This window comes from Ipomoea nil, unplaced genomic scaffold (genome assembly GCF_001879475.1).
Source record: "Ipomoea nil cultivar Tokyo-kokei standard unplaced genomic scaffold, Asagao_1.1 scaffold2779, whole genome shotgun sequence".
Taxonomy (NCBI): Eukaryota; Viridiplantae; Streptophyta; class Magnoliopsida; order Solanales; family Convolvulaceae; genus Ipomoea; species Ipomoea nil.
The window spans coordinates 854-72,942 of record NW_017619207.1 but is presented as its reverse complement, the minus strand read 5'-3'; the positions used below and the strand labels follow the sequence as shown (position 1 = coordinate 72,942).

At 37.7% G+C, this 72,089-nt stretch overlaps 3 protein-coding genes, 1 long non-coding RNA gene and 1 pseudogene across 4 annotated transcripts; 1 reads left to right on the top strand and 4 right to left on the bottom strand.

Annotated features, from left to right (window-relative positions):
- Positions 1-1,652: 1,652 nt before the first annotated feature.
- On the bottom strand, positions 1,653-3,581 carry LOC109157260. The gene is made up of 3 exons (XM_019305162.1): positions 3,241-3,581; positions 2,673-2,915; positions 1,653-1,740 (listed from the first exon to the last, which is right to left on the bottom strand). The coding sequence occupies exons 1-3, from the start codon at positions 3,579-3,581 to the stop codon at positions 1,653-1,655; spliced, it is 672 nt and encodes a 223-aa protein (XP_019160707.1).
- A 3,602-nt stretch (positions 3,582-7,183) lies between these two features.
- On the bottom strand, positions 7,184-7,939 carry LOC109157259 (altered inheritance of mitochondria protein 3-like). The gene has a single exon (XM_019305161.1). The coding sequence runs from the start codon at positions 7,937-7,939 to the stop codon at positions 7,184-7,186; it is 756 nt and encodes a 251-aa protein (XP_019160706.1).
- A 30,382-nt stretch (positions 7,940-38,321) lies between these two features.
- On the bottom strand, positions 38,322-39,100 carry LOC109157258 (annotated as a pseudogene).
- A 2,504-nt stretch (positions 39,101-41,604) lies between these two features.
- On the top strand, positions 41,605-43,866 carry LOC109157303. Its single transcript, XR_002050213.1, has 5 exons — positions 41,605-41,986; positions 42,247-42,325; positions 42,894-43,056; positions 43,135-43,242; positions 43,405-43,866. It is a non-coding gene; the product is annotated as an uncharacterized LOC109157303 (long non-coding RNA).
- A 2,293-nt stretch (positions 43,867-46,159) lies between these two features.
- LOC109157394 (galacturonokinase) lies at positions 46,160-55,137 on the bottom strand. Its single transcript, XM_019305306.1, has 14 exons — positions 54,909-55,137; positions 53,602-53,715; positions 53,375-53,446; positions 52,625-52,668; positions 52,310-52,466; positions 51,220-51,285; positions 50,215-50,294; positions 49,884-49,983; positions 48,883-49,058; positions 48,450-48,490; positions 48,341-48,369; positions 48,069-48,138; positions 47,855-47,944; positions 46,160-46,773 (listed from the first exon to the last, which is right to left on the bottom strand). Exons 1-14 carry the CDS (start codon positions 54,945-54,947, stop codon positions 46,529-46,531), a joined length of 1,323 nt encoding a protein of 440 aa, XP_019160851.1. The 5' UTR covers positions 54,948-55,137; the 3' UTR covers positions 46,160-46,528.
- Positions 55,138-72,089: the final 16,952 nt, after the last annotated feature.

Below are 72,089 nucleotides of genomic sequence, written 5' to 3'. Positions count from 1 at the left end.
GAGCACTCATTACCGAAAGCAAGTTGTGCCGGTCGAGACGAAGGCCCTCCAGGATGCCGTCTCCAAGATCTCGAGCAAGATCCACGAGTATAAGATCTTCCGCCCGAGGGAGTGCTATGACGAGGCCCGACTACCACCGCCGCGGTATGATCTCGAGGAGAAGTACTTGCCTGTGCCAACGGGCGTGACGATTGCAGGGGCGGCTACCCGGGTTGAGCCGGCGAACGAAGGTCTAACACTAACTGATCGTCCCCGACCCTAACTCCCCGATCACTCTCCGACCTCGGTCTAACCATTTTGTTTTTTGTTTGCAGAAATGGCGGGCTTTGAAGAAGATGAGGCACCCCGAGCCCCCCGAGCCAAGATCGTGCTCGGGAAAAAGAAGACAAAGGCCAAGCCAGCCGGGGAACAACAAATCCCGACCGCCTGGCCGATTGGCGCATCCAAAATCGTCACCACCGCCGAAGGCTTTGTGGTCGAGGGTTTTGACGTCCTGGTCTCCCGGGTGGCTGCTCGGAAAGGCAAGGAAAAGGCGACCGAGAAGGAAACCGAGGACGGTGGCGCGCTGAAGCGCTAGAGGAATCAGCGCAGCCCGAGCCCGAGCCCCCTGGTTAGGGCCATTGCGGGTGATGCGTCTATCCTCACCCGGATCGGTAATTCCGGGCCGGTCAGGGAAGATATGACGAAGATGACCCCGACCCAAGTGGCCGAGATGATTGGCCATGATCTGGCTGAGGTAAGAACTTTTTGTCTTCGTACTTTCATATAACTGTCTCTGCTTGGGCTAATCCCGATCGTTTTATTTCTAGGTATCCCGAGCAACCCAATTCCTCCAGCACCGAGCGCGGCCAACGAGGCCTATGCACTGAAGAAGGTTGCCGACCGGCGACTGGGGGAGATTACCGAACTCCAGGTTGAATTGAAGAAAGCCAAGGAGGGTCGGGCAGCGGCGGAGAAGGCCGCCCGGGAAGCGAAGGGGGCCCAAGAGCTGGCCGAGAAGGCCGCGAAAGAGGCTCTCGGGGAGGCGAAAGATCTCAAGGCCCGATTGGGCAATCTTGGCAATTTGGCGCAATTCATCTACCGGGACGAGGCGTCCGGTACGAAGTTCCTCCGGGAGACCCGGAAGACGAAGGTCGGGGAAACGCTGATCTGGCGTTCAGGTGCTGGGCGTTCAAGTTCGGCCAGCGGAAGATGCGCGCAAAGACCCAAGCATTCATGGAGGAAGCTCTCGAGGGCGAGGATCTTCAGCTGGTCTTGACGACCCTACCCGATGAAGTCGCCGACCCCGGCCCACCGCCATTCGGTCCCGAGGAGGATGAGGCTGAGCCGAGCGATGCTCCGAAGAAGTAGTTTAGGTTTACTTCTTCATTTTTGTGCAAGTGAACTCCATCGGGAGCCCAGTCCCGATTTGTACCGGGCACATTTTGAATTAATGAAATTGTTTTTTGTCCATCTTGTTTCGTTCGGTTTACTTTCAAGCGTTTGCTTTTGTTTGTTCGTATGCCGGTCGTCCTTTGCCAGACCATTCATCCTAATGAACTGGTCGTGCGTGTCCCGACCCAATGGCCTTTTGGCCTTTTGAAAACTCGAAGAACTTTTTTGGCCTCTTCGATCGGGTTTTTCCCGATCACCTGGCCTTGTACATCGAAAACTCAAAAAAGTTTTTCGGCCTGTCCATTTTGGGTCTTCCCGATCGCCTGGCCCTTGGATTTCCTTCCTTCCTTCACCCTAGCCCCCACACTGTTGTGCCCACAAGACACGAGTGAGTGCAACAGTGGAAAGAAGTTGGACGGATCGGGGAGTTTTTGGTGTAGCTCTGGTTTCCCCGATCGATGGCGTGACCCGAGCGTCCGCCGAAGATGAGCGCAATAGCCAGTCTTTAGAATTTGATCGGCCAAGTAGTAGGTGGCTATTAGAGCCAATTAGGTAGGTGGCTATTAGAGCCAATTAGGTAGATGGCTATTAGAGCCAATTAGCTGTACACCCCTATCGGTCGGGACCGAGGGAGAGGTGTTATGTTGGGCGAAAAGCCCCTCTTCATTGCTGATGCCGAGTCTCGATCGGGTAGTTTCCAAACACAGCTGGTTTGGGAAGCAGATTTAGAACAACCTACTTCATGCTTAAATAATTTAAAATAACCGATCGGGCCGCCGTATGCAAACGGTCGAGAAATCACCAATCGTATATACATTAATAACTCCCGTTTGCAGACGGTTAGGAATTTACAAATAAACAAGCATTAAACGATGAAAGGGCCCACTCGCAGGTCTAAGCCCCCACTCCATCTACAATTACAAACACTAATGCCTAAAGAGGACGAGGTGCTCGGAGTTCCACATGCCCTCGATCTGTCTCCACGACCGTGATGATATACGGACATTCTCAATTTTGAGCTAGCTTCCCGCCTTCCAAAGGCTGACTTGCCTCTCGACGACGTAGAACATAGTCTCCAACTTGGATACCGAGGGTTAACCCGAACGTCTTTCGAGCTCTTCACTCTTTTCTGGTACTCAGCCATACGCCGAGCGGCTAGCTCTCTCTTCTCTTCGACTCCGTCGAGATCCACGACCATAAAATGTTCGTTTTCCTCGGCATTGTAAGATCGCTCCCTATCGGTCGGGATCCATGCCTCGATCGGGAGACGAGCCTCGGCCCCATAGACTAGGGCGAACAGAGTCTCCAAAGTTGCCTCCTTCGGGGTCGTTCGATAAGTCCAAAGAACATAGGGGAGCTCATCGGCCCAGCTACGACCGGCGGAGTGCAACTTCTTCATCAGACCTTCCAGAATCATCCGATTAGCATTCTCGACCTGTCCATTTCCCTGGGGATAAGCCACTGATGACCGGATGGAGGTTGTCCCGATCGTGGCAAGAAAGTTTTGGAAGTACTGGCTTACAAACTGGCGGCCGTTGTCGCTGATGAGATGCAGGGGCACGCCAAAGCGGGAAATGACATTGCGCCGAAGAAACCTAGCACATTGTTGAGAAGTGATCGTGGTTAATGGCTCGGCCTCGATCCACTTGGAAAAATAGTCGATGGCGACAATAACGAACCTCCTCCGTCCGGATAGTTGTGGGAATGGCCCCAAAATATCCACCCCCCACCTTGCAAAAGGGATTACAGTCGTGACCGGCTGGTAAAATGTAGCCGGTCGTCCGGGCATCCGAGCGAACAACTGGCATGTCTCGCACTTCCTTTTCTAATTTCTCACAATCTAGCTGAAGAGACGGCCAGTAATACCTGATCAGCATGATACGGCGAGCTAACGATCGGCCTCCTTGATGTGACGAGCAGATGCCCGAATGCAATTCCTTCATAACCAAATCAGCTTCAAACGCAGTCAAGCAACGCTTGAGATGGCCACCATACGACCGCCTATACAGACGACCATCTTGCACCTGAAACCTAGGAGCTCTGAGCTTGGATTTCCGAGCACGTTGGGGGTCGTCTGGGAGCCGACCGTGCTCGAGGTACTCCATCAGATCTGTGATCCATGTGTCCTCCGCCGGTTGGATGGGTGCGGCCGGCAATCGGTGGATGTTGTGCCTGGGGATCACCAGAGTCCGAGCAATCTTCGACATATGTTCCGGGGCATCTTGAGCTAACATGGACAGAATATCCGCGTCAGCATTATCCAGTCGGGGAACATGTCAAACGGTGTACCCCCGGAACAAAGTGAGCTTTTCCATCGCCAGGTCCCGGTAAGCCTGTAGTCGCTCACCATTTACTTCATAATCACCCAGGACCTGCCCGACCACGAGTGCGGAATTAGTTTGAGCCCGGATGTATTCAGCCCCCAAGTCCCGAGCGCATTGCAGGCCATTGACAAAGGCCTCGTACTCGGCTTCGTTGTTGGTCGGGTGGAACTGATACATCAACGCAAAATATACTTTGAAACCCTCCGGGCTCGTGACCATGACTCCTCCTCCTGCTCCTCTCTTGCTACTTGATCCGTCGGTGGCCAACTACCACCACGCCGCTTCAGGGTCCTCGACCTCCGGAAGGCGGATCTCCCGAGCGGTGCACTCGACCAAGAAGTCTGCCAACGCTTGACGCTTTATTGCCGGTCGCGGTCGGTACTCAATAGCATACTGAGTCAGCATGAGCGCCCACTTAACTAAGCGCCCTGAAGAAGAAGCAGTTCGGAGAACTGGGCCGATCGGCTGATCGGTTAACACTCGAATGGCTCTACCTTGGATATAGGGAGCTAACTTCTTCGCTGCTATGTACAAAGCATAGACGACCTTCTCTAGCCGGGAGTACCGGAGCTCGGGCCCATGGAGCGGATGACTCACATAGTACACCGGTTGCTGGGCCCCTTCGGGATCAGTTCGGCACAAAACTGCGCTTACTGCTCGATCGGATACGGCGAGGTACACGTCTAGCTCTTCCCCGAGCTCTGGCTTCGATAGTACGATGGGTGACATGAGATATTCTTTCAACTCATCGAAAGCCGCTCGGTATTCATCGTCCCAGACAAATCCATTCACGTTGCGCAATACCTTGAAGAACGGTAGAGCGCGCTCGGCTAGCTTGGAGAGGAAACGGCTTAAAGCTGCCAACCGACCGGTCAATTGTTGAACCTCCCGAACGGTGGTGGGCGGTTGCATATCCAAAATAGCCTTGACCTTGGCCGGGTTGGGCTCGATCCCTCTCTTGGTCATCATATAGCCGAAGAATTTCCCCGTTTGAACCGCAAATGTGCACTTGGTCGGGTTCAATCTCAACTGATACCTACACATAATCTTAAAACATTCCCGGAGGTCCCGAGTGTGGTCGGATCGGTCCCGACTCTTGACCAGCATATCATCTATATATGCTTCCATCGTTCGGCCTAAAAGATCCGCAAAGAGCATGTTGACTATCCTCTGATATGTTGCTCCTGCGTTGTGAAGGCCGAACGGCATCACTCGGTAACAGTACAGCCCGTCCGGGGTCACGAAGGTTGTCTTACTCTCGTCTTCATGGTGCATCATTATCTGGTGATAACCCTTAAAAGCATCCATGAAGCTCATGAGCTCGGCCCCGGCCGTCTCGTCGACCATTTGATGAATACTCAGGAGTGGGTATGGGTCGAGCGGGCAGGCCTTGTTGAGGTTCGTAAAGTCAATGCACATCCTCCATGCCGGGGGCTTGAGAACAAGAACGATGTTAGCCACCCACTCGGGATAGATAACCGGTTGGATGTGCTCGATCGTCGCCATCTTTTTGACCTCTTCTCTGACGAATTCTCGGCGATTGAAAGATAAATGCCGCGTCTTCTGGACGGGCGACCGGCTTGGCCGCGAGATCTACAGCAAGCTTGTGGCATATGACTGTACGATCGATCCCGGGCATGTCCTCGGGCCCCCACGCAAAGATATCGGCAAACTCTCGGAGGATTGCCAGCACTTCTGATCGTAGCTCGGGGGTGAGAGCCTGGCCTATTTTGATCTTCCTGTCCGGTCGGTCCTCGGACAGGGGAACTTCCTCAATTTCTTCGGAAGGCTCGGGTTGCTCCTTCCAGTCACGGGTGGCCTCCTTCACGATCGTGTTCACCTGGGAAGACGTGCCAGCATCACATTTGTTGACGGCCCGGGTGTAACATTTCCTCGCGGATTGAACGTCTCCGCGAACCACACCGACCCTGTTCGGGGTGGGGAATTTCATGCATAGATGGGGCATTGAAATTATCCCACCGATCTTCATTATAGCGGGTTGGCCTAAGATGATGTTGTGGACGCAGTGCAAATTGACCACAACAAATTCCAACTCGGTCTTGACAGATTTTGGCGGGACGCCAATCTCGACCGGGAGTGTAATTTTCCCTTCGGGGCGAATAAGGGCCCCGGTGAATCCTGACAATGGTACACCAACCGGAATCAACTCACTTTTGTCCAGATTAAGCTTTTCAAAGACGTCCAAATAAAGGACATTAACACTGCTCCCCGTGTCCACCATGACACTGTGGACATCGGTCCCGTTCACGTCGATCGTGACCACGAGGGCTTCCAATCCGTGGTCACCGCTGTTGGGTTGATCCTCCAAGGTGAAGGTTATAGGCTCCATCTTTTCCCTTTTCCCGGTGTCACGGGAGTCTACGATCGCGACCGGACAGTTCTCCCTCGGTCGGGAGGCGTCTTCCAAACCGCCAAAAATCACATGGATGGTCGGTTTGCCCGCCGGTCGGCTGCTAGATGGAGGGTCGGGGTCTCTGCGGTCCTGACGATCCGACCGATCTGAGCGGTGGTGAGAGCGCCTGTGATCTCTCCGATCGTTATCTTTCTTCGTCTCTTTCCTTTTACCCACACACTTATTCAACTTTCCCAGATTCAACAAATCTTCCAATAGCTGTCTCAAGTGTGTGCACTCCTCCGTGTCATGCCCGGCACAACGATGATAAGCGCAGTGCTTAGACTTGTCCAGTCCGTCTTGTCCGGGATGAGGGTGGCGAATAAGATTGCAGGACTGAGCGTACTGCATGGCTTCCGCTGCGGATCGGTTCAAAGCCGTAAACTTGTCAGGCTGGGTGCGGGGTCGGGGATGATCATCACCCGATCGATGTTCCGCCGACCGGTGGGTTTCTGGGATGAAGTCCCGACCTCCTGCGATCTCTTGACGGCATTCGCTTCTCCGGCGTTAGCGTAATCTGTCACCCTTCGGAGGGCCTCTTCATACGTGGTGGGGGGTGGAGGATGAAGTCCTAGTATAAATAACCGGCCCGGAGGGAAATATGGAGCATATGGGTGGCGGTTGGATCATCCATTGGTTCAACCTCCCCGACCGCGGCCTTCCACTTGACCAGAAAGTCGGACAAGCTCTCCCCCTCCAACTGCTTGGCCTTTTCCAGATACATGTAGGGCTTTCTCACTATCTTGAAAGTAACAAACTTCCGCATAAACTTCATCGCCAGGGTAGCAAAATCAGAAATGGAACCCGACTGCAACGTTCGAAACCACTCCGCCGCCCTACCGGAAAGCGTGGAGTAGAAAGCCCTACACATCACGGCGTCTGATACGCCCATCATCATCATGTTTCCGTAGTAGGTGTTGACATGGACCTCAGGGTCCGTACGGCCATCATAACCCTTGTTCCCCGGGACTTGTATATCGAGCGGGTATGGCTGGGTCATTATCTCCGCTGTGAAGGGTGTCCTCAATAAGGAGGCTGATTGATCGACCAGGGGCCTCACTGCGTGCTCATTTCAAAACCGAGCGAATTCTGCCTGGAGGTCGTTGAGCAGTCCTCGGGTCTCGTTAAGCTCAGTCGTCTGGGCCTGGGTCGGCTCCCGGGCGTGTCGTCGACGATGTGATTTCGACCCACTATGTGCAGACGAACCCTCCTGGCTAGCCACTTGCATCGGTAGATCTACTGAGCGTCGGCTCAGGTCCTGTGGTCCCAATCGTTGCCGCATTGCTGGACGGAGCCGCTCAAATGCTACTGCCCGGTTGACTTCTTCAGGGTCTTCTGCTTGGGCTTGTATCTCCGGTTGTACCTGCTGAGCCTGCCGTGGTACCTCCATGGCCGCGGCACCCTGCGACCCCAACCTCGAACGAGCCGAGCGCCTAGCCCGAGAAGTGGGCTGAAGCTCCGGCTCGGTCGGTACAGTCGGGTAAATCAGAGGAGCGGGGGCTGGAGCCGTGTACGTAGGCGTATAAGGGGGATAGCCGGTTGGTGGTGTATAATACATTGGCTGCCTGGGCCAATATCCATATTGTGGTGGCGGGACCGGGTAAGGATACTGCGCGGGATACTGAAATTGTTGACCGGGTGGTGGATATCCCGGTTGAATGTAATTGACCGGTTGCTGGGCGGTCGGGTATTGTGACGCTGGGTGAGGCGGTGAGAGATTGAGATTTAGGTCAACGGTCTGACCCTGGTATTGAGTGGGCTGATGGTCGGATGAGCTCGCTGCATCTGTTTGATCATCGCCAAAGAGGTTATATGCGAATGGATACATTGTGATAGGTGGAACCGGTGCTCGTCAGACGATAGCTTTCTTGCACGGGTCCCCACGGACGGCGCCAAAATGATAGTACTAATTCCACGTAAAGCAGTCAAAGTAATAATACGACCAAATAAAGCAAGTTAATCTTTTATTGATCGTGTGATTGGACCTAATACAATCTAGGTGGCTATTCCGAGGGCCGACTGACTGCGGTCGGGATGCTCTGTAAATAGCCTATCGATCGTTCCAAAAGTCCCTCACACTGTTGTCGCCGTGGGTATTTATAGCCGCAAGGCCGGAGACACAGCTCCGGCCGGCCGGCATGTAGCCCACGTAGCAACCACGTGTCTTCACCCCGCAAGCCCTGCCTGTCAACGCCTAACGCTGCCACGTGCCTCTTCTTGACTCTCTCGTCTAAGGGCTATCGATCGGGAACTGAAGACTTCGGTCGGGCAAAGCGCCGGTCGGGCACGACCGGGTTCTTCTAAGAATATCCGACCTGTAACCTGCATAAACAAGAATAAAATACGTGGCATGTCGGTCGGGGTATTCCCTACCACACACATAAAAGCTAATTTTTACACGTGGATTGCACGACTGATTTAATGTCCAATATTTGTATTTAAATAAGTAATTCAAAGTACATCAATGCAAGATTATATCGGAGAAGTAATTTATAGTTGAATTAAAATTAATGTTCCCACTTTTCTAAAAATAATTATCTGAATACGTATTGTAGTTGGTATGATATTAGATAGTATATGCTACTTTTGGTTGGAATTACTATAAGTTTTGTTAATTTGCCTTTAGATAGGTTTGTCATTTTCTTCGTCTCCATTGCTTGTCCGTTTCTTTTTGTTGATAGTTTCTTATGTGCAATTGGGTTACTGGTGCTAATTTGCAAAAAGAACTCAAAAATATTATTGTTAGTTTTGGGTGATTATTGTTTCGGTTTCATGATTATATTGGATTTAAAGGTGTTGACTTTGTTGTACGAGTTGCAAACATGAAAATTTAATGAGTACGCATTACTTGCACAAATTGAATGCTAAAAATATACCAAAAGAGAAGTGATAGAGAATGGGCAAAATCATAGCATTGGCGTATCTTTTTCACTTATATCCGGAAGATGTCTAAGTTAAAGGGAGCCAATGAGGCACACTACCTTCAATCTGATTCGCCCAAAAAAAAAAAAAAAAAAAAAAAAAAAACACTTGAAGGCTCTACAAATTCTCTAACCCGGAAAGAATTAATCCTGATCAAAATCTGGCTTGTATGAAGGTGCAATTGCACTAAACTTTTTGCATTTGACAAAACAAAGGTGATTGAACCAGAAACATTGTTGTTATTTAACAGGAGTCACCACTTATCGTGATAGAATCGGTTGAAGAGGCAAGCAGTACGGGCCAATTAAATGTCTTAGGAATCAAAGATTTTGCTGGTGAGGCTCGGCTCAACCAATTGTTGCCACTCTCTTGTTTCCTATGTTTGCTTCAATACTTTACATGATTGGGATGAGGTTTGAACCTAAGACCTTCCTTATGACATTCCTTCAATACTTTACATGATTGATGAAATTAATTGACAACGACATTGATTCCCGTGGAGTATGTATACAGTCTAGCTAATTAATTGACCAAATTTAATGTTAAATTATGTCAACTATGATTGGGATGAGGTTCGAACCTAAGACCTACCTTATGCAAATCAATAAGTTAAGAATAATAAATAGTTAACAGAATATTACATTACTAAAATTTACACTAACTGAATGCATGGATTTTCAGGAAAAGTAAATGATATAATAAAGGTTAAGTAGGAAAAATTTAAAAAAAAAAAAATATCAAAATCAAAATAATATGAATCATTCATTTCAACAAACAATTGGACCAATATTTTTTAGTTTCATTATAGGTCTAACTTTATCGGCTCTTATTATTATTATTATTATTATTATTATTATTATTATTATTATTATTATTATATATATATATATATATATATATATATATATATATATATGCATATGCATATGCGATAGTGATCACGTGAATCCATGCATGAGACCAATGTGGTGCATTAAAAAAAAATTAGATATATGATTGAGATTAGTTGGGAGGGGTTCAAAATTCATTTGTGCATATGAGGCATGTGTTGTGTGCATATCCTATGTTGCACACAACACATGCTTAATATGCATGCACAAGTTTTGGATTTCCTAATTACACACAACACATGCTTAATATGAACACTCGAATTTTGAAACCTTTAATTGCACGCAATACATTCTCATATGCACACACGAATTTTGGACCCCCCACCCACCCACCCACCCAATGATCTCATCCATAAATCTATATTTTTAATACACTATATTGGTTTGATTCTCATAGACTCATGGGAGGATGGTTCCCATAGGAAAAAAAAAAAAAAAAAAACATATTTTACTTTGGTTGATAGAGAATTTATTTCAATGGAAAAATGAATTATTTGCTCTCTCTTGGTATTTTTTTTCCACACTTTTTGGGAGAAAAGTTACGACATAAATTTTTGTTTTACCCTCACATATTTTTACTATGTAGGTCCATTTGAATCTTTATACTAATTACTTGTTTTTCTAGGCGCTTTGCGCGAATAGAATAATGCCTAATACTTATTTTTAAATAAGTATTTCAAAGTATACCAATGCAATATTATATAGAAGATGTTCATGTATAGGTAAATAAATGTTAAATTTATTTATTTAAATTGGTAATTTAAAGTATATAAATGCAAGATAATATATGAGAGGTTGATTATATATAACTGTCACAAAAATAAATGTTTGCAACTTTGTAATAACGTTAATCTAGGTACTAAGTCTAAAAGCGATAGTCTAAATAAATATTATTTTTGATTAAAATTTTTCTAATTCTCTTTTAGGTAACATTGTTATTGTTTCCATCTTCAATACATGTCCTTTTTTTTTTTTTTTGTTATTGGTAATGTGTCATGTGCAATTGGGTTATTGGTAGTATCATAGAGGGATTCATCATGCAATGAGATTATGGTGTATGAAATTTTAGATTTGTCTTGTTGTGTATATGACTGAGATCTTAGTTGTGCATGCTATGAACTCTTTATCTTACAAGCACATGTTGATATTTGGTAACGGTAGTTTTTCCCTACATGTTTCACGTGTTGTGAGACATCTAATTCTAAATTAATTAAATGCATATATATTATTTTTTGTTGTAGCTGCTAATTTATTTTTTTTTAATTTAAGTAATAAGAGCAATAAAGTGGGAAAATTATGATGTAGGTGGACACGGTTCCAAAACTGTTCATAATTATGAATATATAGTTCAAAAATTATGAACATATAGTTCTATAATTATGAACATAGAGTTGTAAACATAATTATGAACATATAGTTCTGTAATTATGAATATAGAGATTCAATAATGTTGGAAAAATAGCATTAAAATGGCATTTTAAGTGGCTATTTTGTGGTACAATTATCGGTGGGGTCCACTTCCGATTTGGGTCGTGTCAAAGTGGATTCGGGTTCTTCGTAGTGAGACGAAAAGATTGATATATTGTACGCTCAAAACGGATAATGGGTGAATGAGATATTGATTCTCAAAGTAGACCCATTGACTTGGAAAAATGAAGGGAAAAGTGAGCTTTGTCCCACATTGGTTTGGAAAGAGGATTTGACCCCCCTTTTATACAAGAGCTTTTTTAGAGCTTGTAGAATTGTATAACATCGAGGCTCTCTCGCGCGGGGGGGGGGGGGGGGTGCAAATCAAATTCCAACTAGAGATGACTTCGGAAAAGCTTGATTCAAGCTCGAACTCGTGTGCGCCGGCACCTACGGGCACGAATGTCGTCCGGAAATTGGCTGTCTAGTTTCGGCCTAGGCCGAAACATTGACAGTTCCGTCCTAGCAGAATGCCAACGGACACCGGAAATTGGCTGTCTAGTGCCGAAACATTGACAGTTCCGTCCTAGCAGAATGCCAACGGACACCGGAAATTGGCTGTCTAGTTTCGGCCTAGGCCGAAACTAGACAGTTCCGTCCTGGCAGAATGCCAACGGACAAAAGTGTGAATATTCAGATGTTACATAGCCAAATGTAATGGCAATGATCAATGCTATTAAGTACTCCATCCCTATATAAGAAGGGTGTAATGGCAATGATCAATGCTATTAAGTACTCCATCCCTATATAAGAAGGGTAGAAGACAGAAGCTTTAGACACAACTAAGAACAAGCACAAGAGCTCTACACGATTTTTTTGTTTTCAAGCTTCAAAACACTTCTGCTTCTACTCCTTTCTTTGCCTAACTGTGTTCAAGGCTGTTGCTCTAGTTCGCCGGGTTCGTTCGTTTGGGTGCTCAAACGTCGAACCGTAGGGCGTTTTATCCTGGGAAACCTAGGCCACGGCGCTCCTAGCACTTTTGGGAGGTGGCAAATAAGGTTTTAAGGAAAGAGTGGTCTCTTGACTCACGCTAAAAAAACCCTTACCCAAACACGAGCCAATCTTTCCTTCTTTCGGTTTTGGATTATGCTTCTAAGCAAAAATCCTCCCTTCTTTTGATATATTCGTTGGATTGGACCTATAATCTGAGGATTATTTGTTCCTTTTTGGTTGATATATATTGGTATATCTTTTTCCGTAGATATACATATATATATATACATAACCGTTGGATCCGTTTTATATATATATTTGTGTGTGTATATATATATATATATATCTCGGATGAATATCAAATAATATTTTATATACTTGTGTGTGTATATATAAATATTATTTTACGATATTAAATCGATTTTTGGTTCATTATCACCAACAATCTTAAAACCTTATTTATTTTGATAATGAACAAATCGGTGGAGTCCAAGAGTATTGGATCCGTGAATGTTGCCGGAGGTGCACATTCAAATGGTAGGAACGGCAACGATGTTGCACATTCCGTGATGCCGGTTGACGGCGGCAACGTTGGAAATAATATTTCCATGGGAGTTGCAAAAACACACGATGGTGCTCCGGAGAACTTTGGTTCACGATCCGGTAGACCTGTGGCAAAAGGCACACAATTGGTACCTATTGTGTTGCCTAGTGGATCGGCTAAAAGCCATGAAGGATCCTATGATGGTGTAATGACTACATGGTCTGAGGACTATGGTAGTGTTACAAATGACTTCAACCGTAATCGAAGGAAACTCAAGCGAAAGCTTAGATTTCAAGAAAATTACGAAAAGAAGGAGAAATGCCACTACGAAACGAACCGTCATCCTAGTGAAAAGGGTTGAGGATAACTTCGCTATGTTTAAGACATGTGGATGGTTGGACGAGTGAGGTCACAACCGAGGTACCCCCGATGTGCGCTATGGACCACCCTTCGTGGAGTGGACGATTGGAAAATGGAACAAGGCACACGGGTTGAAGGATCACTACAAGATAGGAATAAGGAAATTAATTTCCAATGTAATTTTCCTATTTATTTATTTTGAATAAATGCTGTAGTATCCTTATGATACATTTTTTATTGTTGAATAAAAAATGAATTGTTCCATTGAGCTATTGAATCATAGTACATACGAATTATTTGATGAAATAATGTTGAATGTATGAAATGATTCAATATGGGTGCGTAATGCATCACGTAGCATTATGTGGAAAATGCTAAAATGGCTTAACGGCCGGAACAAAATGTAACAAGCATGTTACATGTTTGAAATCCCGTAAAAGGACTGCGGTCCTGGTTCATGTAGAACGATAAGGATTTCAAGGATCAATTTGTCAAAATTTGGGATAGCTATATAATCGTGAGCGTCACAGCTCAATTGTTGAATATTTTAATTAATATTCTGAGAACGATTATATAAGCTTGATTAAACTAGTCGGAAAATTTGGTTGATTTATTCTCGTTAATTGTGTGATAATTAACTTGATCAAAAATTCCATATTATACTAGTATATTTAATTTGAGACAAATTGTGTTTTGGTGAATAGTGCTTTTGTAGCACTAATGGAAAGTGTAATTTGGCACTTTGAAGTGCAAATTAAAACACTGTAACAGTGCTATTAAGCACAAGGAAGAGTGCTTAATTAGGCACTTTCGGCCACTTGGTGGCTGCACCTTTAGGTGTTGAAAACTTAAGCATTTGTGCTTTGGTAATATCAATAAAGGTGCTAGATTATGATTGGTTTTAATGCTAATTTACTTAGCTTAAACCTTTCGTATGTTGCTAATTAAATTTAGCGTTGTAAAAGTGCTATGTGATTAGCACGAAAGGAGGTTTGGTTAATTGTGTAATTAACTAATAATCCTAGTGCTAGGTAGCACTGAAGTTATAAATTAAGCAACCGAATGTTGCTGTGAGTTTATAATTTAAAGCAATAGAGATTGCTTTGGAGTGGGTGCGTTAGTTTGATAGCAATGATTCGTGCTTTGTGTAGCATGTTTCGTGCTTCACTACTAAGCACTGATTCGTGCTTCAATTTCGGAAGCACTGATTCGGGTTTGTGGCCTTTCGGTCAAAATTCGAATGGATTCGTGAGGGCTAATCTGTTAGCTCCTACGAGATGTGTTAGCGTGTAACACATGTTTACTCTTTAATAGAATAAAAGAGAAAAACCAAATTAATCGTGGATTAATGCGGTTACGAACAATCGATGTGGTGAACGTGAAACACCTATTGGTGATTTCGGCGCAAGCGTTGGTATTGTACTCGAGAGTACGGTACAGTATTCACCTCAATCGATCAAATGTTGTTGCCGAACATAAATATCAAGACGTTGATAAGTTCGGATCTACCTCAAGGTATGTGGGGTGAGATAATACTTTGGACAAGTAAATACCTTTTAAATAAGGTTACCCGCATGAAATTCTTACGAATTGTGGATACGTAGGATGCTTTTCTACGAATGCCTGAAATGTGGGGGTGTCTTGCCAAAGTTGTGTATTGGTTCTTAGTACACGAGTCCAAGAGTTTGGATGTACATAAGAACACGAAAGATTGATTCAAGAAATTCATCGTTCTTGGAAGATGTATTTTTGTGAAGGATCAATAAAGGACCTAGCACGCTGAAAGGAACTTTCGGCGTAGCTATGGTTGAAGGGTATGAAAGAGAACCCGAGCTCAAAGCTAGACGTAGCAAGAGAGCTAGGATTGAAAAATCCTTTGGTCCATATTTTCTGACGTACATGTTAGATTGTGATGCGCACAATCTAACTTCTTTACTAGAAAAGAAATTGGATTTTCTGACATGGTTGTTAGAAAATGAGCCTCGCACATATGTAGAAGTGGTGACTTCTACAGGTGGACCAACCCGAGAGAGGCTATCGAGAGTGAAGTAGATTCTATCTTAAAGAATCACACTTGGAACTGGTTGTTCTTCCTCCGGGTTGTAAAACCTTTGGATCCTAAGTGGATCACTAGTCGGAAGACAAAACCGGTTGGTTATATTGAAGTAAAATGGTCAGGCTTGTAATTGTAGATTACATGCAACGCGAGTGCCACAGCTACTTCAATATATATTCTCTTGTGATGAGAATTGGCTCCATTAGAATGATACTTGCCAAAGCCGTTAGCGAGACTTGGAAGTTCATCAAAATGGATGTGTCGCTTTCTTAGTATACATGGAACGACCTGAGGGTTTGTGGTTCCACGATGTGAAAAGAAAGTGTGTAATTGGTGAGATCATTGTATTGTTCGAAACAATTGCCTTAGTGTTTGGCATGTGAGGTTTTGATCATGCAATGATGACCAACGAGTTTAGTATAAATAAAAGTGACCAGTGGGTCTACGTATTGTGTACGATAGACGGTGATATCACTGTTTGTTTATACACGATAAACTCAACGTGGGCAGTAACGATCAAATGATCAATTCTACCAAGAACATGTTAAATTCGAGATTTGACATGAGATGTGTGAGTTTGGCAGATTTAATCTTCGAGATTAAAATCGTGAGAAGACCGTATGGTCTCGTGTTAAGCCAATCTCATTAAGTTTGATTGAATCCTTGTAAAGGATGATAATCAAGTGGCTTGGACACCGTTAGATACTAACGTACAACTAGCCAATAATCATGGAGATTGTAATTCTCGTGGAGAATACATTCAGATTATTGGTAGTTTAATTGTATCAAATGGGTTATACTAAGCCAGATATTTCCTTTGCGGTTAACGAACTTGGTAGACACCTGAGTAACCCTAGTGATGCGCACTAGAAGGCAATAGTGAGAGTTATGAGATACTGGAGGTATGCTCGTGACTTTGGACTGCACTACGTGTAGATATCTAGCTGTACTTGGAAAGTATAGCACGTTAACGGGATATCAAAGGATGATAAATCCATCAAAGGCTACGTCTTTACGTAGGCAAGTGCAGTCGGTTGGACGGAAATTCTCGAAATGAATTTGTGATAGCTAAGATCCGACGGGATCAAAGCTGAGAGCCTTACACTCGTGTCGCGAACGAGTAGGCCGAATGGCTATGCCATTTTCTCGGGAATGTTCCTAGTGGTAAACTCGTACCTCCAATCTGTGTGCATTGCGATAGTCAAGCCAAAATTGGTTAAGTACAGAGTTAGATGTGGAATGGTAAGTCTAGACTTATAAGTCGTAGACATAATACCATTAAATAATTTCTCACAACGAGGGTTATCTCTATTGACTACGTGATGTCAAAAAAAAAATAGCGTAGCGGCCGCTAACTCGCTAACCCGAGGGTAAGCAAATGGTTGTGGAGAAGTTGAAACGAGGAATGGGTCTAAAGCCCTTGGACTAAAAGTTCTATAGTGGATACCCAACCTAGCTGGCACCTAGGTTCAATGGGACAACTAAATTATGGAACGGAGCGTGTCACTGTGGGGGTCTCGGACTCCCTACCACTCCTCGTTAGAAACAGTGACTCCCGCACGAGGCTAGCATGCTGATGCTTTAATGATTCTTGAGTATGCGGGATACTCGAGAAAGAATCACCTATGTAAGAGAGAAGTGAGGGTCGCTTCAAAGGAGAATTGTTGGGCACAATTCTTTAGAAACTCTCGCAGAACCAGGAACGGTGACCCACGACCAAAATGGGCACACTCATGAGAACAGAGCATGGTTGGGAGGTTCCTGTGTGAGATATGTCATCGTCTACACAAACGGCAGTCGGTTCAAAGACATCGCGTTCTACCGAACAGCCAGTAGAGTAAACATTTCTTCACAAGGGAAGGTTCAAAGGGTATAGTGACCCCCTACCTATCCTATGCAGGGACCGACCGTTTGAACACAGTTGTTTCCGATTTCAAAATACCCCGAAAATCAATTTTTTCATTCATGTGGGGGATTGTTGGAAAAATAGCATTAAAATGGCATTTTAAGTGGCTATTTTGTGGTACAATTATCGGTGGGGTCCACTTCCGATTTGGGTCGGGTCAAAGTGGATTCGGGTTCTTCGTAGTGAGACGAAAAGATTGATATATTGTACGCTCAAAACGGATAATGGGTGAATGAGATATTGATTCTCAAAGTAGACCCATTGACTTGGAAAAATGAAGGGAAAAGTGAGCTTTGTCCCACATTGGTTTGGAAAGAGGATTTGACCCCCCTTTTATACAAGAGCTTTTTTAGAGCTTGTAGAATTGTATAGCATCGAGGCTCTCTCGCGTGGGGGGGGGGGGGGTGCAAATCAAATTCCAACTAGAGATGACTTCGGAAAGGCTTGATTCAAGCCCGAGCTCGTGTGCGCCGGCACCTACGGGCACGAATGTCGTCCGGAAATTGGCTACTTTCGGTATCATATAACTAAACCTGTCTAGTTTCGGCCTAGGCCGAAACATTGACAGTTCCGTCCTGGCAGAATGCCAACGGACAAAAGTGTGAATAAATTCTCAATTAATTTCAATATTAATTTTGAATTTAAATGGCTTGTTGTTTCAGATGTTACATAGCCAAATGTAATGGCCATGATCAATGCTATTAAGTACTCCATCCCTATATAAGAAGGGTAGAAGGCAGAAGCTTTAGACACAACTAAGAACAAGCACAAGAGCTCTACACGATTTTTTTGTTTTCAAGCTTCAAAACACTTCTGCTTCTACTCCTTTCTTTGCCTAACTGTGTTCAAGGCTGTTGCTCTAGTTCGCCGGGTTCGTTCGTTTGGGTGCTCAAACGTCGAACCGTAGCGCGTTTTATCCTGGGAAACCTAGGCCACGGCGCTCCTAGCACTTTTGGGAGGTGGCAAATAAGGTTTTAAGGAAAGAGTGGTCTCTTGAATCATGCTAAAAAAACCCTTACCCAAACACGAGCCAATCTTTCCTTCTTTCGGTTTTGGATTATGCTTCTAAGCAAAAATCCTCCCTTCTTTTGATATATTCGTTGGATTGGACCTATAATCTGAGGATTATTTGTTCCTTTTTGGTTGATATATATTGGTATATCTTTTTTCGTAGATATACATATATATATACATAACCGTTGGATCCGTTTTATATATATATTTGTGTGTGTATATATATATATATATCTCGGATGAATATCAAATAATATTTTATATACTTGTGTGTGTATATATAAATATTATTTTACGATATTAAATCGATTTTTGGTTCATTATCACCAACAAATAATTGTGAATATGAAGTTAAAAAATTATGTATATATAGCTTTATAATTATGAACATATAGTTCAGTAATTATGAACATAGAGTTCTGTAATTGTGAATATAGAGTTCAATAATTATGAATATGAAGTTCAAAATTTATGAATATATAGCTTTATAATTATGAACATAGAACTGTGTCCACATTGCAAGGTGGACACAGTTCCACAGCATAACGATTGAATAAAGTGGCGTACATACTTTTCATCCACAATAATGAAATCATTGATTTTTTTTTTAATTTCCATTCGTTGTTGAGACAAATTGTTTTGAGAGTTTGTCAATGACAATTGATGTCAATAGATGATGATAATAAATAATTCAAAGTATAAGGTTATAATAGATTATTATAATAATATAGTTAAAATTAACTTACAAATTTCTTTAGAGGTTTTCATGTATTGATAAAAGCATAATTGAAATATTAAGTTTTGTTCTCAATAATCAAAAGAAGATTAATTAAACGAAAAAAAAAAAAAAAAAAAAAAAAAAAAAAAAACTGAACTTAAATTTATTATTTTTTAATGAAAAAATCAAATGATTATCAAAGCTCCTGATTTATAATCATTGAATGTTATGTATTTAGTCGGACTAATTATTTGACCAAAGTTTATGTTAAATTTTATATTTTATTTTTTAATACATTTTAACATATTCGTAGTATATGTTTAACAATTATGCTAATTTTAATTGGAATGAGGTTCGAACCTAAGACATTTCTTATAGAAATTAATGAGTAAGTTAAGAATAATAAATAGTTAATGGAATATTCCGTTAATAAAGTTTATACTAACGAAATTTAAGGTTATTTAAGGAAAGAAAATAATATAATAAGGGGTAAATAAGAAAAATCATTAAAAATACTAAAATCAAAATACTATGAACCATTCATTTTAAGAAACAAGTAGTACCGATATTTTTTTTATTCCAGTTAAGGGTCTAACATTATTGGCTCTTATTAAAATTGTAGATAAATGTAGATGTAGATTTTCCACCAACTTATTTCCCACTAACCAATCATAATTAATATTCTAAATAATTTCTCAATTATTTTCCATGAACCAAATGGGTTGTAAATGTCTCAATGGGTTGTAAATGTCTCAATGTGGCTAGTGTTAAAAGACAAGATGGATACATTTACAATTATTGTCGCTGAAGCACGTCTTAGGACTCTAGCCGACAAAAGGACTATAAACAATTAACCCAACCTAGGTTGCCACTTGAGTCCTTCTTTTCTTTATAAGTAGAAAAATAAAAATTTAAATATTGTTAGTAGTTATAGATGCTAAACTATAATTTATTAAATGTATTAATGGGGCCAGTCATATATATATATATATATATATATATATATATATATATATTAAATAGATTAGAAATATAGACTAGAAATCAACCTAACTTATTGAACTCTATTCATGACACCAGTCGCGCGCCCGTCTTCACCCAAAAATTGCAACAACAATAATGGACCAATATTTATTTTAATAATAACCTCAAATGTGACCGTGGGCCTGATTGTGTAACTCGCAATTTATTTTTATAATGGATCTAGGGATACGGTCCTGTGAGTTTAGGATTAGTCTGGTAAAGTTGGAATATTCTGTCAGATCGGGGTGTGGGGGCTCTTGGGATTAGAGATTCAATCTTTTAAGAGAAGAAAATGAAAAAAATGCTCGCACGAGTTTTAATTCACTGATTCATTAAGCAGTATTTGAGAGAAGAAGAAAATGAGAAAGACATTAGACGCTAAAATTAACGATGGACATAACTTAAATGTTAAAAGTGAAATATAAAATCATTGAAAGTGCACTTTAATAATGGTAAATGTGCACATTATGAATGTTTAAATTACAAAATATGACTATTAAAATATGTTGAGCATATATATAATATATAAACATAAATGTACAGTTCAACTATTAATTTAACATTTTAGTTGAGATAGCAAACATGCTTTAATTTGGTATCAACATCAATCTTAACTATAATAAAGCTATATGGTTTGGGAAGTAATTAATGTTACAATTATTATTTTGGTGAGTAATTATTGTTACAATTATTATCTCTATCCTTATTATTATTATAAAATAGTCACAACATCCTTTACTTAAAAAAATAAAATAAAATATAAAAACACAACATTTGAAAAATAAAATAGCTATTTTTTTTTCTCCCCCATAACAAAGGATTACATTTATTATAAATTTACTCATACAAAATTTGAAATTTGCTTTCTAAATGTAATTATCTTAGTTATTATTCGTATTGTGAAAATTATAATATAGATGAAATAGAATTAAGATTAAATCAATGTAATTATGTAAATTCTCTCTATAAGTTTATTTGAATATGTACATAATTAGAGATTATATTAACCATACAAAATTTTAATTTTAATTTTAATTGTAATTTTGTATTCTATAAAAATAATAAATACTTGACCGATGGAAGCTCAAAAATATTATTATATTAAACAATTTAAAATATTTTTATTTTTTCTATTTTTTATTTATATTTATAATAACATCATTTTTTTTCGTGCATCGCGCGGGTGAATTACTAGTTGTATGCAAAAAGTCATAGCCCACACACGTGAGGGACGTGTTGGGCATGTATACTATTACTCTAAAAAATTAAAAAAAAAATTACACTTCTATTTTATTTCTTTCTTATCTTGTTACATATGGTGTATATACACACAATGAGTAATATGATATTGATTTTCATTGTTTTTACTTCGTTGTGTTTCTCTCTATTATTATCATGATTTTTTTTATTGATTAAAAAATTTATATTATTTTATTTCTTTTTTTTTTTTATTATGTGCATGTTTGTAAGGATAACAATATCAAGGTGTCAGAGTATTATGTAGGAGTTCTATTATATATACTCCCAAATCTTATTCCTTAAATTTTATTTCTTGAGTGACGGATACTGATGAGCTACTTTTTTAAGTGAGTCTCAATACAAGTGTCTAAATCAAGATTTTGTGTGTGAGAATAAAAGTTGGGAGTAGAAAATGACAGTACATATAGTATTTTCCATTATGTAGCATACTTAGCCAGTTACCCTATATGAGAAGCCTTATGTATAGAGTAATACTACATGTAGTCCTACTTTCTACTCAATTTTTTACTCCCTACTGAGGTGTCATCCTTTGATTGATTTAAATAAGAGTTAATTCCACCGGAGGTCCCTTGTCTTTCGTGGCAATTCCAAATTTAGGCTCTGTTTGGCAAACCTAGCTGAAAAGCTATAAGCTAGGAGCTGAAAGCTGAAAAGCTATAAGCTCGGAGCTGAAAACTGAAGAGCTGTTAAGCTAGCTGTTATGGTTGAAAATGTTTGGTAAAATTAGCTTTTTGATAAGCTGATAAATGTAAAAAGACTAAAAATGACATCTTCATAAAATTTAAATTAGTTTGTTTACATATTAAAATTTAACATTTTGAAATAAAACTATTAGCATAATCATGATCTAGCATCTCATAATGAAGTAGCAATATTGTTGCAAATCTCATAATAATAATAATAATAATAATAATAATAATAATAATAATAATAATAATAATAATAATAATAATAAATAATATAATATAATATAATATAATATAATATAATAATAATAATAATAATAATAAATAATATAATATAATATAATATAATAATATAATAATAATAATAATAATAATATAATAATAATAATAATAATAATAATCTCTTCAATAATAATAATAATAATAATAATAATAATAATAATAATAATAATAATAATAATAATAATATTTGCGTGAAAGTTGCGGATAAAAGAGAAGAGAAAAGTGTTTTAATTGGGAGGGGTAAATTATGTCATTTCTTTAAAATAATAAGGATAAAGATGGAAAAAAAGTTAGGAAGCTAGGAGCTTATTTTGAAACGCTACCTAAAGCAGCGTTCCAAAATAAGCTCTTATTTTAAGCTAGGAGCTTATTTTGGGAACATTACCAAACACAGCTTATAGCTTATTAGTAGCTTAAAATAAGCTATAAGCTCTGCCAAACAGAGCCTTAGGCTCTGTTTGACAAACCTAGCTGAAAAGCTATAAGCTAGGAGCTGATAGCTGAAAAGGAGCTGAAAGCTGAAAAGCTATAAGCTCGGAGCTGAAAATTGAAGAGCTGTTAAGCTAGCTGTTATGATTGAAAGTGTTTGGTAAAATTAGCTTTTTGATAAGCTGATAAATGTAAAAAGACTAAAAAGGACATCTTCATAAAATTTAAATTAGTTTGTTTTTATATTAAAATTTAACATTTCGTCTTCCAAAAAAAGTAAACACTTTTTAAAATAAAACTATTAGGATGATCATGATCTACCATCCCATAATGAAGTAGTAATATTGTTGCAAATCTCCTTCATCTCCATAGAGGTGTGACTTAAATTTTCGTTGATGGAGATATTACTACTTGAATCTTGAAGTTTATCGGGCGGTATGTAATCTGGATGCTGCTCAAGCACATTAAACATCATGTCATCTTGTGAATTCTTCCGAATATAATTATGTAGTGCAAATGTGGCCATAATAACATCAATTTGGGTCTCCTCACTAAACTGCGGCATTTTAGCAAGTATCTTCCATCTCTTATTCAATACTCCAAATGATCTCTCAATACAACTTTGAAGAGAAGCATGTGCACGATTGAATGCTTCTTGAGCATTAGTTGGCGGCTCTTGTTCAATTTGAGATTGAAGCCATATTGCTAATTTTAATATAACATTAATAATAATAATAATAATAATAATAATAATAATAATAATAATAATAATAATAATAATAATAATAATAAGCTAAAGTTTCAACATAATTGTTTAGCAGGAAACAAGACTGAGGAAGGAATTGACGTGAAAGTTGGAATAGGGGAAGAGAAAATGTTTTAATTCATAAGGTTAAAATATGTCATTACTTTAAAACAATAAGGGTAAAGATGTAAAAAAAGTTAGGAAGCTAGTAGCTTATTTTGAAACGCTACCTAAAGTAGCGTTCCAAAATAAGCTCTTATTTTAAGCTAGGAGCTTATTTTGGGAACATTACCAAACAGAGCTTATAGCTTATTAGTAACTAAAAATAAGCTATAAGCTCCTAGCTTAGCGTTGCCAAACAGAGCCTTAGTCCCAGACTATCGTTTTTTAGACACTTTTAGTCCTTCTTATGATTTTTTCTATTTTTAGTAAGGGCATTTTTGTCTCTTCATATTTTTCTTTTGTTATTTTTCCGGTTTCAACCAGTTTAATTGGTTTAGAACTTTAGGTAACCTCTGACTTTTAGTAACCATATTTTTCAACCAAGTTTTAGTAAAGTCCTAAACCAATTAAACTGGTTGAAATCAGAAAAATAACAAAAGAAAAATATGAAGAGACAAAAATGCCCTTACTTAAAATAGAAAAAATCATAAGAAGGACTAAAAGTGTCTAAAAAACAATAGTCTGGGATGTAAAAGGACAAAAATGATAGTCTGAGACTAAATTTGGAATTGCCACCAAAGACAAGGGACTTCTGGTGGAATTAACTCTTTAAATAAATACCAAAGTGGGTCATTGTTTTTATTCATTCATTTTTATTTACTCAATATAATTTGTACTAGTGGCGGGAATTATATTTCATGGGAGTACATATATCATTTTCCTTATAATATATATGGAGCATACTTGGTGTATAGCTAAATGCCTAAATACATAATAATTAAGGAGACGACAGTATTTCGCCTTGTCTGCTGAGACTCAATATGCAGTATTTGGGAGAAGAGACCATGGTTCAAACTTCGGCGGCAAAAGTGTGTGGATTATTTCATAGTGGGTAGATCCCTTGTACACACCGACATTTGAGTCTGTCTACTGAGCCATCGAGTCACCGTGATTTATATATTCTCAAATATTTTGTCGAATCGGGATTGGGGATTCAAATGGGAGAAAGAAATACATAATAATTAGCCGCCTGTTATAAATAAAACTTATGGTGGACATTAATATAGTAGCTTTGTAACGTCTGTAACGGATGTAATTATCCTTCATTATTGTATGCCTTTAGTGTATCTTGTATATATATCATTGTACTATGATGGATGATTATGAATGGATCTATCCTCCTTTTCTCCCTCATCTTTCTACTCTTATTCTCATTCTTACTGTTCTTCACGAGCTAAAGGCCTGCAAACTAACTTGCAATACAACACGTTATCAGTACTTTGCTCTACATTCTTAGTAAATCCTAAGTTTTTCAATCTTCTAAAATTTGTGAAAATATGGCGATTGGATCGTACGTAGCTGTTGAATCTAGGAATGGATCAAAGCAGATCGAACTTCCGGCTGGGACGCAACGGAAGATCGCCATCGCCGTCGATCAGAAGCTGGTGGTCGATCGCGTAGGCGAGAGTCCTGAGACGTAGTCAGCGATCGGACTTCACAATCCGCTGACCAGATCTGTCACCTCTCTGCGCCTCGACCGCCGGTCGCGCAAGAGGTAGGGGATCCAGATCAGACGCACCTTCGATCCAGTAGCCGCTCGCCTTAGCCGTAGCGCCGATCGATCTTCGCGGCCATCACCAATCGGAAATCGGAAGGTGCACCTGTGGTGCGGCCCTAGTCTTCGTCTTCCCCAACGACTGGTATGGGCTTGCTTGCTTGGTGGTACGTAAACGAAAGCAAAAACGCCGCAGGTCCAAGGTGGCTACTGCTTGGGCTCGTGTAGCTAGCTGATGGTCAACCTGCTCGATCCTTGCTTTTGGCTTCCATAAGGCTTAATGTTACACCAACTCCATGTTTGGTTTCTGCTAATATAATTTTGGGACTTTGGTTAAGAATGATGTTAATGTGCATTGTGATGTTGATAATAATGCTCATACTTCACTAAGTGTGCAATCTGGTGATACCCCCCTTTGGGTGTGATCTTTGGATTTATTGAAGTTTGCTATTTAAACTTTGAAGTCAGGCTGGTACCTCGGTCTTCTTCTCTGTTTTCAGTGCAAGACCTTAAAATGTTGTGGCCATTGCTTTAATTTATTTAATCTGGCGGCCATTTTAAATTTTTGGGCACAGTAACAAGAATGATTACTCCGTATTAAATTGGTTGGTGGGTTTCCTTTCGAGACTTGCTTTTCAATCTACTAGGCTCTTGTTTTTTGTCTTAAAGTGCCTGCATTTGCTTCAATTCAATTCAATTTTGACAAGTACTGTGTCTAATCTAAATTTGCCAACTCCTATATGTTGTGCTTAATAATAGTGCCAATGTTGATTGTGGTACGGCTAGGCTTTGTATGTGCTTAATAATGATATTAATGCTTCTTTAATGTATCTCATCATGTTCTGTGCGTATCATATTCATGCTACTCCATATTATAATGTATGTGTGCATGACTATAAACACAAACCAAGTCTCATGTTGATTAAAATATGGTACAATTATTTACTGTAGGTCATATTTAATGATGAGATTTTTCTTAAATCTTAATCGGAATTTGCATAAATGCATATATTTTTCGCCTAGAAATGAAGCACTTATTATATGATCGTCCCTGAAGGATCGTCTTGATCAACAAGTGATTATAGTCAAAATTCTAAACATAGCATTGCCCCGAAGGCAACAAGTCATAGCACAAATTAGAAATAACAGCATTAGGGCGGTTTCCCCAATGTAAAATTGGTTTTGTGTTGTTTTAAAAGTTAATTGATGGTGCTAATTTGCTATAGAAATTATTTCACATCAGTCTTGGGCATTAAAATAAATCATAAATCTGAGTATTTAAACAAAATGATAGTGTCTAAGTTTTAATATAGTTTTACCCAGAAGGTAAATCAAGAGCACTAATTTTATCTATCACCTGCTATCTTGCCCCAAGCCCTTGATTATAGAAATTTGCTCTAAAAGGATTTATAGACCCTAAGTCAATCCCGGAAGAATATTTGGTGTATGCGGGTCTTATTGTCAATGGTCGTATTGTACTCCAGTAGTAGTACATGACAAAATTATGCTAAGTGTTTGGTCATTGGGCTATTTTTTTAATAAGGTCTGGAAGACCCTGAATGTGGATTGATCTTTAAGGTGACTAATGACTCATGAATGAAGTTTGCAACTTCTATTTCTAATGTTATGCTACTCTCCAAAAGTCAATATTGACTCACATCATGTTGGTTTGCCTGAAGCAAACAAGTTGTGATTTTTTTTTACACATAGTAATCACTGCCTGAAAATTTCGGATCGGCGCAGTTTGAAAACTAAATTCGTGAAAGATACTTGTTGAACTCATTTTGGCATGAAATTTTTTCTGGAGAACCTAGACTCGTGATATTTGATGTCTGTAAAAATATTTTGTTAAAAATATGCTTTGGTTATTCCAGAAAAATTTGTAAAGTTTTGGCAGTGTGCTGCCAATTATTTTTCTGCCTGGAGCAATGTTGTGAAAAATTTCAGAAAAAATACTTTCACACCTTGGATTGACATGAAAATTTTTATGTACGTTCTAGACTTACTGAACTACATATCTGCCAAATTTTGTGTCAAAATGTGTTACCTTTTTCCCCCAGAAAATTCTGCAATCCAGGTCAAAATTATGAAAATTATATCTTGCTATTTTGTGATGTTTTCATGCTGAGATATGAAACTATGAAATAAAATGAGAGTTTGCTTGGAAAAGTGCTGTTTTTGACGCCCCGAAATAGGAATGAATGGGCCCGGCAGCGAACATGTGTTCATTATTATTCGGCGAATGGTACTTCTCTCATTTTTCTAATTTATGAATTAATAAACAATATCTCTTGTCATGTCATGCCTTGTGTGTACCAAACATGATATTCTTTATTTAATTGATATGCATGACTCAACTGAGTGTTTGGTGTCCAAGACATAAGGGACAATTATATCACATGTTGCATGTGCTTCTCTTTAATTGACAACATTTAGCATATAATCTCTTGATTATGTTCACATAAGAGATTTTGTTATTTATCTTGTTGGCAATTTATGATTTGCTATAGGCCATAGCTATTGAGATTTATCACCCAACTTATAAGTGGGAAAATAGCATGAATTCTCAATATGGTTAGGTTGCACCTGTCGTTGCTAAACCTTAGCTTGCATGTGATAATAGTTAAAGGCTATGACATGTTTACAGTGCTAGTTTCTGCTATAGAAACTTTTTGACATGAGATTTGGGCATATGATATTTAAATTTATAGCCCTCATTATTTTGTATATTTATTTGCCCTGAAGGTAGATTAAGGATTTTAATTCTCTAAGTCATCCTTTTAGGATGAATCTTGACAATGAATTCTTGACCAAAAATGGTCAACCTATCCCATCAATCCCCGAAGGATTGTTTGACGTTACTATGAGTCAAATTCTTTTTATCCAAGTCTAACTCAATGCATATCACAAATCAATCCCTCAAGGATTGCTATACCCCCTTTTTTTTCACCTAGTACGTGGTTTCAGAAGTAACATTTCCCTATCTGCGTTATTTTATTTGCGCAGTCTATTTTATATCACCACCACAACGTACCTCTAAAAGGGCTATCAAAGAAACCTCCGTCTATTGATTAAATACAAAAAGCCCATGATAGGGGATCAATACATATAATTGGGTACGTTGACTGCATTCCTAATGAAGATTGTTTCTCGGCATTAGGGGGAGATAATATACTACTCCGTAGCTTTTTGGAGCTTTTTGGAATGCCAAGAAATTTCATAAGGATAAAAACATCTTCATTATTTAAATCCATGTACTAGTTAGATTGAGCTGGAAGTTCAAAAGATAATCTATTTGCGATTTTAGCAAATAATCTGCCGAATACATCTATTGATCATAATGATCATAAAAGAAGTGACTAGGTCCTATATCCTTGGACCAAACATATCTATCGATACTCCTTGACACCAGAAGTGTAGGAGACCTATCGGTGAAAGAGATATGAATCATAATACTAGATCTAGTAAAGAAATATTGTCACTCTTGAAATAGTTTGAATAATTATGTCCTGCAGACGTTCGTCCAGATGACGAAAAACCCTGGTAAGACTTATAGGTGCACCAAACAAACGTAATACTAGGGATGCGGAACGACCAGATCAAAATATCTTTGGGAAATGTTTAGAATCTGGTTGTTTTAGAAATTGCCATTACTTTTACAAATATGGGAGTTTTACAAAAAAGGTTATAGTTGTCGACAACACAATTGCCATTACAAATTGCTCGTTATATAATCTGGATCCAGAGTTAAGCACCAGAAGTGCCATGACTATTTAATATATAAAGGAGCAATTAAGGCATAGCTCGACTCGCTAAAATGAATAAATTCTCTTTATAACAATACACCATTTGAGTGTTAACCCTGAAGGTTACAAATGGGTGTGTGCATGAAAGAGAAATAAGAATAATGAGGTGATAAAGCGAGTTTGTAGCCTATGGGTTCACGCAGAGACCCTTAATTGATTTTAATCAAATATAATCTCCCACGGTAAATGGCATTAAGTTCCGCTACATAATACAATTGGCAGAATAATAAATTTAGATATGCAGTTAAATTTATCTTGAGAAATCCCTGATGGATTCATAATTCTCATTTTTAAGTATTATTATGTGTCATTATCTACTCTTTAAAGGGTTGCGAATGGAGTTAATATCCTCATTGAAGGAATAATATGTACCATTGTGTGCTCGATAAAGGGTTGATAATGAACTTATTTATTATTTATTATCTCAGTCAAGATTGATGGTGTAAACATCAATGAAAGATATAAAGAGCTTGATGATGTCAGTTCATGTTTAAAGACTGAGACTTTTGAAACAAAAAGCTTGTGAAAGCTATAAGTATTATCTCGACTTGAAGATCGAGTTTTTGTTTACAGTTTTTTTTATATACACCAGTCAGCCTACATCTAAAAATGCTTTTTCATATGTCTATATGCATATAAGTGTCATGTTTTTATCAAACTAAAGGTTGCCTAATAATCTCTTGAAGTAGATAAGGAACCTTTTTTGGACTCGAAGTCCCTTACTTCATTATCATTGGAGCACCATTATAGAACCAGAAGTTCCATAACCGCAACATATTTGCGATAAAATTGCTAGCAAAATCTAGTGCTCCCCCTACAAATGAAGTACTTGAATAATGATTAACATATCCTCCGGTATCTTCGAGATACAAAGACATGACATTTATGTAAGAAACCATGATACGGTTTTAATAGGCTACTTGGGTACTGGCTGTTTTGTTTGATCCCCGCAATGCCAAGTCCAAACTGGTTATACAATGAATTTCCCTAAATGTTCAAAATGAGGACAATAACACTTGTGTTGCACAAATGTTATATTAGCTCTAGAAGAGCCATAAGATTATTGTACACTAAGTGACAATCCAGAAGATTTGTCCGATCCATCTCTTCAAAATTTAAAATATATGTAGAACTTGAAGATTGTTATCTTCAGGGGGAGACTGGAAGTACATTTACTCGAATCAATCCGGAAGATTGAACATTGAACGTAAAATCCTGAAGATTAAGTCATAAAAGACTAACAATTGCGCACTATTTGCAATACATAAATACATAAATATCATGTACTTTTTTCCTCACTAGTTTTCTCCCATTGGGTTTTCTAGTGTGGTTTTTAACAAGGCATGAGTATGATATAGTAATGACAATGAGGAAAAGTTGCAAAATAATTGCTTAAATGGACAAACTCCAAAATCCTGAAGATTATGCGGTTTGCGCCCTGAAGGCTTATGGTTGTACTCTTTTTCCCTTAACTAAGTTTTTCCCACAGGGTTTTCTTAAGTTAAGGTTTTTAATGAGGCGACCAAATACAATATATGTTTTTATATATATCATGTACTCTTTTCTTCAACTAGGTTTTTCCCACGTGGTTTTCCTAGTGAAGTTTTTAATGAGGCATGAATATATTTTCTATTGTACTCTTTTCTTGTCTAGGTTTTTCCCACAGGGTTTTCCTAGAAAGTTTTTAATGAGGCAAGATCATGATCAAATAATGTCCAAGGGGGAGTGTTATAAATAAAACTTATGGTGGACATTAATATAGTAGCTTTGTAACGTCTGTAACGGATGTAATTATCCTTAATTATTGTATGCCTTTAGTGTATCTTGTATATATATCATTGTACTATGATGGATGATTATGAATGGATCTATCCTCCTTTTCTCCCTCATCTTTCTACTCTTATTCTCGTTCTTACTGTTCTTCACGAGCTAAAGGCCTGCAAACTAACTTGCAATACAACACCGCCCTTATTTAAATTTTGTCAAAACTTGCACGCATTAATATGTATTTTAAATATTACGGAGTACGAAAGTATTCTTCTCATGATTTGAAAGGATAAAATTAAGTGTATAATTTAAATGTCAAAATTAAAATACATTATAAATTACTCCGTATTAGAAGTTCATTTGTAGAAAAGTAAAAGTGCACTTTTTAAGAATGACAAAATGCACTATCAAATACTCCGTAGTAATTAAAAAAAAAAATACACTCACTATTAAAAATTATGTAATTTCTGACCATCTAAAAGTGATCTTAAATCAAGTCAAAAGTCTTGTTCCGATCACTTTTGATATTCAGAAAAACTTTTGTTGCTATTTTCGATTATTTTTTACTTTCAACTTGATTTAAGATTACTTTCATGTGGTCGGAAATTTCATAATTTGTAATAATGACGGTAGTGTAAAGGTCCTAATGAAGGACAGGATGGGGCCGGGTAGGGGGTACAGTGTAAAGGACAGGATGCCCTAGATTATGACAAACAGTACATAGATGAGTCGGCACATGTGTGAATTAAATATGGCATGCACGGAAATTAGCATTTAATTAGTGGATGACACTTATCTGTACGCCCAGATAGTGGGGTACCTTACATGCATGGTAGTCAACTAAGGGGTGAAATTTGTCATAGTGCTTAATAATTGAGTCTTATTAATGATAATATAGGTGAAAGTAACCCCTCAAAATGAGAGGAGTTTTTTGTGCGTAATGAATGAAAGTTTAGTTTTTATTGGAACGTCGTTATAATTAACCTTCCATAAATTGTAGAGTCGAAGTGGTGGACACATGGAATGAACAATTCAACCTTTTTGTCACATGATAATTGATATAGAGGTTCTTAACAAACAGTTTTAATTTAATTAGTGAATGACACATATCTGTAAGCGCAGAAAGTGGGGTACCAAAAAATACAATTTTAATTTAATTAGTGAATGACACTTATCTGTAAGCGCAAAAATTGGGGTACCATAAAAAATCAATTTTAATTTAATTACTTTAATTAGTGAATGACACTTATCTGTAAGCGCAGAGATTGGGATAATAGTTAAAAAAAAATACAATTTTGAAAAAAAAAAAAAGGAATAAGGGTCAAATAGGCCACTGAACTGCACACGAAAATGCAATTAGGCCACTGAACCTAAAAAACCTACAATTAGGTCCCTAAACTAACCAATTTCATTCAATTTGTCCATTTTTCAAGTTTCTCAAGTTACTAACAGGTTAACCCTCCACCTAGGATGCATATGTGGCATTTTTTAAAAAAAAATAATGTTTTTTTAAATTAGTTTTTTAATATTTAATAAATAAAAAATAAAATAATTTATTTTTAAATTATTTTTTTTAATATTTAATAAATTAAAACTAAAATAATTTGTTTTTTTTTATAAATAAAATATCGTATAGGGGCTCAGATTTTATTTTCAAAAAAAAAATGTTATTGTAGTTTTTATTTATTAAACATTAAAAAACTAATTTAAAAATAAATTATTTTAGTTTTTATTTATTAAACATTAAAAAAATTAATTTTAAATTTTTTTTTTAAATGCCACATATGCATCCTAGGTGGAGGGGTAACCTGTTAGCAACTTGAGAAACTTGAAAAATGGACAAATTGAATGAAATTGGTTAGTTTAGGGACCCAATTGTAGGTTTTTTAGGTTCAGTGGCCTAATTGCATTCTCGTGTGTAGTTCAGTGACCTATTTAACCCTTAATCCAAAAAAAAATGATATATGGATTTCAGAAAGTTAAACTTCATGTTATTAGGACATTTTTAACAATTAAGTCCCTCAACTTTAAAAATCTTAACCAATTTGGTCCTCCGTTTGTTTGACCGTTAGTCAACCGTTAACTTGGGACCAAATTGGTAATTTGTTATAGTCAAGGGACCATTTTGGTAATTAACTTTAAGTGTGGGCAATTCGCTTCAGTTTTCTCGAACCGAACCGTACCAAACTAGTTAGATTCAGTAATATACCGAACAACTGTACGGTAATAGATTCTTGTATACCGAACGATTCGGTAAAAACTCGAACAGAACTAAATTTGTTTGGTAAAAATCGAATCGAACCGAATACCGTTTGAACTTTGAATTGCTTTTTTTGTTATATATTAGACTTTGGATATGGACTATGTAAACACCATAACACATAATATAGAACTTTTGATAACAAACCATAAAGAAATCAAATAAAACATTTACAAGAGATACCCGTGAGAATATGAGCTGAACGGCAGAGCAAGCAGTAAGGGACTTGGATTTACTTTTTATTTATTTATTTATTTATTTATTTATTATTATTATTATTATTATTATATTTGAAAAAAAAATCAAATAATGAGAAGGGAAAAACTCAGATTTCAATATTCACGGTGAAGAAATATTACAAGGCTTATATAGTAGAGCTGCCCACCACAATAGGTGGGGGAGCTTGACACAGCTAAAGACTCTACTTTATTATAACAAACTAATAACAAACTAGCTGACTTAATACCCCCCTTCAAGCTGACGGGGGACAAGATACCACGCCAAGCTTGTGACGGAGATCAGCAAAGCGAACACTCGAGAGTGGTTTGGTGAAGATGTCAGCTAACTGGTCTTGAGTAGACACAAAATTGACCTTGAGAGCACCAGTCGCTACCTTATCCCGGACGAAATGATAGTCCACCTCAATGTGCTTCGTCCTAGCGTGAAAAACCGGATTAGAGCATAAGTATGTTGCTCCGAGATTATCACACCATAACACAGGAACAGTCGAAGGAAGCAACCCAAGCTCACGCAGCAGAGACTGAATCCATGTGACCTCGGCAGCAACATCAGCTAAAGCTTTGTACTCAGCTTCCGTAGAAGACCGAGCGACAGTGCGCTGCTTTTTGGAAGTCCAGGACAGAAGATTAGGACCCAGAAAAACAGCAAAACCTCCGGTTGATCGCCTATCAATAGAGCAACCAGCCCAGTCTAAGTCGGAGAAGGCATGGATAACTGGAGTAGTAGATGGAGAGATGCGTAGACCAATATCCAACGAGCCTTTGACATATCGAAGGACTCGTTTCAACGCCGCCCAGTGACCATGTGTAGGAGTGTGCATGAACTGACACAACCTGTTAACAGAAAAAGCCAAGTCGGGACGGGTGATCAGTAAGTACATCAATGACCCAACCAGTTGACGGTATGGGGTTGGATCATCTAACGCTTCTGAGTCCTCAGCAGGAGGCGACACCGACATCGGAGTGCACAACGGTTTGCAGGAATCCATACCAGCCTTCCGTAACAACTCAGTCATGTACCTCTTCTGGGACAACACTAGGGATTTGTCTACCTCAACAGCCTCAATACCCAGAAAGAACCTAGGCTTGCCAAGATCCCGAATCTTGAAGACCGTGGATAGCCTGTTGAGAATGTCATGAATCACAGCAGGGTTGTTGCCCATGAGAAGTATATCGTCCACATATACTAGCAAGTATATCCGAATGTCCCCGGTATCATAAATGAAAAGTGAGATATCCGTTTTGGAAGGGCGGAACCCGACATGAATCAGGAAATCGTGTAGCCTCGTAAACCAAGTGCGTGGTGCCTGTTTGAGCCCATACAATGATCGCTGCAACTTACACACATGATCGGGATAATTTGGGTTAGTATAACCCGGTGGCTGGCGCATGTAGATATCTTCAGTGACATGCCCATTCAAGAAGGCATTATGTACGTCAAGTTGACGCATTGTCCAGTTCTGGGAGACAGCAAAGGCTAACAACAGCCGAATAGTTGTGGGCTTGACTACCGGACAGTAAGTGTCTACGTAGTCTTGCCTTGGTATTTGATTAAACCCCTTAGCTACTAAGCGGCTTTGTATCGTTCAACTGTACCATCAGACTTCCACTTGATACGGAAAACCCACTTACAACCGATGACATTCATCCCTGGTTGTGAGGGCACGAGGCGCCACGTTTGATTATGCAGCAAAGCATTGAATTCAACATTCATGGCATCACGCCACTGAGGTTGACGAACAGCCTGGGAATGGCACGTGGGTTCGCTGTCGTCCACCGACGCAACCAAGGCAGTGGGACGCTTGCGTTGAGCGTCAGTTGTAGTCCGGAGGCGCATCACATGCGTGCGAACAGTTGGACGTTGTCGACGATGCCTAGTTGATGTCGTGGTTGACGTGGACGGCTGATAGGAGGAAGATGCTGCAGCTGCCGTGGACGAGGATGTGGGCAACGATGTACGTGGCGGACCACCTGTGGTTGGTTGAACATCATTGTTTGTGGCCATCTTAGTAGATTGAATGTTAACCTGAGCACACGCCCAAGGTTGTACATCCTGTGTAGGAACAGCTGCTAATGCCTTCACCTGTGAGAATGGGAACACCACCTCATTGAAGCGGACATGCCGGGATATGTAGACATGTCCAGACTGAATGTCAAGACACCGGTAGCCATAGTAGGAGTCCGGGTAACCAAGGAAAACACACGCCTTGGAACGGAAGTCCATTTTGTGTGTGTTGTATGGGCGTAAATGCGGGAAACACTCACACCCAAACACACGTAGTATGGTATAGCTAGGAGCATGACCGTAAAGTAAAGAATACGGACTTTTACCACACGAAACAGAAGATGGAAGGCGATTGATCAAGTGTACTGCCGCTTCAAAGGCATAGAACCAGAACTTGTGGGGAACCTGAGCACGGGCTAACAAAGTCAGACCCGTTTCGACCACATGCCGATTCCTGCGTTCCACACGCCCATTCTGTTCGTGTGTATGAGGACACGACTTTTTGTGGAGTATTCCTGCGGCTGCAAAAACCGTACCTAATTTCATGTATTCAGCACCCATATCGGATTGGACACATTTTATGGGGCGGGAGAACTGTTTCTCCACTAATGCCCGAAACCTGCCAAAGATAGAATAAATGTCCGACTTTAGATGCATGGGATAAATCCACATGAACCTAGAGTAGTCATCGACGAACAACACAAAGTATTTATGGCCATCAACTGTGGGCACAGAAGATGGACCCCAAATATCAGAAAAAACAAGATCCAAAACCGACTCACTAGACTTTTCAATACGTGACAATGGGAAGCGCGCAGACTTGCCCATCTGACACGGAGTACATACGTTATTTAAAGAATTACAAGACCCTACAACTGGACAGGTTGCCAAGACTTGTTTTAAAACTTGAGAGTTGGGGTGACCGAGACGCTCATGCCATGTCCTTGGGGACGCTTTAGCAGACAAGAAGGCAACTGGACTGGAAACATTGAGTTGGTACATCCCACCTGTGCTAGGACCTCTAAGCAGAATCTGCTGGGTGGTACGGTCCTTCACAACAAAAAAACGAGGGTGAAATTCAAAGTACACATCATTATCTTGTGTAAACTTTTGGACAGACAACAGAGACGCACGTAGTTCGGGGACATGTAACACATGTTTTAGAAACAGAGACCGAGACGGGGAATTTAATGTAAAGGAACCTGTATTCTTTATAACCAGACCTGTGCCATCTCCTACTTGCAGTGCCTCACCGCCTGAATAGTGTTCTACGCCAGTCAGACTATCAACCGCCGGTGTAGCATGCGCATTGGCCCCCGTATCAGGCAGCCACACATTTGAAAAAGGAGCAGTATTGTGGTCATTTTGTTGCTTCCGGTGTACCATGTTCGCCTGAGGTTGAGTAGAAGCCGAACGAGGGCCGCCGTAGTCGTCGAACCGCCGGTAGCAAGTCAGGGCCGTGTGACCGGGTATGTCACATATTTGACAATGCACACAACCTCGGCCACGCTGTCCACGCCCTCGCTGGCCTCTCTGATGCCGGCCGCGACCACGTCCACCGTCGTTGGTGGACCTGTTGTTCGATGGTGCCTGCTGGGCAATCAACACAGCTGGAGAATGGCCGACTGGTGCAGCTTCTTCCGGAAAAAGGTAGCTGTGAGTATTAAGGAGATCAGCTACTTCCGATATGGTCAGGGGAGCACTTTTGGTCGTGAGGGAGGCAACGAGTGACCGATATTCTGGCCTGAGACCCCTGAATAGGTGCAGGTTCTGCTCGTCTAGTCCTATCGGCCAACCGGCCAGTGCGAGCTGTTCGACGAGAATTTTGGCACGTCCGAGATACTCGGATGTCGATGAGTTCCCTTGCTGAAGCCCCTGGAGTTGTGTTAGTAAGCTGAGGGTGCGGGAACGCGACGTCGAGCCCAAGGCTGTTTCGACCAAGACCCAAACTGCCCTGGCAGTGTTGTGGCCGATTGCGAGGTATAGTACATCCTCCGCCATGGACGAGTACAGCATGCTTAGAATGGACTGGTCCTGTTGGACCCAGTCGGCGTGCAGCGGATTCACCACCGGGGTTGCCGTTGGCGTGGTCGGGGAAGGCAAAAACTCCGGCGGACGCACACTCGTTCCGTCGACAAAGCCATAGAGATTTTGGCCTCTCAAGAATGGGACCAGCTGCGCTCTCCAGAACAGGTAGTTCGTGGCATTCAACTTTAGTGAAACATAGTGATGCGCCTGCTGCAATACACTGGCCGGACGTCGGTCAGGTTGCGCAACTGCTTGGTTCTCTCGTTCGGAGGAGTCGGCGGGAGTGGGGTTGGATGTGACTGTGGGTGGGTTGGCCATTGGACCGTATTTTAGGCTGATACCAAATGAGAAGGGAAAAACTCAGATTTCAATATTCACGGTGAAGAAATATTACAAGGCTTATATAGTAGAGCTGCCCACCACAATAGGTGGGGGAGCTTGACACAGCTAAAGACTCTACTTTATTATAACAAACTAATAATAAACTAGCTGACTTAATACAAATGGTATTCGGTTCAGTTCAGTTTTTTACCGAACAATTCGGATCGATTTTTATCGAACCGTTCGGGTATACAAGAATCCAATACCGTTCGGTATATTACCGAACAAAATTAGTTCAGTTCGGTTTGGTATAGTTTAATTCGAGAAAACTAAACCGAATTGCCCACCCCTAAAGTTAATTACCAAAATGGTCCCTTGACTATAGCAAAATTACCAATTTGGTCCCAAGTTAACGGTTGACTAACGGTCAAACAAAATAAGGGACCAAATTGGTTAAGATTTTTAAAGTTGAAGGACTTAATAGGTTAAAAAAAATATTCAAGGACCAAATTGATAATTTCGTTATAGTCAAGGGACCATTTCGGTAATTAACTCTATATTATAATTATAGAGAAAATTTTAATTTTGGTCACATGACTATAGGGGCTTTGTTAATTTCAACACATGACTTTTAAAAGTGTCAATTTAATACCATGACTATGTAATTTTTGTCAATTTTGATCACTTCGGCCAAATTGACGGTCAAATTTGACCGGAAAAATTTAATGCAACATTTAATCTATAATTTGAGGGGCAAAATAGTCTTTTGATCCTTTTTCTTAATTGATTTTGACCTGGTTCAGCAAATGTGATAGATAGCACCCAGTTTTCCTTATCTGATCTTTTCTGGGGCACCAATGTCAAGAACAGGGGGTTTTCCTTGTGTATTCTTGAGTTTCAATAGTCCATTTGAAGGCCTTTTCAGTCCATATTTATCGATGTTTTCGAGGATAAACCATGTCAGGACTACCAGAATCTATTCCACCAGCCACAGCGGCAGCCATTTCATCATTAACACAGCGAGTTTGAACGTCAATTTCCCCAAAATTTCTCTAGGCAGTACATGTACCTAAAGAAAAATAAAAAAGAGGAAAATTTTTATTAGAATTCAACCATGATTTTGCATTAACGTTGTCGTTTAGTTGATGGCTTTCATGCTTACCGAGCTGCGGCAAACCATGGTAGGTTTAACGTCGTGGTTGCAAATATCGAGGGAGATTTCCATGCCGGAATTCCCACAGCCGACGTCGTGAAAATCCTCGCCGAACTTATAATCGCAGACATAGATCACTTCGCTACCGAATTCCTTCAACCCTTCAATCTCCGGCACGACGGACTCCGCATTCTCGTCGGTGGCCACTGGCAAATATACTCGACTTCTCCGCCGTCAGGGGACGCTGTCTTGACCCGCCACACCTTGCAGGCCTTGTCGTACTTAGCGGACTGCACTCATTCGTTGAACCGCGGCTTGATGTCGAAGTGTTCAGCGTACGATTCGAGGTATTTAATGAACTCCCGCATTGTCTGATACTCCGGGTAGTGATCCAGAAAAGGGTATTTTGGGAGCTGGCAAAATTGCTTGGGAAGATGAAGTTTCAGGCGGTCGTAGGTGCACACCAATTAGGAGAAAGGATCAAAAGACCATTTTATTCCTCAAATTATTGATTAAATGTTAGATTAAGGTTTTTCGGTTTAATTTGGCCGGAGTAACCAAAATTGATAAAAAATTGCATAGTCAAGGTACTAAATTGATACTTTTGAAAGTCAAGTGCTGAAATTAACAAAGTCCCTATAGTCATGTGATCAAAATTGAAATTTTCTCTATAATTATATTATGTTATATTATATATTATAAATATTATATATTATGCGGCTTGACGAGCCACGAGCCTAGAATATCTAGGCTCGGCTCGAGCTCGATTATCAAATGAGCTGCTCGAGCTCGATTATCAAATGAGCTGCTCGAGCTCGGCTCAAGCTCGATTTTGACCGAACTCGAGCCGAGCTTTGACTGAGCCACTCACGAGTGGCTCACGAGCGGCTCGGCTCATTTACACCCCTAAGCATATTTATATATATATATAGTACAAAATTGAACATAGAAGATTGACCATAGGCCACCATTGTTGAAAGAAAGGTTGCCTAATCTTAGTCCAAAAATTCGCGGGAGCACTTTTATAAATAAGTAATCAATAATTCGCCACCATTGTTAGCTGTAATGGTTGCCCATTGTATTTTTTATATATTTAAAAAAACTTAATTTATAATAGGCAACCATTTCTAATAGAAATGGTTGCCTAATATTAACCCTAGATCTAATAGAAACAGTACTGTCTCCCACGCAGATCTAAAAGAAATTAAACTTTTGATACTATTCACTTTACATATCTGAACTTTTGATAGTGTTATTAAACTTGTTTTTGATTGCATATGCTTGAGATTAGATGGTTTTTACTATTGACTTTACATGATGTCTCTACCTCTTTATATGTCCACAAGTTTGTGGTACTGCACATAATTTTGTTTGCCTAAAGCCCTAAACCTTAAGGAAGGAAAGTACTCTTTTATGCAAAATACTCTGTGCAAGCTCCGGTGCTTTCAACACGTACAGGTGTCTCCCTCTCTCTCTCCTATTATCTCTGCGGCTACCGGTTTTACTACAGCTTCTCCTCACCCAACGCCTATTATGCTTTCCATTAATTAGTTTATTTTGTTACTCTTAGAGATAGTTCCGGGTTGTTTGGTTCAAGACATGCTGCAAGACCTCACCACCTGCGGGTTTCATGGTGAGCAAACTTTTCTATTTATATATTTCACAATTTGTAATGACTTTTCTTCCAGCTTATGCATTTTGTCCATTTTACACATGGGTGACCTGTTTAAGCTTTACTAGAATTTTGGCATGTTTAAGCTTTACTCTACTAGAATTTCAGACTGTCCAATGTTGAGCTTAATTATTTTTTTGAGATTCATATACATTCCCATTGCTCTGCTTGACTTTGAGATTTATGCAGTATGTTCCTGTTTTGTGTTTTCTTTCCCTTCAATTTTGTTATATTATAGGTTTGGTATTAGTTCTAGCCATTGAGAGTTTTCTTCTTGGCATATATGTATGTGTGTCTTTAATTTGTGCCTGTGAAATACTTTTGTTTTTGTCTTTTTGAACATATTATTGATGATGACATGAATTCCAACTCCAGATGTTCCTTTGATGTTGTGTTTTGAGGAGGGGGTTAGGGGTTAAAGAGGTGTTTGTACTAACTTAATTACCACTTTCGTTTGCAGCCAATCTTTTTCTGTACATTGCACTTCTTTAACACATGTAGAATAAGTGTGAAGAAGGAAGGAAATAAAACTAGAATAGAAATTCAATCAATAATCATACCAAGTGAAACTGCACATTTAGTTTGTAATAGAGGGACTAGTAGTATGGCAAAAGGCATATTGGTCTTTAAACATTTGTCTGATATTGCAGAAGCCCAAATGTGTTCCCACTGGAGGATCTTGCTGCATCTAAATTTGGTATGTTTTTTCTTTGGTAAAGTAGTCAGAAAGTGTTCTATGGATATGCTTACTTTTCTTCTTTTATGTGATCCCAGTCAAGTTATATCACCCAATTCTATGTATTCATGTATTGTTGTGGTGCTGTCCTTTCACAAATTCTCTGACCAAAATATATAATATATATGTTTTTTTTTTCAGAGTGCTTGTATAATGCCAGCTATAATGCTCCTGAAATTCAGTTTTCTGTCTTTACAATTTTCAAATGATGAAATGCAAAGAACTTAGTTTGAAATCTGTTTACAGGGTTCTCCTGAAGAATTCATAAGCAAGCATAGGGAGGCCCTTGAAAGTGAATATGTTAGCTCAAACCTTCACTATTGGATTGATTTGATATTTGGTTATAAACAGCGTGGAAAACCAGCAGCTGAGGTATGGCCAACAAATTTGTAGGGCAGCAAGTGTATATGAATCATCTTCGGCCTTTCCTCTTGGACCATCAGGCTAAGCTTGACCGAATTGTTGGATTTGTATATGGTGAAATGGTAAATAGTTTACACATGCATTTTGATCCTTTGATTTACAAAGCAGTGGCTGAGTTGCAACCTTGGATGATATCATATTCTCTTATTTGCATTGTATTCTGTTTGGAGTCTATTGAATTTCATTTTCTCTGTGCTGTAGTTTTCCTGTTGGTGAACAGAGAGTTGTTTTGCAGGAGGCAAGAGTGTATGCAGAGAAAATAGTCTTTTCTTTATGGAAACTTCTGCAAAAACTGCAGCATAGAAAAAGTGGATTGGTAGTGGAAGGTGTTTGATAGATAGAAGGTTGGCAATGGAATCATCTTCTACTCACAACAACCCTATTCCCCTCAGAGAAGTGCACACTAACTACTATCCATATCCACCTCCTTTGGCTACATATCAGGATGTTGTGGCCTCAACTCTTCATGGATACACTGCAGAGACTCCATGCCTCTCTTGGAACCAAGTTCATGTATGTTTCAATTTTTATCCACTTGTATAATAGCTATCTTTACTTATGTTGAATGTTTTGTATTACTTCTATTCTCTGCCTGTGTTGATCTCTTGCTTACACACAATGTACTGCAAATATTGACATAAATAAAGGTTGTTGTCTATAAAGCTTTTGTTTTTGGTTGGTTGAAGGGGAAAAAAACATATAAACCTTACCAAAAAGATGAACTACTTTGCAGTGATCCTAAATTTTAATGACTCAAAACTATGATTCTTCAGGATCCCTGTTATAGGGGGCAAATACCTTGAGTTACATAGGCTCTTCGTGGAGGTTACTTCTAGGGGTGGTCTTTCAAAGGTAAGATTGATTTGTTCACATTGGGCAGAAATTTATGGATAAAAATGATTCCTTTTTGTTCTTTTTCTGGGCTTAAGAAAACCAGACCTTTACCCTTGTTAAGTATTATTATTATTATTGTCTATATTGAACATAATTTTGATCAATATGAGCAAATGTTAGGCCGTATTAGCAAGCTAGGAAGTAATTTATCTTATATTACACAAATGTTGACCTTTTTTTCATAGCTTCCGGCACATTGATTCCTACCATGCAGTGCTCGAAAACAACACTTGGAATTCTTTAGCTACTTGCTGATTTTTGTTCACTGAGGGTGGCTTAAGGCCTTAGTTTTTATTTTTATTTTTTTGGTGATATCAAACAAGCAAAACCAAGCTCTGATGGTTTAAGTTATGATTGCAACTGAGGCTTGGAATATTGGAAATTTAATTTTTAAATATAAGAGTGAAAAAGGACACATCCCCCCTCCTATCCCACATGGTTACATGCAAATCTATTGTGCTTAAAGTAATTTCTTTTGGTATCTGTTTTAAGTGCAGGAGGATATTTACGTGAAATGGGATTGCAGGTTCTTGGAGAGAAAAGATGGAAAGAAGTAACTACCGTTTTTAACTTTCCGTCCTCAGCTACAAATGCTTTTTTTATTCTTCGGAAATATTATGCTTAATTGCTCCACCACTATGAATGAATTTACTATTTTAATGCAAAGTGTTGGACTCCTTCATCAGCTGGTGCGTGAAAAACCCTTAAAGCAAAGCTTCTCTTATATTTCATCAGTTTTTTTTTACTGAACGTATAATCATCTGCAGATGCTTTGCAGAATGTGGCCATGATTGCAGCTCCACTTTGTAGGCTAGCTGGAACACCACAACAATTGACAGACATTCAAGCTGATGTGCCAGTTAAAGTAGCTAAAGGTGGTCACTTTTTCCTCTCATCTTTTCTACGTAACTAATAAAAACTGGTACTTGCATTGTTAGAAATAGAATCCGTTGTTTTTTGGGGTTCTTGTTATCTTAGATCCTCTTATATTGTGAGACAGACAAAAACTAATGACTCCAAGTTGTTTGTGGTTGCAGAAACTGTTAGACCATCAGCAGGTCCAGGTTCTGAAGTGTACGGTGTTATTGATGGGAAGTTTGAGAGCGGATTTTAAGTGTGTACTATTAGCCCCTCCGAATTCAGCAAACCAAGTACAGCAGCATCAAAGTGTCCCTCAAATGCAAATTGCCCCTGTAAATATAGGGTAAGTTTGACTTCCATTAATGACATATATGGAAATTTCAAGGCAATCCTGAGATTAGAGGGTAGTTACTATTCACTTTACATATCTGAACTTTTGATAGTGTTATTAAACTTGTTTTTGATTGCATATGCTTGAGATTAGATGGTTGTTACTATTGACTTTACATGATGTCTCTACCTCTTTATATGTCCACAAGTTTGTGGTACTGCACATAATTTTGTTTGCCTAAAGCCCTAAACCTTAAGGAAGGAAAGTACTCTTTTATGCAAAATACTCTGTGCACTGTATTATAATATTGTACATGATACCTACATAGCTTTAGAAAGCTCACGGTCCATCCCCACTGGAGCCAAGAATTATTTCACCATCCCCAGTGTGTATACAATTCTTCATAGTAGAGTAAAAAAACAATTATGCACAAGGTTCCTAAGGTACATTGCCTTTTCTAGTGTGTGCAAATTATCCTTTATAGTCCCAAAGTTATCTCATATTGTTGTAATTTCATTCTTTTCTTTTGTAGTTTTCAATTAATTTTAATTTAAAATTGTAAATATGTAATTTCATTTATTGTTTTTTACAAATACTATAGTAATTTCATAATGATTGTGTGAGAATTGCATGGTGCAAAATAATATAGTTTTAAAATTATTTTTAATTTTTTTTAACTTTTAAAATGACAATACGCGACCATTCCTATCCAAGAATGGTCGCGTATTACATTTGAATAAAAAAATAAAAAACAATACGCGACCATTCTTAGTCAAGAATGGTCGCGTATTACATTTGAATAAAAAAATAAAAAACAATACGCGACCATTCTTGGTCAAGAATAGTCGCGTATTACCGACATGCGCGACCATTTTGAAATGGTCGCGTAAAGTCCATGACTTTGCGCGAGCCTCTCATAAACGATCATTGTACAATGGTGGCCTATTGTCTTTTACAATGGTTGCCTATCTGCAATTTTGTACTAGTCATGCTTAGTTAGAAGAGAGAAATGAGAGGGGGAAAAGTGTTTTTTTTTAAGGAACAAAACTAATTCATGAAATCATAAATTGGATGAACAATATCATAAACTAATTCCTTACAGTTTGACACAGAAACAATTTTCTAGCTATGTTACAAAAAAACTTGATTCGCTGACTGTTTTATCTCCCTTCTTTTGCCCATTGACAATATTTCTGCTTTTTCATTGTCATCTACTCATCTTCATTGCCTAGGATGAAATTTACATATGTCATGACTATTTTTATCGTTTCACACTCTAAAAAAAAAAAAAAAAAACGAGATAAAGTACACTGCAATAAGCTACAAAAAAAAATAGAAGTACAAAAAAACAAAGAGTAAATACTAAAATGGTCCCTCGACTATAGCTAAATTCACAAATTGGTCATCGACTTTTAATTTCAACCAATTAAGTCCTTAACTTTTCAATTTTAACACAATTTGGTCCTTTGTCTATTTGACCGTTTGTTGACCGCGATCTTTGAGGATATATATGTAGTTTCACGTGCAAAGCTCAAGAGAACGCTCTTGGAGGTGACATCGTTGTTTCGGAGGGGGAAGTGCTTCTCCGCTTGCTGCTTGGGGATCACTAGCCGGTTCAGCTTAGAGAACGCTCTTGGAGGTGACAGCGCCGTTTCGGAGGGGGGAAGTGCTTCTCCGCTTGCTGATTGGGGATCCCGAGCCGGTTCAGTTTGCCTACATCGCTTGGAGTCACGACTTTCTCGAAAAGCCACTCCAGGAACTTCGACGATCTATCTACCAATTTGTGAATTTAACTATAGTAGAGGGAACATTTTGGGTATTTACTCAAAAACAAAAGGTGGCAAGGAGACAAGATGGGCGGCACTATTTGCCAACCCAACCCACTAAACAAAACACAAACCCCAAGCTGACACTCCCAAACCCAAAGACTCAAAAGCACAATCACATTTCCCTAACCCAATTCCACTGCGAATTGTACTTAATATTATTGTATTGTTTGGAACTGTAGCTTTACTACTGGAGATGGAGGAGGAGAGGTGGGGGAAGGAGTAGCCTATTGCTAGTGTGTTTGAGCCACCAAGCCTAGTGGGGTAAGTGGCCAAGAGGACCGGGAAGAGGGTGATGGTTGTGGAGGTGCACCAGAGAAAGGGGGCTACGGCGGAGTAGAGGCCAACGGAGGGAAAAGAAAAGAAGGTGACGGCTGTAGGGGAAAGCGAGAAGGAAGGGAAAAGGCGAGGATGAGGCAGGTGGCAAAGGAAGAAAGAAGGCGATCGAGGAAGAGCAGAGTAAGCAGACGCCGCCTCCGCGAAACCACCGGTCATTTCTCACCTCTTTCTTTTTTGCAGACAACCTCGTGCTCTTTGGGAAAGCCACTGAAAGCTAGGCAAATTGGGACCATGATGAATTGCATCAAAGCAACTATAACCTAGATAAATAATCAAATGCAGTACAACGTTATCAATTATACTGTGTAAATTACATTATTTTAAGCTTCACTACATTTATCATGGATTCATTGTCACACTAATTATTTTTAAAATTAAATTTTTATCCAGGCTCATGTAATTGACTACAAATTAGCTAAACTTATACTTACTCATTAAACACTTTGCTGTTCTCAATCCTTTCAGCAAATTTCATGTCTGTTGAAAATGCTGATCACATACATGCAAATATTATTGCAAGTACAAATTAAAGAAATGAAAACCCTAAAACACAATTGAGTAGAACAGCCTCTCCTCCAATTGATTATTGCTTGATTATGCAAAACTACATGAAAGCAATACAAAACAATTGAATAGTGTAAGAGAAAACTCAAATATATATATATATGTTTGTATACTAAAGAATGGATGAGAGCTCAAACCGCACAATGCAAGCTGAATCAATATACGTGTAGTTTGCCAATGAACTACGTATAGTATAATACGTGGTCTAGTATCACACTGCAGAAAAAGCTACACTTGTGTTCAGATTATACGAGCAGAATCACCCGCATCGCATACCAAGACCGCTTTTCCTTGTTTGATATGGCTTGCCAAATCCGGTTGGAGCTTAGAATACTCGACCCTGACAAAGGTCGCGGCTTCTTCTGCTCGTTCTGCTGCTACTAGTGCCACACAGCACCCTCGGAACCCTGCACCGCTGAACCTGGCCCCATATACACCAGGAGCCTTCAGAAGGGTCTCGTAAAGTTGTATCAGTGGTTCACAACCTGGAATAACCCAAGACAAGGTAAAGAGAAACTTTACATTTTATTTTCTCTTATTTGGATGGTATACATGTTATGATTAGAGCCATTTAATTTATCAAGCTAAGCCACACAAGGATAAGTAAACATATATACATTAAGGATAAGTAAACATATCTTCTGCTACAACAGCATGGCATTTTACATAAGTAAACATATCTTCTGCTACAATAGCATGACATTTTACTTTCATCTTCCTCTACTATTAACAAAAATGTACATTTATCGACAATTTTTTGGCTGTACCATAACTAGGTTTCTGTCTGATATGTCAAACATTTTATCCAAGTACTGTTAAGTGTGTATATTGTCACGCACTATTTGCATGACCGTGTTAGACCCAATGAATGGATGGGCCAACTGGCTAGCTTGCCATAAAATGGGTAGGGGGCGACAATAGCGTCAAGGGTTGTTCTACCTTAGACACTAAGCTCTAGCTGAGTTAGGCATGCCAACCCGGTTAAGTTCGAAGAGCTTGTCGCTAGTCTTGGACTTGACTATGAAGAGGACCAAGGCGATTCGAAGGGCACAGCTGGTCGGGAGCTATTGCCGTTCCCCAGATGAGCCCATGGCAGGACGAAACTAGTTTGGCACCGTATGAGGGTGAGGCTGGTCCGTGGGGTAAGAGGGGCGCTGGGACACCGCACTGGCGTTGTGCGCTACGTTGGACTCTAGGTCCGTGACAAGTGGTATTAGAGCAGGTCATACTACTCATGCCTAACTCGGCTACACCTTAGCGTCTAAGGCAGAACAACCCACCCTTGTCACTATTGCCGTCCCCTACCCATTTTATGGCAAGCTAGCCAGTTGGCTCATCCATTCATTGGCTCTAACATGGTCACACAAATAGTGTGTGACAATATGCTATTTTAATCATCTACTGCTTCTCTTATCCAATCATGTCTTGTTTTATCACTTATCAGGCCGCTGGCTAAGCGTTTTCCTTTCAGTTATATAGCAATTGTGTTAAACGTAGTCTGTTCTTAAAGCCTACACCAGCCATCAACCAAGTTGAAGAAAAAAAATTTGAGAAAAGGAGATGTACCACACTCATAATTCTGAATAGAACTTAAACCGGATTCTGTAACCAGCTTCCCGAATTCCTCAATGTTTCCAGAAGCCCATTCCTCAAGTCCTTTAGTGATACCAAAGTATCATATTAATACAACAGATACACAGCATCACTCAGAAAGCGCTGCCTAAAAGAGGCAGATAATGTCTACAAAAGTGATTTTCGAGCATGTGATAAAGAATTGTACCTTTGAAAACTCGTTTATTTTCTGAGAAGTAATGCTCCGCTCTTTTAGCTAGGTTTGTTTCTAATTTATTCTGCAGAAATTTGCAGAAGCACATGAAACTGAAAGTTTTTCTAACAGAGTTTAATATGGAATAGATACAAAAATAAAATGAAAAAATGAAAAAAGAAACTCTAACCACGATATTGCACAAGCATGGCATTGTAATTTTGATTTTTTGAGTCTTAAGGGAATGCATTGGCATTCTCATGCTAGTAATACAATAATTCATTTACCTTGTGAGCTTCATAAACTTCTTGTGTGACTGCACAAAACGTTAGAAAGTTATACAACCACGAGAATCCTATTTCTGTTCAATATCATAAGCAGGGTTAGTATCCTAACCATCAGACAGGATGGGTTCCTCTTGTTCATTTCTGGACGCCCTGTGAGTAGAACAAAGATATAAACATCAAATTTATGTATAAGCATATTTTATACATCAAGAAAAAATAATAATAATAATAATAATAAATAAAACACGCCATTATAAATATTTCATATAAGCATATTTTACAATGAAATGGCATTTAGTCACTTCGTCGTAAAGCCATAAAGACTGCAACCGTTTCAGAAATGGAACTATCACTGAGATAAGAAATGCAATACAGGAACCATATTAGCGTCTGCAGAAAGGGCATATCATATCATATATGCATATATGATTGGTTCTATACAGAGTCCAATACGGGAGGATGAAATATAAAACGCCTATCAATCCTGCATTATCGGTATCCCTATGTATAGTTACTCTCCTAACAATAGAAAAGGATCTTACTTCAATAGGATTCTTGCAGCCTCCTGACACTCAGAAACTCGTAGATTGTATCCGGGAGTAGTTGTTAAGGCCTGCTTCAGGCCTGAAAATGCCAGAATTATCTTGTATGCACTTTCGAACTCTGTTTTCAGATGATTTTTGGACTTTGGAGGTTGTATTAGCTTGTATTCTCGGGTCTGCACATGCAGTCTAGACTCGTAAAGATTTTCAAATAATGACTAGTATGCAGATATTTGAAGGTGTAAAATTCAAACCAGAGTAATTTATAAAATGGTGATCACAGAAAACTAAAAACTCAACTGATTGGTAGAAAATAACAATATTTTCGGGAAAGAAAACAAGATCATTGTGGATGCCATGGTTTGTTTAGCAGATGATAGGAAATGACAGGTAGTGATTTCAACTCTACATGTGTGGTTGTTTCATTTTAAGAAGCCTTTTAACTTTGAGCTGTTGAAATTTAAGTAGTTTCTCCTTATATAGAATTATGTTTGTGACATATTTTCTTGATAATGATTTGGAACTAAAAAAAAAAAATAGTCTATAAGACAAACCGTCCTTAATTTTTTTATTTTTTTTTTGGGGTGACGAGAGAAACCCGCAGCCACTACCCGAGGGTGCGCATTGGATAAGCCCCGCCTTGTGACCCTAGCCGACAAAGGACCACAAGGAGGTAAACCAGCCTAGGTTGCCCATAGATGACCAGCTCAAACCAAGAAGGCTGAGATTCGAACTCGTGACCTTGTGGTTACAAGTTTGTATCCTTAGTCATCTTGGCTGGAGTTACCCCTCAAACCGTCTTTAATGTTTCCAGAGCATCCAAACAAATATCCTACTTTGATTCAACTCCGGTCTTCCCACTGTTTGGAGTGGGAGAAGGAAGAGAGGGGTTTTCCCGATAAATGAAAAAGCCAGTTACATATGACGGCCAAGTGTCAATCACAGATAAATTACGCCACCGATATTTGAAAGCAGAGTATTCACACGCACACACACACTACCTTGCAATTTATGCAAGTTAAACAACCTCGGCTTGAAAGCAAGATGGCTGACTGATCCAATATGCCATTTTTCAGACCAAAATATTCATTTTCAATTATTCTGCAAGCAAGAAAAAGAAAAATTAGAAAGTTCAAACTATCAGAAACTGAGAGAATGCTAATACCAACTAAAATGAATTTCCAATTACCAGTGTGATGGATTAAGAATTTCTTGATTAAGTCAACTCAAAAGAGAGATCAATTACTAGCATTAAATTCAGAAATGATTTGAAAATCATGTGTAGTATCTTATGAATATTAGTACATAGATAATGCATCTAGGGAAACATACCTATCATACTCAATATTTTCTGTAGGGGAGATGGAGAGATTATTTGCATTTTCAAAAGCCAACAAATATGCTACGCCAACCTGTTAATCACAAAACAGGATGATGTTTAAACGAAAGGATTGCTTATGACAAGACAAAATTAAGACTCTGTTCAGGATAATATCCAAGCATATTAACTATTGAAAAGAGTAAGGGTGTGTTTGTTTCGAACATGGAATCAGAATCGGAATCGGAATCGGAATGGGAATCAAATACTTGATAATTGAAATGGGTTTTGGTGAAAGTATTTTTCATGTTTGGTAGTAGGGTGGAATTGGAATGATTACCAATATTGATGTTTGGTATGTATGACCCTATAATCAGAATAGAAGTTTTAAAAATACAAAAATAAAAAATCAAGGCAATTGATCTTAAGAGTGGTGATGAAGTGAGTAGGCAATGCAGAGAGGAAGTCGATGAAGTGAGGAGAGATGAGTGAGGAATAAAAGTTTTAAAAATATTGATGTTTGGTATGAATGACCCTATAATCGGAATAAAAGTTTTAAAATTACAAAAACAAAAAACAAAGGCAATTGATCTTAATAATGGCAATGAAGTGAGTAGGCAATGCAGAGATGAAGTTGATGAAGTGAGGGGAGAGATGAGTGAGGAGGCGACGAAATGAAGATGCAGTGAAATGAGGATGGATAAGGCTGAATTAATGGAATGATATCTGATTTAAATTAGGTAATCAAATCTTATACCTGTGTTTTAAAAAGTTGTCAATTAAATAATGTTTATGACTTTCATTCTTATTCCTTGTGTCTAACCCCATGAACCAAACACACCCGAAATAATACAGAGTACAATGTAAAAAGTGTAAGTTGGATCACTCAAAAGAGAGTAACTTCTCTTGAATGAGTAAACAATTTCCAAAAGGCACACCTTAGCTGGCTTTGACTACTACAAACACAATTATCATGAATATATTATGGAAAGTGGAAAAAACGACTAGAGTAGACTTACTGCAGCAGAAGAACTGAGACCTGAACTGTCAAGACCCTCAGAACCACAGATAAAACCAGTGATACCCTGCAAAAGTTGCAACGATATTGAAACAATAGGAAATGGTGCCAAACATATTAAAGCATCACTAATTGCATGTAAAGATTGAAAGTGAGATTTGAAGAACATATGACTTTAGTAGCTGCCTAACTCGGTGATGTGGAATAAAAGACGATATGGATCCTACCAATCTATAATACAACATTCCTAATGTACAAATGAAGTACATTCATATTTTCCATATTGGTCTTTATGTTCTTCATGTCTATCGTATTACACTGTCCATTAACTAATTCAAATAATTGCTATTTACCCTTCTTTAAAATAAAAAATAATAATAATAATAATAATAATAAATAAATAAAAAAGAAGAAACATTAAGTATTGTAATAACCTAAGCTGTGCAGGTTTCTTTGCAGTCTAGGACAGATCTTGATGCAAGTAAATGAAATATTTGAACTACAAGTTTTAAGTAACAGAGACTGCAAAGTAAAACATTGTTAGGACACATTAAAAGTTCCTAATGAAAAATTCTAACATCAGCAACCATTTTTCCATTCTATGGAATATTGTGCACGCTAACAGCATGCTTGGTTCACAAAATAGGCCTAGAATAAAATAGTATTCCAAGGAACAGACCTATTCCATTGTCTGGTAAACTTTTTAATTCCCGGGAATACTATTCCAGGGGGGCTAGTATTAAGCTATTCTAGAGTTCTCACGAATAGCCTATTTTTGTTATGCATTAGAAATGTATGCGTGTCAGTGTGTGCATACACACACACACACACACACACACACACATATATATATATGCTTGCTTATTATTATACTCCCAAATATAGGATCTGAACCCATAGAATAAAGCAACAAAGGGAAGCTCTCTAACCTTTTTTAGATGGTTTCCTCTCTTTTGTAATGCATATAAAGCGCCCATACACACACACACACACACACACACACACATATATATATATGCTTGCTTATTATTATACTCCCAAATATAGGATCTGAACCCATAGAATAAAGCAACAAAGGGAAGCTCTCTAACCTTTTTTAGATGGTTTCCTCTCTTTTGTAATGCATATAAAGCGCCCCTTACATAGTTTCCCCACTTGGCTTCTTCCAGCTCTGGTTTGGACAAATCCTTTGCTGCATCCGAACCATTTGACTCGGCTATGTGAGCAAGAAACTGAATCTCATCTACACTGTGAAATTAAGAAGTTTCAAGGAATTCTATTTCCATCTCTTTTCAGAATTGCAAATTATTCGTAGAGGGACAAAAGGAAGTTACTTTATATTGATTACTGTTCAGGACAAGAAAAGCAGAGGAAACAGAAAAAACGAGAATGACAACATGAGGTACCTGATCCTAACTTCTCCTTTGAACTGCCCGGATTGTAGATAAACCTACAAAAATGATATTTTTGTTGACAATATGATAGAAAGCAGTAAAAGAAGGGATTGATTACCTGCAAAGTCCTTGATGAAAACTACATGTAATAGCAGATATTCTCAAGCAGAAAAACAAAAGAGCAATAGCCATCGTGATTTATAACTCTATCTTCTAATATTTCTTTAGCTTTGCAGAAATAATAACAGGACCAATCTTATGCAACAAGATACTAAACATGATGCCAATGACCGTGTGGTCTAGTGGCACGAAGTGGCTCTCCCATATGGGAGGTCATGGGTTCGAGCCTTAGTGGGGGCGGTATTGACTTTTGTGCTTCAATAGGTTAAGAAAGTAGTTATGAACAGATACTGCATTGTAACAGAGTCAGTAGTACTCAAAAAAAAAAAAAAAAAAGATACTAAACATGATACTTTTCTTAAACAAAAATCAAGCACAAAAAGCATGGAATTTTTCATTTAATCAGTTCAAATTTCCTGACAGAAGTACATTGAAACCATCCACCTTAAATTTCTTACAAATATCATATAGAAGTAGAATTGCATTAACAAATGCAGCCCAGAAGTTGTCTTATTTGTAGGCAACTGAGATATATTAAGAACTCCGGAGTTTTTTTTTTTTTTTAAATCAAAGTGAATTTGTTGCAATATGTTATGCACCTTTGAATATGTTCATTCTATTTATCAAAATGAAAATTCATACCTGAGCATCACTAGAGGGAACAAATCCAAGTAATATACCATGGTTGATTGTCATTGCTGTAACAGTCCCACCCTGAAACATATTACTCAACAAGAACCATTCTTTAGTTCTTTATTTAAGGACTAAAATTGTGACGAAATTCATCACCAACAACAAGAAAGAACCTTCTTTGAGATCAATCATTAACTTTAATACATTATAAACAAGAGAAATTACTGTCGACAGACCTGATGGTCTATGTGAGCTCCGAGTGGACAAATCCTGTAAGGTGATACAGCAAATCTGACTTCTTCACCATCTCTGCCAGACATTTCCACAACCCTCTGTCTTACTTTGTCCAACTGCAACGTTACACAATGAGCAGAACATTTAGGATGTCTACACAAATTGTAAGGTCCACCAGAAGAACAAGCAATTTCAGGCATAACATGAGACTGCAATTTTCTACTATATATTCATTTGTCAGCACTATTGATTTTTATTAAATCCATAAAGTTAATTGCATGCCACAGCTATACATCCCAAAAATTAAGCCAAAGAACGGAGTCAAATCACACTGCAAAAAAAAAAAAAAAAAAAAAAAAATCAATTTTACACTTCTTTTTCTTTTACATACTGCATCTAGTATTTGCATACGATTGCAAAGCTCATTTCATCAAAGTTTTTAGATAATAAATTAAACCATCCACTTTCTAAACGTTTGGCAAAGTTATGGATTATGGGATGTACATTTTTCACTATCCATAATCATAAACCATAACCATAATTCATAGCCACTAAGGTTAAAACAAGGGCATATATGTGCATAGGAGCAAGTATGCTCACTGGCCAGCACCCTTACATGAATACAAGTTTGCCTGCATACTTTTTTTTTTTGATACATTAGGTTTCCCAACTTACGTTGGACTAATCCTAATCCTAATCCTAATCCCCAGAATCCTTCATAACTTACGTCAGACTAATCCTAAGCTCCCAGAACCTGCATAACTTATGTCAGACTAATCCTAAGCTCCAAGAACCCTACATTACTTATGTCAAACTAATTCTAAGCCCCAGAATCCTGCATAACTTATGTCAGGCTAATCCTAAGCTCCAAGAACCCTACATTACTTATGCCAAACTAATTCTAAGCCCCAGAATCTTGCATAACTTACGTCAGACTAATCCTAAGCTCCCAGAACCTGCATAACTTACATCAGACTAATCCTAAGCTCCCAGAACCTGCATAACTTACATCAGACTAATCCTAAGCTCCCAGAACCCTACATACATTTTTTATTACAAGATAAATAACTCTGCAGTAAATCCAAACCAGAATTCCTTTCAAGTACACACAGTTAAGGTAAATCATAAAACAATTACTAGCACCATGATATCCCAACACCAATTTACACATATATGAAACCCGCCCTCTACAAGACATAAAACAGATGAATGTAGATATGCATTTCTGAAGCCTGATATGAATGGCATGCACCAAAAAATGGATGAATTATTATTGAACCCAGAGTGTCATAATGGGATCAAGAATTACCATGGATTGAGAAGGCCAAATGTCATTGGATCCAACCATGATTCAGAAACTGTGAAAGTGTACAAAGGGTTGCAAATCTGGTGTGTTACTAGCTACCGGGACTGGGATCTCCTCACCGCGGAAGCGGAATCAGGGAGGATAGGAGAGAGAGAGAGGAGTGAGATTAACGAAATTATGGTACGTGGTTAAGTGGTCAAACTCAAATAGGAGAAATAGGTTGTCGCAGCTCCACCTCAGCTTATATGATTTTGATTGCTCATATGAAAGCTGTACTAAGATTTTCGCTATCGGACAGAGTGACAAATTCATCTTTTAAATTATAAACATTCCTAATAGGTGATAAAGTTAACCTAAAAATTTAAAATTGTTCTATACACAAAAAGAGAATGATGAAGGTACTTTTGACAATGAAATTTAATTTGAGAGATTATTAAATTGAAAAGTTGTTGAATAAAATAATTAATTGATTATAATATCTCATCTTAATTAGTACTCTTTTTAATTTCGTAATACATATTATTCCTACAAAATACTCCGCATAATATTACTTAGTTTAAAATTTTTACATTAAATAAAAAAAGTCATCAAATAATGTCATATATGTTGGTGTTATGACTATTGAGGTAGTCAATCGGTACCTCAATAGTCATAACACCAAAACAATATCAAAGATCCGTTGTTCCACTCAAAAGATATTTGTGCAATTCAGCGATGAGATTAGTCACTATGTCTGACAGATACACTCTAAATAGTAAATTTGAGAAAGAAATATAATTATCACTATTCTAAATATATATATATATATATATATATATATATATATATATATATATATATATATATATATATATATATATTTAAAAACATAATAAGCTTCAATCCAGGTTATGTCTCTGATTTTATGTCCGTTTTTTCTGTTAATTTTTTTTTTGTACCTTATGCTATAATTGTTGTACTGCATAATTATTTGGACAAAAATATCCCTGCCGTTATAACTTCTGTTATCTTTCACATTATTATTACCATGCACATGCATACACAATATCTTTTTTCTTACATTCTTCAATTGGTAAATTTGATTTTATTTAAATTTAATTAAATGTTACCATAGTTATATGTAATATATCATTTCTATAATTCTTACTTCATTAATATTAATATGAATATAATTCTACAATTTATATATATATATATATATATATATATATATAAATATTGACACACTAAAAAAATAAATATTATAAGTAATTTTAATAGATAAATCTATCACCACTAGTACAAATATACTATCCACTGTTTCATTTTAGTTGTTTTAACATTCATGGGTCAATTTTTATTTTTTTTTTTCAAGGAAGGGGATACCATATATACATACTACTTGCCTCAACTGAGATTTAGACCTATCACCTCCCACTTAGGGAAGCAACCAAGTACCAGTGGACCATAAGCCACTTAGTATTCATGGGTCAATTTAACTCTTCCTTTCTTGATTATTTTTAACATTTTTTTTATATTTTTTAAATTTAATTTTTGTATTTTTTTTTTAGTACTACTGACTCTGTTACAATGTAGTATCTGTTCATAACTACTTTTTCAACCTACTGAAGGACAAAGAGTCAATACCGTACCGTCCCCATTAGGGCTCAAACACATGACCTCCCATTTGGGAGAGTCACTTTATGCAACTAGACCACAAGGTCATTGACAATTTTTGTATTTAATAATATTTTTGAAATAGTTTTTAAATATTTTATGTACTAACACTAAATTAAATATTATAGAAAATTGGCCAAGAGGCATGTAGTGACCTCTCCCATGTGGGAGGTCATGAGATTGAGTCTCAGTGGAGGCGTTGTTGACTCTTTGTACTTCATTAGGTTGAAAAAGTATATTTGAACAGATATTACAATGTAATAGAGTCAGTAGCATTAAAGAAAATTGAATTATATTAATCAAACTTCGTTAACTAAATTATATACATAAAACGAGATGGATGAAACACCTTGTTTTGCAAAACAAGAGATGACAAATTATTGTGTGGACCACGATCCTATGAAGTCGTTTTGACGTTAAAAAAAATATTTCGTGCTTCGCGCACTTGTGTGTTAGAATAATGAACATTCTAGAAATCTAGAGTAAGATAATGTATTTTATGAGTTAGAATAATATATTTTAGGAATAAGGGTCAAATAGGCCATTGAATTGCACACAATAATGCAATTAGGCCACTGAACTTAAAAAAACAATAATTAGGCCACTAAACTAACCAATTTCATTCAATTAGTCTAATTTATAGGTTTTGTAGGTTAGTAACAGGTCACCCAAAAAATTTAAAATATTTTTTTAAAAAAATATTATTTAAAAATAATAAATTAAAATTAAAATTAAAAAAAAAACGTTTCTTCGCTCTGCCGGAGACGAAGAAACTCTTTGTCTCCATGGCCGGAGACAGAGAGTCGCCGGAGACGAAGAGTCTCTTCGTCTCCGTCCATGGAGCCGAAGATTCTCTTCATCTCCAGCGGAGATGGTTAAACTTTTTTTTTTTTTAAATTTTAAATTATTATTTTTAAATAATAATTAAAAAATATTTTAAAATTTGGGTGACGTGTTACAAACTTGTAAAACCTGTAAATTGGCTTAATTGCATGAAATCGGTTAGTTTAGAAATTCAATTGTTGTTTTTTTAAGTTCAGTGGCCTAATTGCATTATTGTGTGCAGTTTGATGGCCTATTTGACTCTTATTTCATATATTTTATGTGTTAAAATGAAATTTTTGAAGTAAGATAATGTACTTTATATATTAGGATAATGTATTTTATAAATTGGAATAATATATTTTATGTGTTTTTGGACTGTCTGGACCACGGTCCACGCAATGATGATTGACAAGAGATGGGTTTTAAAAAAAAAGGAAAATTAAAAAAAAATGAAAATTTTCTACTTCAGGATGTAGAACAGTAGAAGTGGTCTAATAATTGCTAATCATGCAAAAGAAAGCTGTAAATCGTGGTCTTTAATGACGTATCTATCTTTGATTTGTTTATAATTAGAATATTGAAATTACCAAAACGGATAAGAATATACGGCGCCGTATGTGGATATGCAGGTTTGCATAGGATGCAGCACCGCCCATTGTATAGTAGTCCCGTGGAGAATTCGGTTTGGAATTTGTAGGGTAAATTATGCGGTAAACGTGTTCACCATGAATGGTGAATACGGGTCCAAACGGTACCGTTTTTACGTGAAAAAAAAATCATTAATATGGTGTTAACGACGCGCGTTTAGTCAGATTATGAATTTTCTGTTATGAGATTATGAATGTACTGTAAATTCATAATCTCATAACAGAAAATTCATAATTTATGAATGTTGAAGAAACTTACGCTACAGAGGAGCAGCCATGGTTTCGGACGGGAATGTGTAAGCATGGTTCCAAAGTGAATGTGCAGGCATGGATTAATATTTTATAAATGTCCGAATTCATTGCTCACTTCAAATTAAAGTGAAACCGCAAAATGTGAAAATGAAGAAGAAAAATTACACGATTAATTAAGAAAAAAAAAAAAGATAACGGTGCACTAACACCGTTGGGACCGTGTTCACCATCCATGGTGAACACGGTTCCATAGCATAACGATTGAATTTGTAGACAGTACAGTGAAATGTTTTGTTATTCGGGTTCATGAATATTGGTCCAAATATCTAACACTGTACATTCAGTTTTGCTTTAAAAATATAGTGGTGTGCACAATTCAGTAAAATTTTGATTAATCAAATAAATATATAAAATTTAGTTAAGGTTAATTCAATTAATTGAGGTTTTAATATAATAATTATTTTGTGGTATAAAATTATGAATGGAAAATCTCATTTAAACATATTACTAATAATTAATATTTTACATGTGCGATGCACACAGGGATGGAGCTAAAGGGGGCGGGGGCAGCTGCCTCCTCCTCCACCCCCACCCCATATATAACTTTTGTATATATACTAGTTTTTTTACGCGCATTGCGCGATTGGGATAATGCACAATGTTTTTCTTAAATAAGTATTTTAAAGTATATCAAGGCAAGATTATATTAGAATTGTTCATGCATAGATAATTGAATGTTAAATTTGCATATTTAAATTAGTAATTCTAAATTGGGAAAAGGGTCAAATAAGCCCTCGAACTTTAGCTTAAAAGTCAATTAGACCCCTAAACTTTTTAAAGGTGCAATTACACCCATCAACAATTCATTTAGGTGCAATGAAGCCCAAAAATAAATTAATGACCTGCTATCACAAGTCATTAGGGTTCAGGCCACCTTCCGGCAAAAAAAAAAAAAGTGATCGGCGACTGACGAACGGTCGCCGGCGGTCACTTTTTTGCCGGAAATTTCGCCGGTCATTTTTTTTGCCGGAAATTTCACCGGTCATTTTTTTTTTTTTTTGCCGGAAATTTCACCGGAATGTGGCCTGAACCTTAATGACCTGTGATAACAGGTCATTAACTTGTTTTTGGGCTTCATTGCACCTAAATGAATTGTTGATAGGTGTAATTGCACCTTTAAAAAGTTTAAGGGCCTAATTGACTTTTAAGTTAAAGTTCGAGGGCCTATTTGCAAGATAATATAGTCAAGGTTGATTATAATTGTCAATAAAATAATTGTATGGGTATGGTTGAAACCAAATACTGGACATAAGGAAGAGCAAATAAAAATTAAAGCATAAAATATTAAATATATACTAATATTGTTTGAGGAGATTCCGGCAGTAGGATTTGTGGTTAGAGTTCTATTAAGACTTTAATATTAGAATTAGATTAATGTTGTAGTTATAATTCTATTTTTTTTTTTTTGAAGGATTCGTCTAATTTGTTTATTTAAATATGTAATTCATAGTATATGAATACAATGTAATATAGGAGATTCATTATAATTGTTACTAAACTTTTTTTTTTTTAAATAGTAACCAAGTATTTTTGTTGCAAAGAGTTCTAATATATTTAATGAATGCACATATATACAAGATCAATGAATGAATCAACGGTACCAGTCCTTTAGGTGTTTTGCTCAGTGTTCATTTAGTTTAACCATTATTGTTGAATAAATTATTATTAAATAAATTCCTAATTTAAGGAATTTTTTTTTTTTGAATCTAAATATAAGGAATTTAGATGTAGTAAAAATTTAAAAATTTTATATAATGTAACCCAAAGATATTGGACGATTGGTAAATATGATGTAACTCAAATATCAAAATGCTAAAGAAAGTGTTTTGGTTATTCAACAATTTGTTCAAAGCCACTGAAAATACAAACATTGCAATTTACAATATTTTCACTTAACGTTTTTGAGAATGATTCCCCAAAACACATCTATATTTTAAAAAAAAAATTATTATTAAAACAATTATTATTATTATTATTATTATTATTATTATTATTATTATTACTATTATTATTATTATTATTATTATTATTATTATTATTATTATTATTATTATTATTATACCCTTAGCTCATTTTAAATGTTAATTTAAACAGCTAATTTTTTCAAATATCTATTTACCAATCCTTGATATAATTCGCTGGTCAAATCCGCTAATATAATCTGCTAACGCTAACCGCTAACTGCTGATTGTCAAACAATCAAGGACATTGCAAAGTTGTTTCTCACTTCAATTTGTTGTGTGATTTTTACACAACAAATTGAAGTGAGACAATATAATTGGCTTTATTAATTTAAATTTTTTAAATTTTTTCATGGTATTACTAAAATACTTGGTAAATAAATATATAGCATTATTTTATATTATAACTTTGATATTTAATTAAAAAATAGTGCACAAAAACAGATAATAAACAATGTAGTGAATATAATCAATTGATGAATTTGAATGTAAAGAATTTTTACATTGTAGAAAAATAAAGACAATATAACTAATGAAATTATTTCTCTTAATTAATTTATTGATAATGAATATTTTTTTTTTAATAAAGACATTGTAGGGACAATGTAGCGAATTAGGGCTGGTAACGAACCGAACATAAACGAAATGAGGTTGTTCGTGTTCGTTTGTTAAGAATTTTGGAGTGTTTGTGTTCGTGTTCGTTTGTTAAGCTAAGATTTTTGTGTAAGATTTTCCCTTATAATATATATTGTATATTATATATTAGGGCCTTAATTAAGTGGTGCAAGTTGACTAGGCTTATTAAGTGGTCTGGTTAGACTTAATAACTAGTAGTTGTTAGTCAACCAAACTCTGTGCCTAATATAACCTGAATTGATGGGATACAGGATTATGGATTAGATAGCACATTCAGTTACGGTACTCAGACTGCTCAGTAGATACCAATCCACAGGAACATCAACTATGGCTGGAGATCAGCTTCCGCTATCATACGAGGTTAGGTTTCTCGTATACTATGGTTCATATAGTTAGACTATTGTATATCTAACATTTGGTATCAGAGCCTTTATAATCTCTGTCTGGTTGATTGTATTGCCTAAAAATCAACATTGATTTCATATACATGAAATTTAGTATATGCTTTGGTTTTCAATTACATTCATTCTAATTCATCAAAATATGCATATAAAAATATATCTTTTGATATAATTAAGCAAAATATTATGTATATTTTGAATGTATTATTTGTAATTGGTTTAAGACGGCCAAAAATTAATTTTAGTTGATTTTGAATCATTGATTCAATTTCAACATTAAGAGCGATTTTAATTTTTTTTTGAAATTTATGCTTGGAATTGTTTGTTTACTATTTTGGATTTGCCGGAGAATCGTCGGTTGTACGATGTCCATTTAGGGGTGAAGCAACAGTAACAACAAGATAGATGGACTTCAGTTTTCTGCCTGTTTTCTCCCTTCCGCCGAATTTAGTTTTCCGGCATAAATCGCCGAACCATGTACGCTGGTACTATGGACTCCGGCGTACATGTCGACGACGGCGGGCGTTGGGTGGTGGTGTCCGCGGGTTGAAGTTGCCGGCGACGGTATCCAGGTGGCGTCAGTGACTGAGGACGGCGACGGTAGGACACTAGGCGTTGCAGCAAGGCAAGATGGCGGAGCCGTGCTGGGTTTTCCGGCGAACAGTTGACTTCTCCCTCCCCTCCTTCAGCGGCGCCATTGTGACTCCTGTCTCCATTCTTCCTCCGTCCGGCTGCACTGGTTGCTTCTTCAGTTCATCACCGAGATTTCCGTGTGAGGAGCAGGCCTGTTGTTGCTTCTTCTTTCTTCTCCCGTCGGCGCTGCAGGAGGTAAGTCTTCTGGTTGTTTAATCAACATGAAGAAGATGATGATGGGTTATGAGGGTTGGGCCGGGTCAGGCCCATTGGGGCAAACCTGGTCCAATACTAAAAAAAAAAAAAATCCTGAGCCTACTTTAGTTATTGGGCTTGCTTTAGTGTTTTTCATCATCATATTTAGACTTCTTCTAGGGTCCTCAGCCTACTTTAGTTTAATTGTTCAATTTAATTCCTCATTAATTTATTATTAAATCATCATTCAATTTTGGACAAATATTAAGTTTTAAATTTGCTGTTTGAATTTTAATTTAATTTTGAGGTTTATTTTAAATTGACTCAAGTGTTGCAATTTATTAAGAATTTATGAGTTAATAATAATATAATAATATATTAATATGCAAAAATTCATGCATGCTTTGTATATTCATAAATTATTATTATAATTATGTTATAAATATTATACTTATTATGAACATTATTATATAGTATTGTAACGGTTGTAACTGTTAGGTAATTATTTCCATTATTACTTCCGTTACATTACCTTGTATGTATATATATTCTTACAATAGAAAGAATGAATATGGAGATGATTCTCCCTTTCTCCCTTATTTCTCTATTCTGATTTTACTTTTAACACGTTATCAGACTTTGCTCTACCTCCTAGATGAACTAAGAAGCTGTTCGGAATGATTTTCATGTGCTCTGCGTTTTATGTTGTTAGGAATAAATTGTAATAGATTTTGATAAGCCATATTGTAATTCGTAGATCCCCAATTTTATTTTATTAGACTAGTCGAGTCTTAGACCAAGAAAGGGAAAAATAAATTCATTAGTTGAGGAAATGGATGAAGAAGATATCAAGCCAAAAATCAAGAATTTGTCAAGAGAAAATGGCAAACAGAAGAGGAAGATGTATGCGTATGAAATTTGAGAAAATCCCTCAAGAAATCCCGAAGAAGAAAGAACGTGACTAGAAGTTTGCATGAAGCTATCTTGAAGATCAAGCATCTATGGAAAGAAAGGAGTACACCAAGTGGAACAAGAAGATAACCAATAGGTTGTACGGACGAGATGGTAGAAGTTTGAAATATTATGTGCAAAGGTCATAGGTTCGAATCTCACATCCCACATATTTTAAAGAAGCCAAGTTAAAATTCCATCTGATCAAGTTAGAGGCGATGATTTGGCCGAAGGGATACAATTTGCAAGTCTATGGGATGAGATTTCAAGGGATGCAATTTGCAAAGTCAAAGGGAATGAGATTTCCAAATTGACTAAGGGATGAAGTTTACAAGTGAAGGGATGCAGTTTCTCAAATTGGTTATCCCAAACAAATTGGAACCCCGAAATTGAAACAGGGAAATCAATTTGAAGGGATGAGATTTACAAGGCTTCAATTCAATTGGAGATATAGATTGCAAGGGATGAGATTGCAATTCCAAATTAAGTGATGAGAATTCAATTGACAAATCTAGCAAGGGATAGAGATTTTATTTCCCAAAATAGAAAGGGATGAAGTTTCACAAGGGAAGAGATTTCCCAAGTCAATTGAAGAGATGAAGTCTGGGAGCAGTCTACAGACCCAGACACGCGAAGTACAGAGGAAGATATTAGAAGAAGTTGCCGAAGCAAAAATACTAGTTTAACTAGTAAGGGATTATATTGGAGAATATATTTTGAAGATAAAAATCCCAAGAGGCGTGATCTACACCAGATGGAGATTCATGGGACGCCATTTTTGCTGAAACCTCAAGCTCAATTTGAAATATCTGACAAGATCTGCAACGTTATCTTATCTTCTGACAAAAGGCTATACAGCTAAGCAAAATTCGAAAATGAGACCGTTTCTTTCCAACGGACGGATTCTCATTACCAGCTATAAATAGATGAAGATTGAAGCTGAGGAAAGCAGAAGCAAGAACGCAATAGAGCAAGAATACAGAGCTAAACAGAGCATACAAAATTCAAAGAAAGCTTTCCATCTCAGGAGCTTAAATTGATATATCTTTTGTGAGATAAACACTCAGAGTGATACAGAGCTTAGAAAAGAAATATCCAAGAGTGTTGAAATCTTCATCAACTTCAAGAGATTCAGGGCATCAACGAAGATCATCTACAGAATCTCAAAGTTGGAAGCAAGGCAAAACTTGTTTTGGAGCAAAACAAGGGAAAGGAGGAAAGTAACACGGAGTTGTGAAATCCTGGATTGTCACACGGAGCTGTGAGATCCGAAGCAGCAGTGTCGGGAAGACATTGGGCGTGATTGGTGTGGGCTTGGTGATCAAAGCACCAGATCACGGAGGATACGTTTCTACCGGATCGTAGAAGACGGGGGGAAAGTAGCACGGAGTTGTGAAATCCTGGGAAAGTAACGCGGCGACGTGAAACCCGAAGCAGCAGTGTCGGAGGCACTGGGCGTGATTAGTGTGGGCTTGGTGATCAAAGCACTAGATCACGGAATTATTGTATCTTGGAACCTAGAAGTGGTGGATATAGTGAATTAGCTCTTGGAGAAAAGAGCAAGTGGAGTAGGAGGATTACATCACCTCGCGAACCACTATAAATTGCCTTGTGTTCTTTACTGCTTTCTTTACTTACCGCTCTTGCTTGCTTCTCACGTCAATAATCTTGACACGATCTACACACACACCGTATCGTTTATTTAATTCCGCTGTGCACCGGACTCTAACAATCTAGTTAAGAGTCTTGGTTTATCTCTGTCTTACCTTTTGTTATATTGTGCGAAAAAGTTTGAAAGTCTATTCACCCCCCCTCTAGACTTTCACCTTACCTCTTTTGGGACCAACAATTGGTATCAGAGCTGGTGCCTATCCGAGTCAGAATTTGTCTCTAATCGATACTAACAATTGGTATCAAGGCCTGTTAGCCTATTTGTGTCAATTAGTATCAAGAGCAGGTTGTCTATTTGGGTCAACCTTGTTTCTGACTGCTAGGCAGATCCATCTTACCCAGTGTGTGTAAATTGGATTATTTGTCTCTCGTATCCATCGAGAAGATGAATAAAGATTTAGCTCAAAATCTGTTATTTTCACTTGATAAATTTGATGATTGGAAAGTTCGTATGCAGGTTCATCTATCAGCTTTACACGATGAAATGTGGGAAGTTATTTCCACTGGCCCGATCGAAATATTGAAAGTAAATACGGCTTTTCTTCTATCTCCGGATGCTCAACAATTCGTACCAAAGCCAAAACCGGAATGGACGCAGGATGATAGAAAAAGGAACAATCTTGACAACATTGCCAAAGATATTCTGTTCAAAGCCATTGATGATACAATATTCCCAAAGGTTCGAAAATGTACAAGTGCAAAAGAAGTTTGGGATACTCTCATCAAGATCGGAGAAGGAGATGAACAAGAGAAAGATAACAAGCTCACTATTGCTATGAAGAAGTTCGAGGACTTCAAAATGCTCTCAAACGAATCCATTGTTGATATGGAAGCTCGAATGATCAAAATCCTTGGAGAAATTAATGACCTTGGCAAAAATATTAGCCAAAAGGAAATTAATCTCAAAGTTCTACGAGGCTTACCATCTACTTGGGATATGAAGGTTACGGCTATGCGAGATCACCGAGATCTAAGAATATTGTCAACCGACAAATTATTTAGTGATCTTAAAGCATATGAGTTCGAAATGAAGGCCAAAGATGATGAAGTTCATGAAATTCGAAATCCAGCTCTAATGGCCGAACAACCGTCAACCTCCAGGTCAGTAGATAATATTGATTTTATAACTGACAAACAATTTGCTCTTTTTGTGAAAAAGTTCAAAAGGTTTATGCGAAAAGGAGACAACAAAAATTCTGCTCGTGGAAAATTCGTCTCTCGCACGACACAAGAAGAGAAAGTCGAAGAAAACAACAATTTATGCTACAATTGCCGCAAACCCGGACATTTCAAAATAAATTGTCCGTATCCGATCGTTAGCAAGTATCAAGGCATAAATGTTGAATCTACACCGAATAAATCTGAAAGCAAAGATCGAAGGTTCAAGCGCGACAAAAGAAAAGCTCTCGTTAGCAATGAACCAAATGAAAATGATGAGTCGAATGAATTGTCATCAAGTGATGAAAGCTCAAGTTCGGAAGATGACACGGCTCTAATATGCAAATCAATTGAGTTGAGTTCAAGTGAAGAGTGCTTTATGGCTCTTGGAGCAGAGGAAGAAGAGGTAAGATCTAATTCTTTCAATTCTGTTAATTCCTCTTTTTCTCGTGAATCTATTGGCAGTCTAATGCGGGATTGTCAAGAGATTATGCTCACTCATCCTCAACTCAAGGAGCGCAATAATATTTTAATTCTTGAAAAAGAAGAGATGAATAAAAAATTGCAAGATGCTTTACTTGAAGTGAGTAACTTAAAGAGTGAAAATATTCAACTTCAAGAAGAGTGAAAATATTCAACTTCAAGAAGAGTGTAAATCTAGAGAGGTTAGAGAACATAACCTTTGGGCTACCATTGCTACGTTTACTAATTCGTCCAAAATTATGGATAAAATGGTAAACATGCAAAAGCCATCAGGAGATAGAACCGGAATTGGTTATGACTCCACATGTTCTCAAACTCCTCCAAAACTAACTAATCTTACTACTCCTTTAACCAATAAAGTGCAAGTGGTAAAATTTGTTAAAAGTCAGAATAGCACAATGAGACAAGGACTTGGCTATCAAACAAAAGCAAAGTTGAATGTTGAAAGGCCAAAACAGTTCAATAACACGGCAAAGCAACAAAAATTCTTCAAGCAAAGATATGCCAAAGAGTCAAGTGCAAAAAGAATTTTTAGAAAAGAGGGAAGCTTTTCTAGAAATAGAGATGGAAGATTTTATTCCACTCAAAAGGATTGGTTGTGTAAATCTTGTTTAAATGCTTCTTATAGACCAAAGCAACAATCCTCTTCCCAGGTGCCTAGATATAAAAATGTTTTTCAAAACCCGGCGCCAAAAATGTTTTCAAAAGTTAATTATGATTATCGTGTTTCAAATGGTTACAAACCGCCTTATCTTAATTCAATAGGACCAAGGTGGGTTTGGTTACCAAAAATTACTAACAGCAAAGGACCCAAGCAAGTATGGGTACCTAAAACCAACTAATCTTTTTTGTAGGATGTTTGGTACATCGACAGTGGTTGCTCACGCCACATGACTAGAAATAAATCTTGTCTAGTGAATTTCAAGAAAATAGATGGACCAAAAGTTATATTTGGAGGAAATCAAAATTATGGAACTACAAAAGGAGTTGGTACAATTGAAAGAAATGGTTTGAAGATCGAAGATGTTTCATTTGTTGAAGGCCTAAAATTCAATTTGTTGAGCACTAGTCAATTTTGTGATAAAGGCTATCTTGTGGAATTTTCCAAAGATAATTGCCTAATCAAAAATGAGCTCTCAAATGAAGTTGTGCTCACTGGAAAAAGGCGAAAGAACATGTATGTTGTTGATTGGAGCACAAGCAAAGATTCAGTATGCTTAATGGCCAGAAATTCGAATGAAGCAAATTGGGAATGGCACAGAAAGCTCAACCATTTAAACTTCAAGACCATCAATCAGCTTGCAAAGAAAAATCTAGTTGAAGGACTACCAAGTATTATCTTCAAGAAGGACCAAGTGTGTGATGCATGCCAACGCGGAAAGCAAATCAAATCATCATTCAAGTCTAAGATGCACGAATCAACATCAAGACCGCTAAGCTTGCTACACATGGACTTATTTGGACCGGTTGATCCAATAAGTGTAAGTGGTAAGAAATATACTCTTGTTGTTGTTGATGATTTTTCCAGGTACACTTGGACCGTGTTTCTCAAGAAGAAAAATGAAGTTGAACAAGTGTTGCCGAAGCTGTTGAAGCAACTACAAAATGAGAAAGAATTGCAAATATCAAAAATCCGAACCGATCGTGGAACCGAGTTCGTGAATGGAGTTATACAAGCTTTTTGTAATTCACATGGAATTTCTCATCAATTATCTGCCGCTAGAACACCACAACAAAACGGTGTTGCCGAAAGAAGAAACCGGACGCTTAAAGAAGCCACACGAGTGATGATTAGTGCAGCCGGTCTCCCGAAAAGATATTGGGCGGAAGCTATCAACACTGCTTGCTATACGCAAAATCGAAGCATGATCCATAAGCAGTATAAGAAGACGCCATATGAGCTATATAAAGGGAGAAAACCAAATATTGGTTATTTTCATATTTTTGGATGCAAGTGCTTTATTCATATTAATGATAAATTGCATCTAAAAGCTTTTGATGAGCGTGCAGATGAAGGAATTTTTCTAGGATATTCGACTACCAGCAAAACATTCAGAGTGTTGAACAAAAGAACAATGGTGGTTGAAGAATCCATACACGTGGTATTTGATGAAAAATCACACGTCAATATTGATGCTCTGGACGAAAATGGCGAAAATATTGAGCAAAATGGTAACAAGTGTCATATTGATTTTTGTGATACTGATGATACGTGTGAAGAAAATATTTTGCAGGGAATGGATGAGTTGGAAATTAATTCTCTAGAAAATCCCATCTCTCATCCAGTAAGAAATGAAATGCGGGATGCAATTGGTATTGAAATTGCAAATCAACCCAGGATGCAATTGGTATTGAAATTGCAAATCAACCCAGGGATGCAGTTGAAGTGGAAATTGCAAATCAGCCCTTGGATGCAATTACTGGAGAAGTTGGAAATCTAGAAAATGAAGCAGAAATTCGAACCCGTGCTACCTCTTCTCAACCAGTAAATCCACCCAGTACCATGCACCCATTTGAACCAGACTTAAGATGGCTCAAAAATCACCCACCAGAATTAGTGATCGGAAATGTTCGAGATGGCGTGAAAACAAGATCATCTACCATGGAAGCATTGTTCACATGTTATCTATCTCAGATTGAACCAAAAGAAGTGGACGAAGCTCTAAATGATCCAAGTTGGATTGACGCCATGCAAGAGGAACTCGATCAATTCAAAAGAAATGACGTTTGGGAACTTGTTCCAAGACCAATGAACCACAATGTTGTAGGAACTAAATGGGTCTTCCGGAACAAAGCAAACGAAGAAGGCCTGATTGTTAGGAATAAAGTAAGGCTCGTTGCAAAAGGATACTCTCAAGAAGAAGGAATAGATTTTGATGAAACCTTTGCACCGGTAGCCAGACTCGAAGCTATAAGGATTTTCCTAGCCTATGCGCACACAAAGATTTCACCGTTTATCAAATGGACGTGAAAAGCGCATTCTTGAATGGACTACTCGAAGAAGAAGTTTATGTCGAACAACCCCAGGTTTTGAGGTAAAAGGCGAAGGTGATAAAGTCTACAAACTTAAAAAGGCATTGTATGGGTTGAAACAAGCACCTAGAGCTTGGTATGATACCTTGTCAATGTTCTTGATAAGCTGTGGATTCACCAAAGGCCTTGTTGACAAAACTCTCTTTTAGAATTCAAGATGGTGATCATATTTTATTAGTGCAAATATATGTTGATGACATTATTTTTGGAAGCACTAACAATTCTTTGTGTGAGAAATTTTCGAAGCTTATGCAGAATAAATTCGAAATGAGCATGATGGGTGAATTGAATTATTTCTTGGGCTTACAAGTCAAACAATTGAATGAAGAATATTCATCAATCAAGCAAAGTACACCCGCGACTTGATAAAGAAGTTTGGCCTTGATGGAAAATCATCGATCAAAATTCCTATGAGTACATCAATAAGGCTAGACAAAGACGAAGATGGAAAAGATGTCGAACAAAACGAAGTATAGAGGAATGATGGTTCACTACTATACCTCACTGCAAGCAGGCCGGACATTCTTATGCTGTGGGAGTGTGTGCAAGATTCAAGCAAATCCAAAAGAAAGCCACCTCACCGCAACAAAGAAAATCATAAGATACTTGAAGGCACAATCAATGTTGGATTGTGGTATCCTAAAGGTACAGATTTTACGCTAACTGGTTTTTCAGATGCGATTTGCAGGTTGTAAATAGACAAAAAAGCACCTCCGGAACGTGTCAATTCTTGGGAGAAGGCTTGTTTCTTGTTTAGCAAAAAGCAAAATTCCATCGCAACTAGTACCGCCGAGGCGAATACATTGCTGCAGGAAGTTGTTGTGCTCAAATTTTGTGGATGAAGCAACAATTGAAGGATTATGGAGTGAATTGCGACGATGTTAGCATATTTTGTGACAATACAAGTGCAATCGCTATCACCCACAATCCAGTGCTTCACTCAAGAACCAAACATATCGACATAGGACATCATTTCATAAGGGATCATGTTGAAAGAAAGATCTAAAAATCGAGTATATCCCTACGGAGAACCAAGTTGCAGATATTCTCACGAAGCCTTTATGCGAAACGAGATTTTCTACCTTAAGGCATGAGTTGGGAATGCTTGAAATGAGCTAAGTATCACTGGACTTAATCTCATGATTTAAATTGATACTTGTGCTCATATAATTTTTATTTAATATATACGTTTATATATTTATTCGAAATTGCATGAATAATTTAGTTCAATGTGTTTAGTATACTTATAAAATTGCATGTAAATTTAACGTGAAAATATGTGCCATGCAATTCATTTTTCGAAAATTTGTGTTTATTTGTTTTAATCGCATATCTATGTTTTTAATTGTAGTCATGCATAATATGTTTTATGATTTATTTGTTTATGTTAAAATGGTGCCTATTGTGTTGTTATGATTTAATTACTAAATGTTTTTAATTAGTTTATGTTAATTGGTATCTAAAAATAATTTGTTAGTTTCTAAATTTTTTTTGATTATGTGTTTTAGAAACTACCGTATATATATGTATGTTTAATTTTGTGTTAATTGAAATTTGTCTAATTTCTAAATCTATGTTATTGTGATTAGGAGTTTACCGTGTATATGTTTGTTTATATATGGATGTGATTTAATTTTTTAATATTCATATATGTTTCAAAATTTTGTGTGAGTTACCCGAAATATTTGTGTATGATTATAATTTATGTGTGAATATTTATGTGATTATATTTTTATAAATGATACATCTAACGTTTATATATTTTTGAGATGAAAAAGGAAGAGATCAGATTGGATTTAAAACCTCCACCCCTTAAACCTCTACCCCATAAACCCAATCCCATTAAAACTCTTCACCTTTCAAATCTACACCTCTTGATCTTCCACTCATAAATTAAATCCCACAAAAATCTCACCCTCTCTCACAAAATCAGATCTCTCTCTCGTAAATCTCCTCCCAAATCCAACCTCTCTCTCAAATCTTCAAAAATAATCAGAGGTGTCCATTCATAATCATCTTACTCTATACACCTTACGTATATAGAGTACCTAAGAGACTGTGAGGCATTTAATGCCCTTGTCTGCTAATGATAACCTTTTTCTCTCTCCTAGTAACACCTTAACCAAAAGACACCTCCACCCTTAAAGTGCCTTGTCACCACACCTATTCTAAAGGTCTCAATTGAGATTTCTATCTGAGAATTATACCCCCTCTAAATCTTCTTAAACATACGAAACCTTCGTATTCTCTCAGACAAAATTCCAGTTCTACCAAGATCAGAAATCTCTCTCTCTCAAGCTCTCAATCTCACCGGCGAACACCATGTCTGGAACCAAAGCCATGCAACCCAAAAATCTGCTTACTCTACAACAACAATTGATCGATGGGATGACACTCAATCCAGAGTTTTTCATTTTTGGAGCCGTCGACAAAGAATTAGCAAAGAAGATTCTCAATGCTTTGAAGGATTGTGGACTATACGATTTCTTCACCTACAAATATGTTGGAGTTTTTGAAACAGATGTGACCGAGTTCTATTTGCATGCCACTGTGAAGAACAACGTGATTCACTCTAAAGTTGGAAGAACAGATGTTCAAATTTGTGAAAAAGACATCAAGGAG

What these genes read in the sequence shown, in the direction of transcription:
- LOC109157260 (XM_019305162.1), bottom strand. Translation starts at nt 3,581, where the DNA reads ATGTCGAAGATTGCTCGGACTCTGGTGATCCCCAGGCACAACATCCAC. An exon ending in CGCCGTATCATGCTGATCAG is followed by an intron (nt 2,916 to 3,240) that starts GTATTACTGGCC and finishes GCATCTCATCAG; the next exon opens with CGACAACGGCCGCCAGTTTG. An exon ending in GAGGCAACTTTGGAGACTCT is followed by an intron (nt 1,741 to 2,672) that starts GTTCGCCCTAGT and finishes TGGGCACAACAG; the next exon opens with TGTGGGGGCTAGGGTGAAGG.
- LOC109157259 (XM_019305161.1), bottom strand. Translation starts at nt 7,939, where the DNA reads ATGTATCCATTCGCATATAACCTCTTTGGCGATGATCAAACAGATGCA.
- LOC109157394 (XM_019305306.1), bottom strand. Translation starts at nt 54,947, where the DNA reads ATGGTTGGATCCAATGACATTTGGCCTTCTCAATCCATG. An exon ending in GGAACCCATCCTGTCTGATG is followed by an intron (nt 48,370 to 48,449) that starts GTTAGGATACTA and finishes CGTTTTGTGCAG; the next exon opens with TCACACAAGAAGTTTATGAA. An exon ending in TATTCAGAATTATGAGTGTG is followed by an intron (nt 46,774 to 47,854) that starts GTACATCTCCTT and finishes GGGTTATTCCAG; the next exon opens with GTTGTGAACCACTGATACAA.